This window comes from Schistocerca piceifrons, chromosome 8 (assembly GCF_021461385.2).
Source record: "Schistocerca piceifrons isolate TAMUIC-IGC-003096 chromosome 8, iqSchPice1.1, whole genome shotgun sequence".
Lineage (NCBI taxonomy): Eukaryota > Metazoa > Arthropoda > Insecta > Orthoptera > Acrididae > Schistocerca > Schistocerca piceifrons.
The window spans coordinates 194,325,461-194,397,549 of NC_060145.1; the positions used below are offsets into that span (position 1 = coordinate 194,325,461).

Sequence of the window (72,089 nt, forward strand, 5' to 3'; positions counted from 1 at the left end):
CCTCCAAAAACTACCGCTCTATCTCTGTGGAAACTGTAGATACTTGTACATTCCCTAGCTGATCCAACTCGCAGATTCAGGCTGCTTCGCAGTGAGGTCTAGATTATGTGGCACCACCGTTAAAATATTTCATTTTCGTTCACCAGTTTAATTCTGCATACTTCCAGTTCCTCTAATTTTGTATGATGGTTCCAAGGATAGCTCGTGAGTGTTTGGCATGAACAGGATACCTTTTAGCATATAGCCAAACTGTCGCTCTAAACCTTTGGCTACATCCGTCATGAACTAAACTGGCATTTCACCGTTTCGACTGCCGTATGTAGTGTAAAAGACTGTTGAGATTCTCGAGCAAGTAGTCTGATTACTGAAAGCAGCAGACGACTAACATGTGTGCTTCAGATGGGAGAGTAAACACAAAAATGATGTATTGAATTACGTGTTTGTTTACATGTGCTACAGAAGTCACCACGCTTGACGGACGTCTTCTCTCAACGTCGCGACATTAGTTTGTAGCACATTTATCCCGTAAATATCTTATCAAGTTTCACACATGTAGAAGTCATCTTCAAAGACCGCTTACAATCCTATAGGAAAACCTATACAGCTCAATTACAAAATAAATTAATTAAGTCCATTATACGAACATTAAAAATCGCTTACGTATGATATAATATTCGCCAATTTTTTTTCCATAAGTTAATTAAAAACTCGCTTCTACGCATTCTGTTCCAGTTGTACGTATTTGGGGTGGTCCGTTTCGCTGACAGCCTATATGCCACCTACATGTACACTGCGCAAACAATTACCTTCTGCATCTACATATATATCCAAAGGCTCTTCCGGAAGCGGGCGTGCAGTGTATAGTGTTTGGTTCGTAGCTTCACCACTCTCCTTATTTGATGAAATACTACTGTGGGTCCCCCAGAATGGAAGGGGTAAATGAAATGAAACTTCACAGCTTTCCATGAGATGTGACGTTATGTCACTAATTTCAACATCGAGTTACCTTTGTGACGATATGTGATTAAGGAGTGGAGGGCGGGGTTCGTTTGATTAACACAGTTCAGATAACTTTATTTATTCAGATTTCATAACAGAGGTAGAAAGCTCAGCGGAGCTTCTGCCACCTTTTTCTTCCTTACAGAGAAGGATTACCGGCACCATACGAAGTAAGCTGTAATAGGCTGTAGAAATTCTTCCAATCCATGCGTGGCATACAGCAAAATAGTGCTTAACAGTATTGGTTAAAAACAGTCTTGGTTGCAACCAAGACTGTTTTTAACCACTACTGAAATTGGCTGTTGTGATGCGAAGACCAGCAGTGTATCATGAAAGAGACGTCCGTTTCTTTCTGGCGTCTGCCATAGGAGGAAGGCGGTAGGTAATCAAAATACTGTGATTTAACAATTCTATATTATTTAGCACGATTCTCTCTGCATCTTAATCTACTACTACAGCTATGCAACTTCAAAAATGTATCATTACTGCGTAACTTAGAAGCGTATTTTATAATTCTTAAAAATGTAATACTTTAAAATGGACTATAAGCTTCAAAATACTCGTATTTCAGTAATTTAAAAAGTAATTCTATGGCCTGAACTCATAAACACAACAAGACTTCCTACGATTTCATCTACATGCTTAAAATTTCAAGGCCTTGAAATATGAAAATGAAATATAATTAAAAACAGATCACTTTTAAGAGGTAAATCCATAATGGTGCTTATCAGCATTGACCGAAGACATACATTCGACACTGTAACGACGTAATGAAAAGGTGACAGGACAGATACACAGAAGACCAATCATACGAGGCAGTCAACCGGCACTTAGTGTCTAAACTATCATATTTTTCAATCTGGGATTGTAGTACACTTAACAACAACGTAAAAGCACTACTTAAACTGGTTATAACTTTGTACTAGGCAGCTATAGATTTTTGGCGCTAGTGTTTGTAATAATAACTTAATCAAGTAGTAAGAGACAAAACCGAAAAACCAAATACCTTAATTAGTAACCAGTGGCCAGCATCAGTGGGTAGCCCTACTTAACATTCAGATGATAAACTAGCAGTTATCCTTACCCTAGAGGTGTGTGTCTGGTTTGAGGTTTTCGGGCGCTAAACAGCGTGGTCATCAGCGCCCAAACGCATAGAAAGAGGAACACATGCGGTGAAGGCACGAAGACGGACAGCGAACAAGGAGAACGGCTAAAAGACACAGGCCTGACGCAGTTCCAAACCCTCTTATGCAGAGGCAAAACAAGAGGAAAAGAAACGCACTAAGAAAGGAAAGGAAACACAAGGAAAAGAGAACAGAAATCGAAGTGAAACAAGTAGGTAATCGTGACTGGCGGACCTCTTACCTAAAACCTGGGTGAGCCAGTCACCCAGAAGCACATTAAAATCCTCTCCCTAAAATCCGAGGCAACAAATTGGACAGGACACAAAACCGTAAGACCTTAACCACAGTCGTTGCGTCGTCTTGCAAAATAGAGGGCAAATCCGGTGGCAAGGAAACCACCGCCCTCTGGTCAGAGAATAAAGGACAGTCAAGTAAAATGTGGCGAACAGTAATCTGGACGCAACAAGCACGGCAGATGGCGGGGTCCTCCCGCCGGAGTAAAAAACCATGTGTTAAGGGACCGTGCCCGATGCGGAGGCGAGTGAGGAGAACCTCATCCCGCCTGCACGACTGGTAGGACGTACGCCATGGCCGCGTGGTGGCCTTGACCAAACGCAGCTTATTTTCACTGACTGCCAGCCACTCTTCTTCCCACTGACGCATAACACGAAAACGCAAAAGGGAGGTAACAGCATGGAGGGGGACGGCACATTCAACAACTTGAGGGAGGGAACATGCATCTTTGGCAGCCACATCCGCCAGTTCGTTTCCCATAATACCCACGTGCTCCGGAACCCAGCAGAAGGAAACCTCCTTCCCCTGCCGTTGCAGGTGGAATAGGGCATCATTGATGTTCTGGACGACCGTATCCGCTGGGTACAAGTGTTGCATGGTCTGAAGGGCACTCAGGGAGTCAGAACAGATGAGAAACTTAAGACTGGGAACACATCTCATCTGCTCCAATGCCCGCAAGATCGCAAACAATTCGGCATCAAAGATGGTAAACGCCGCAGGAAGCCGTAACTTGACGACTCGATCAGGGAAAACAACAGCACAACCAACAGAGTCCCCCTGTTTAGAGCCATCCATAAATACTGGATGCTGGTTTAAAATATCGTAAAATAAGGAGGTAAAAACAAACGCAGGAGTGCAGCTCCTCCGGTACTCTAAAAGGACGCTGGGCCTCTGGAGCCACCAGGGAGGCAGGCGGGTAAAACCATGGAGTTGGGGTGCCACACGCTCCACACCAAGGGACTCAAGCAAATGCTTGGCACGAATCCCAAATGGTCTCGTTGCCCTTGGACGACTGGAAAAAGAGACGTTCCATAGGCGGTCGGGCAACAGTACGGTACGCAGGGGAGGTAGGACAGGCAAGGAATTGACACACCCCTCGCACCATGAGGAGTTTCCGCCGGATGGCGAGCGGCGGTTCCCCTGCCTCAGCACACAGGCTGGGGATGGGGCTGGTACGGAAGGCATCAGTGGCGAGCCTGATACCCTCATGGTTTACTGCGTCAAGAATCTTCAGATATGAAGGCCTCGCTGACCCATACACGGTGCATCCATAGTCAAGACGCGACCGGACGAAAGCCCTATAAAACTGCAGCAGACGCGGCCGAGTTGCTCCCCAGGACCGATGGCTCAGACACTTCAAAATATTCAGCGCCTTCAGGGCCGGCACCTTGAGGTCTTTAAGGTGCAGCAACCACGACAACTTGGAATGAAAAGTGAGGCCCAGGAACCTCAAAGTGTCTCTAAAAGGAAGAATGGTGTCCCTCAGACGCAATTCAGGGGAGGTGAAAGCACGTCGAGAACGATTAAAATGAACACACACACATTTGTCTGCAGAAAAGGTGTAACCCGTCTTCGCAGTCCATGCCTCTAATCGCTTTATCGTAAGCTGCAGCTGCCGACTAGCAGTGACAAGACTGGAGGAAGAACAGAAAACAGCAAAATCGTCCACAAACAAGGAGCACTAGGCAGGACTCCGGATAGTGGACGTGACACTGTTAATGACGATGGCAAAGAGGGTGACACTTAAAACGCTTCCCTGAGGAACACCATTCTCCTGCACGTACAAATCAGAGAGCACATTACCAATCCGATATCGAACGAGGCGGCGGGAAAGAAAGGACCGAATGAAGATGGGGAGATGGCCACGAAAGCCCCACTGACGGAGTTGATTGAGGATAAGGCGGCGCCAAGTAGTGTCATACGCCTGATTAATGTCAAAGAATACACCTAGACAATGCTGGTTACGTAGGAAGGCCTGCTGGATGGCCGCCTCAAGCAGGGTCAAGTACTCTATAGTTGAACGACATCTCCGAAAGCCACACTGAGAGTGGCTAAGGAGCTGCCTGGTCTTGAGCAGCCAAACCAGGCGACGGTTGACCATGCGTTCCGATGTCTTCCCGACACAGCTCGTCAAAGCAATACTCCGATAACTACTGGGATGCATTCGGTCGTTCCCCGGTTAGAGGAGGGGAATCAAAATCGCCTCCCTCCACGAGTCAGGGAACGTGCCGGATGACCATATCATATTAAAACAATTCAGGAGAACTTCCTTGGATGGCAGCAACAAGTGCTGCAGCATGTTGTACAGGATTTGATCATCACCTGGCGCAGTATCATGAGCCACAGACAGCGCCGAATCCAGTTCCCACATTGTGAAGGGGCAGTTGTAGGGTTCAGAATTTGGAGACCGGAAGTCCGAGTGATCCCTCTCGATGGCAGTGAGGTAGCGGCAGAAATCTGGATCACAGTTAATAGTGGCAGTAGATTCGGCAAAATACATGGCCAGTGTCTGGGCAATGTCTCTCGGCGCCGTGAGTAGACAACCCCGATGCAGCAACGCCGTGACAGGTAGTTGGTTCTGTTTCACGGAAATCCTCCTGATGGCTTCCCATACTTTCGTAGAACTAGTGGAGCGGGAGATGGAGTTCAAGAACGATTGACATGACCGTCGTTTGCTCTCTTTAATCACTCGCCGCTCCTTGGCCCTTGCCACAAGATTGTCAGTTGAAGCGGCGCAGACCTGCATGGTGGGCTCGGATGGCTGAGCGGCACTGAGTGGTCCACCAAGGGACAGGACGCCTCTTGGGATGACTTGAGGACCGTGGGATCGAAAATTCAGCAGCATGGGAGATCACAGCTGTAACATGGTCGACCCATTCGTGGACGCTGGCACGGTGTTCCAAAACAGCTAAATGGCTGAAAAGTGTCCAGTCAGCTCTGCAGAGGTGCCACCTGGGCGGCACTGGTAATGCCACAGTCTCATCCAGGAGGCGAATCCAAAGGGAGAAGTGGTCACTAGAATGGAGGTCAACGGGAACCTCCCACAGAGCAGAATCCGCGAGTGCTGGAGAGCAAAATTAAAGGTCAATAGCTGACGACGACCCAGAAGCAGTACAGAAATGAGTGGGAGCACCAGAGTTGAGGATGCACAGTTCTTCAGACGCCATGAGGCTTTCCAGAATGCAACCCCTGGGGCTAGTAGTCGTAGAGCTCCATAAGACATTATGAGCATTGAAGTCCCCTAGAAGGATAAATGGGCGGGGGAGTTGGCTAATAAGGTCTGTGAGAGCCTCAGAGTCTATTGCATCCTGAGGCGGTAAGTAAACGGAACAGATTGTGAGCCTCCACCCCACAAGAATGTCAACTGCAACTGCTTGCAAGTCCGTAACGAGAGGGAGCTCAGATGAGTGGTGCATGTCACGGACAAAAACCGCAACACCACCCTTTGCCCTTGCCCCCATCAGATCATCTTTACGATATACGGTATAGCCCCGTAAAGAAGGAGCATCAGTGGCCCGAAAATGTGTCTCTTGGAGACATAAGCACAAGGGGCGCTCTCGTACAGGGAGTTGTAATTCGGCCACATGCTTCCTGAACCCATTCAGGTTCCACTGTAATATGGGAGCCAGTGATCAGGGTGGCTGAATTTTCACCCTGCCCGTACTGGCCGGAGATTTATTCCTAGGGCGAGAATATCGTCCTAGGTCGACATCAGTGTCCATCAGCTCCGATGGCGACCCAAGGGAGGTGGCAGACAGTACGATGGCATCGTCATCGGACTGACCCTGACTAGTCTCCTCAGGTAGCGAAACCTTCACCTTCGGTGTCTTCGTCTTGGGGGGGCTTAGAATGCAGAACCTTGTCAACAGTTGGAGCTTTACTCGCCTGGGCAGAAGGTGCCATATGGGGAGGGTCAGGAAGTACCCCAATGTCAGCAACCACGGCCTTGTCCGACGTTGTGGGGAGAGCTGCAGGTAGCAAAACAACCGCAGCAGCACAAGTGCACTGGTAAACGCAGGTATTAAAGCTGACACTAACAACATCCGTTTGTGCAGTAACAGTGGCCAACTATACCCGTTTCTGCAGAGTGGAAGCGACAGATGTTGTAAACACAGGAGGCTGCATGGCCTTAAAAAGCTTCTTGGCCTCACCATAGGGGATGCGCTTAGATGTTTTGATCTCCTGTATCTTCCGTTCCTCGAGACAGATGGGGCAGACCCGGCTCCAGAGCAATTCACGCACTTCACAGGCGGTGAACAATCGGCTCCTTCATGGGCAGGCTGACCACATTTACCACAAGTGGCTATCCCATTGCACCCCAACGTAGTATGCCCAAAGCGCTGACATTTAAAACAGCGCATTGGGTTGGGGAAATATGGCCGTACTGGCAAACGTAAGAAACCCGCTTTAACATGCTCTGGGAGTCTCAGGCAATTGAACGTGAGAATAAACGAGTCGGATTTGACTAGGTCCCCATCGACTCGTTTCATAATATGCTGCACGTCGACAATACCTTCGTCAGCCCACTCAGACTTCAACTCGTCCTTTTTGGGATGTCCACCAAGTCCCTACATGTCACAACACCCTTACTATAGTTCAAAGTGGAGTGGAGCTCGGTCTCGATAGCGTACCCTCCGAGACAGGTTGCTTTCCGAAGAGAAGTGACTTGATGGGAACTAGAAGTTTCAACTAACAGAGTCCCATTGCGCAGCCGTATCACAGATTTCAGTGTTCCTGCAATTCCCTCAAGACCCTTGTGGATGTAAAAGGGAGAAATTCTCTCAAAGCTACCTTTCTTCCGTTTGACAATCAAAAACACACTCTGGTTATCAGCATGTGCTCTGTTACGGCAGTCTGATAAATCTATAGTAACACCAGGCGCTGGAGGACTCGCAGCACGAAGTCGCTTTTTCGATGGGGTGTGTTTTCCTACCAGCGGCCCACCCAATCCACTGGTAGGGGGAAACGTAGAGGTCGAAGGGTCCATTGTGGTCCCACGAGCAGCTAGGGAACTAAAGGTCCGCTCAGACAGAGCCCCACGTGCCTGAGTAAGCCTTATACCACTGGGGTTCGGCAGGTGCCCCAGAGGTTACCCGTTTGCGACTGTTCCACCCCAACAGTCATGCATCTTATAGGCGCGCTACACACCGTAAGATTGAGGGGTTTTTATAGAGGTTTACCTTCCTCGCAATCCAGGCGGTCAAGCCAAGTTTACCATTCTCCGCAGCACACAACATTCCACCGCCGCGCCATGCGGTGGTCGCTGAAGCATGTCCGGGGGTTACGGTGACAGGAGACTGGCGGCGCTGACCAGTCCCCAGCTCCGGACCCCGGGGTCGCCAAGCCCGTACTCAGAAAATGAATGCTGAGCCCCTGGGTGGCTTACCCTAGAACAACAGACCTCAAACAACATGTATGAATGTAGCGACACTACTTGTAGCTTACACTTCAGAGCCAGGAAGCTGGCGCTTTATTATATGTAACCAAGTCAACAACCATTAACACTGCCACTAACACAGCAATAGACAGCATTGAAAATATAAACCAAAGTTCAAGGACACCCATAGGATAGCCTCTAGACAAAAATGGCCAGCACAATGATAGGGTGACAGACATCTTAACAGATTTCAGCCACAAATAAGCAGTGATAAACTTAGTCTTCAAACATGAACTTATCGTTCACCAGGAGACAATGCAAACTTGTAGCAGTATCGTTCACCAGGAGACAATGCAAACTTGTAGCAGGAAGGAACTGTCACATCCTCACAAAATAAGCAGTGTAACAAATACTTAAATAAACAACTGTGCCTCCTCAGCACGACATCCACTGTTTAGCTAAATACGCCATCCAGTCACAAACCCAAGAAATCGACCCAGATCCCCCTTTAGTGATCTAGGAACCTACACTGCTGACAATGATGGCGGCAAGACAAGTAGTGTAAAATAGCACCCCATAGTTCCAATTCGCTGCTCGCTTTGTTCATACCTTTAGTGATCTAGGAACCTACACTGCTGACAATGATGGCGGCAAGACAAGTAGTGTAAAATAGCACCCCATAGTTCCAATTCGCTGCTCGCTTTGTTCATAAATTAAATACCTGCAAGAATCCATTGTCCACCTCGTTCAATAACCGCAGGAATCTGATACCTACTGGCCCTACGAAGCCGCCTCTGCAACACCACTACCTGCGGGAGTTGCGCGTACTCTCACACCGCGCAGCGTAGAGAGACTGCACGCCCACCGAGCGCACCTTCTGTAACAGTGGCGCTCACGTGACAACGGGGAAGGTTGCAGCGAGTGAGCGGCATCAGTGGAACAGCATCGCACTCCATAAACGGCACGAGGATGCAGAAAGCAATGGAAACCACTGCATTTAAGAGGCATACCATGTATCCCCGAGGCACGTGCCATGCATTTGAAAAATTGTCATGATGATCTCTCAATGAACAAAAGATTCTAGAACTGTCTTCCATTCGGTCTGCGGAAGGGGACTACCGAGAAGAGGTGAAAAGACCGAATAACCAACGAAAGGATAACGTTCGACGATTCGGGACAAGGAACGTCAGTAGCTTGAACATGGTGAGGAAATTAGAAAATCTCAAAAGGGAAATGAAAAGGCTCCATCTACATACAGTAGAGGTCACTGAAGTTAAGTGGAAAGAAGACAAGGATGTCTGGTCTGATTAGTATAGGATACTATCAACAGCATCACAAAATGTATACTGGGAGTAGGATTCGTTATGAATAGCAAGGTAGGGCAGAGAGTGTGTTACTGTGAACTGTTCAGTGATAGGGTTGCTCTTATCAAAATCGACAGCAAACCAACAACGACAACGATAGTTCCGATAAAGGGAGATGAAGATCTAATAGTCATTGGGGGCTGGAATGCAATTGTAAGGGAAGGAGTAGAAAAGACAGTTACAGGGGAATATGAGATTGGCGTAAGAAATGAGAAAGGAGAATGATTAATTGAGTTCTGTAATGAATTTTAGTTAATAATATCAAATACTCTGTTTAAGAATCATTTGAGGAAGGGATGACTAGGAAAAGACCGGGTGATTCGGGAAGATTTCAGTTAGATTACATCTTGGGCAGACAGAGATTATGATATCAGATCCTAGATTTTAAGGCGTACCCAGGAGCAGACAGAGACTCAGATCACAATGTATTAGTCAGGAACAGTTGGGGTAGGTTTAAGACATTAGGCAGGAAGAATCAGTATGGAGAAAGTGTGGAAAGAAGTTTGATACGGAAGTGCTAAGGAATGACGAGTTACGCTTGAAGACCTCTAAAGCTGTAGATGTAGCAATAAGGAATACCTCATTAGGCAGTACGTTTGAAAAGGAAGAGACATCTGTAAAAAGAGCACAGTTGGAAAGAAAAACATTCGTAGAAAGAAAGTTACCTCAAAGGAATCAAGAGTAACAGAAGAAATAATTAAGGTGATCGGTGAAAGAAGGGAGTACAAAAATGTTGAGCTAAATTCAGGATTACAGAAGTACTAGGCAATGGGAAATGAAATAAATAGGAAGTGCAAGGAAGCGAAGATGAAATGATTGCATGAAAAAGATGAAGAAATAGAAAATTAAATGATTGTCTGAGGGACTGATTCAGTATATAGGAAAGTATTGAGAGGCACCCACATGCCTTGCTCATACTGTGGCATCAAGCAGTCAGGCCTGCCAGATGAGTGGTCTACCAAGCGGGTGGATTCATTCTTATTTATCGAGTAACATGAACTCTCGTACTCACAATTAAGTTACAAATTATCCTCCTGTATGAATAATACGCAACGGAAACGTACATCTGACTATCAGTGATTTACAGAACTCTGAATGTTCACTACGCACTGGCAACACCACATTTTCTTTTTGTCTTTTGTTTAACGGCTTTTATCAACACGTGGCCACCGCACTGAATATGAAAGGCGCTCACATTACAAATTTGGGACATCATGACAACATACAATTCGAAGGAAAAGTCCACCAATCTTTTTCTTTTCACTATCTTATTTATTCCGATAAATTCTATAACCTAAACACACAAATTCTATGACCTACAACAATAACACATGAGAAATTCCGCCCAGTGGGCATGGCTTTACATTGGTGAATCTCTATATTTTGGTCTCGTAATTATTTAACGCTACAGCGCACTTTCTGGATAGGATGGTGGATCCTTTATTATACCTCACACTTCGACTCTCACAATCATCATCACGAAACTTTCCTCCAGACCGAGCGGTACCGAAGGAACAGGCATAACCCACTAATCTTTTGAAACTACCTTGCTACTCTCCCATGCAAACCAAACATACCCAGATTACATGACATACACCACACTACAATATGAAATACTACACAGAGATCTGTCACAACATTATCACTTTCAGCTTTCCCACTTCAATTAATATTTATCCCAGTTTCACACGACACTGCCCCACTTTGTAATTCTACTTTCCTGCTATGAACTCTGGAGATATTGGCACGTCTTCTTGTGCAATGCAAGCCAAGTGGCGTAGCTGGATAGACGGCCGACTCACCTTGCTTTTCTCTCAGAGTTTGAATCTAGCGTCACACGGAATCATATCATGCAAAGTAATATTAAGAACATATTCATCACACACGCGAGTCCTCAACTGATACCATGGACGAGTACTTCTCTTTATCCTTTGTCTCATACACAGATTGAGACTCTCATAGTACTCACCACGTGGAAGTACTCGTCTCTAATTTCAAGTCCTGCACACGCCATTTCTTAAATACTTCAACTTATGGTACTCACGCTATTTCTTAAATATTTCAACTTATTGTACACACGCTAGTAATTCAGCTTCACTTAAGCACACGGAAGTATTTCAACTTATTGCTACACGTGGTTTTATTGTGACCGTTGGTCACCACTTCCGAACATTACTACGATCCCATTAATATTACCTGCCTGACATTTAATTCTCCCCACAAACGTTCCTGAAATAGAGAAATTATTATTTCAAATTACTCTTAAATATTCCACATGCATACCATGTCTCCACTCTTTTGTCATTACGGAGCACAACTAAAACAGGTCTTAACAGCACAAGATCCAGCGGCAGAGTGCCGAAACATGGCCGTTCTTGAGGTCCTCTCGCACCTCTGCTGAAGTGGGGGAGCACTTTGCTACCGTATTGGTCAGCCACATTTCAGGCGCTCAAAGCTCCTGTATATTTCATCTCTTTGGTTCCACCAAAGGTGGCCAAAGGATCGTCTCAAAGATGATCATATATTCACATTCACAATCTGCAGTTAGCAGACGACCATACATTCATTCATTTCACAGATCTCACCAAACTGGATGTAGGGATTTACTTTGTGGGAGTGCACATATGATCAATTAAATAAATAAATTGTCATTCTTTCCCACACTGGTATCCGGCTTCACTGTATTAATTGAAATTGAGTTATTATTAGAAAAAAAAAATGTGTTGTTCTGACAAAAATAATTAAGTATGTTGTACCTACACTCCTGGAAATTGAAATAAGTACACCGTGAATTCATTGTCCCAGGAAGGGGAAACTTTATTGACACATTCCTGGAGTCAGATACATCACATGATCACACTGACAGAACCACAGGTACATAGACACAGGCAACAGAGCATGCACAATGTCGGCACTAGTACAGTGTATATCCACCTTTCGCAGCAATGCAGGCTGCTATTCTCCCATGGAGACGATCGTAGAGATGCTGGATGTAGTCCTGTGGAACGGCTTGCCATGCCATTTCCACCTGGCGCCTCAGTTGGACCAGCGTTCGTGCTGGACGTGCAGACCACGTGAGACGACGCTTCATCCAGTCCCAAACATGCTCAATGGGAGACAGATCTGGAGATATTGCTGGCCAGGGTAGTTGACTTACACCTTCTAGAGCACGTTGGGTGGCACGGGATACATGCGGACGTGTATTGTCCTGTTGGAACAGCAAGTTCCCTTGCCGGTCTAGGAATGGTAGAACGATGGGTTCGATGACGGTTTGGATGTACCGTGCACTATTCAGTGTCCCCTCGACGATCACCAGTGGTGTACGGCCAGTGTAGGAGATCGCTCCCCACACCATGATGCCGGGTGTTGGCCCTGTGTGCCTCGGTCGTATGCAGTCCTGATTGTGGCGCTCACCTGCACGGCGCCAAACACGCATACGACCATCATTGGCACCAAGGCAGAAGCGACTCTCATCGCTGAAGACGACACGTCTCCATTCGTCCCTCCATTCACGCCTGTCGCGACACCACTGGAGGCGGGCTGCACGATGTTGGGGCGTGAGCGGAAGACGGCCTAACGGTGTGCGGGACCGTAGCCCAGCTTCATGGAGACGGTTGCGAATGGTCCTCGCCGATACCCCAGGAGCAACAGTGTCACTAATTCGCTGGGAAGTGGCGGTGCGGTCCCCTACGGCACTGCGTAGGATCCTACGGTCCTGGCGCGCATCCGTGCGTCGCTGCGGTCCGGTCCCAGGTCGACGGGCACGTGCACCTTCCGCCGACCACTGGCGACAACATCGATGTACTGTGGAGACCTCACGCCCCACGTGTTGAGCAATTCGGCGGTACGTCCACCCAGCCTCCCGCATGCCCACTATACGCACCCGCTCAAAGTCCGTCAACTGCACATACGGTTCACGTCCACGCTGTCGCGGCATGCTACCAGTGTTAAAGACTGCGATGGAGCTCCGTATGCCACGGCAAACTGGCTGACACTGACGGCGGCGGTGCACAAATGCTGCGCAGCTAGCGCCATTCGACGGCCAACACCGCGGTTCCTGGTGTGTCCGCTGCGCCGTGCGTGTGATCATTGCTTGTACAGCCCTCTCGCAGTGTCCGGAGCAAGTATGGTGGGTCTGACACACCGGTGTCAATGTGTTCTTTTTTCCCTTTCCAGGAGTGTAATTTCAATGTCGGGCGGTACTGTACCCTTTCAGTATAAACAACCTTCGATAAAATTAAAAGCGAGTGTTGTAACATTAAGAGTGCAACAGAAATTTCACTGTTAAATGCAGAGGAGAGAGATGGCAGATGGGAAGAGTACATTGAAGGCTTCTATGAGGGGGAGATCTTTCTTATGTGATAGAAGGAGAAAGAGGATTCGATATGGAGGACATAGGGGACCCAGTATTAGAATTGGAACTTAAGAAAACTTTGGGGGACCTAGGATCAAATAAGCCTGAAGGTGTAGATGACATTCCATCAGAATTTCTTAATTCATTGGGGGAACTGGCAACAAAACGGCTATTCACGTTGGTGTGTAGACTGTTTGAGTCTGCCGACATACCATATGACTTTCGGAAAAATATCATCTGCAAAGTTTCGAAGACTGCAAGATCTCACAAGTGCGAGAATTATCGCACAATCAGTTTAACAGCTCATGCAGCCAAGAAGCTGACAAGAATAAAATATAGAAGAATGGAAAAGAAAATGAGGAAGTGTTAGATGACGATCAGTTTGGCTTTAGAAAAGGTGAGGGCACAAGAGAAGCAATTCTGACTTTGCGGTTGGAAATGGAGGCAAGACTAATGAAAAATCAGGACACGCTCATAGGATCTGTGGACCGAGAAAAAGCGTTCCACGATGTAAAACTGGTGCAAGATGTTCGAAATTCTCAGAAAAATGGGGTAAGCTATAGTGAGAGGCGGCTAATATACACTATGTACAAGAGCAGAGAAAATAAGAGTGGACGTCCAAGAAGGAAGTGCTTGGATTAAGACAGGTGTAAGACAAGGGTGTAGTCTTTCGCCCCAACTGTTCAATCTGTACGTCGAAAAAGCAATGATGGAAATAAAAGAAAGGTTCAGGAGTGGTACCACGATTTAATGTGAAAGGATATCAAAGATACGACTCACTGATGACACTGCTATCTTGAGTGAAAGTGAAGAACAATTACATGATCTGTAGAATGGAATGAACAGTCTAATGAGTACCCGATATGGACAGAGCAAATCGAAGGAAGACGAAAGTTATGAGAAGTAGAAGGAATGAGAACAGCGAGAAACGTCAGGATTTCTGCTACTTGGGCCGGAAAGTAATCAATGACGGACGGAGTAAGACGGACATGAGTGTGAGAAAAATTATGAGACTTAACTGCTAAGGTCATCAGTCCCTAAGCTTACACACTACTGAACCTAAATTACCCTAAGGACAAACACACACACACACCCATGCGCGAGGGAGGATTCGAACCTCCGCTGGGACCAGCCGCACAGTCCGTGACTACAGCGCCTTAGTAAGACGGACATCAAAAGCAGACTAGCTAAGAGAAGTCTACTAGTATCAAACATAGGCCTTAATATGAGGAAAAAATTTTTGAAAATGTGCGTTTGGAGCACAGCATTGTATGGCACTGGGGAAACCAGAACAGAAGAGAGTCGAAGCATTTGAGATCAGGTGTTACCGGCGAATGCTGAAAATTACGTAGACTGATAGGGTAGGGAATGAGGAGGTTCTGCTCAGAATCGAAAAGGAAAGGAATATGTATAAAATACCGATAAGGAGAAGGGACAGGATGATGTATTCTAACTGAAATCATCCCGAATCACCCGGTCTTTTCCTAGTACACCTTTTTTTGTGGCGGTGTTCGTAGCGACAAACACTTGGCTGTAGAAATGGCTTACGAAGTCACCGCCACACTTTTAATAGCGGGCCGACCGGTCCGCTGGAACAGTGAACAGAAAGATGAAAACCCAAACACTCATATTAAATAAAAGTCGGTACTTATCTTTTATTAATGAAGATACAGTAACACAGTAGTGAACTCGGTGTCTACAGAAATCTGTCTAGTTCGAGTCGGAGCGGCTAGGTCAGCGTCGGCTGACGACAAACAACAACTCTGCCGCGATGAACACACAACTGACTAGCAAGTACACAATTCGGTGGCGAGTATACAACTGAGCGGCGAATACAGAACTGTCCTAGCGCTCGCGACTCCAGCGCTTAAGAAGCAAGAAGCCAGCGGTGGCGCGCGCAGACTTGCGGCGATTTGCTGTCTCGCTGGCGCTGCTTATGCGGACGGCGTCCGGACTTTGATGCTGCCAACCTTTTGGCAGCGGGCTCGGGTGGCATTACTGGCTAGGACGTAACACTTTTTCTCTTCTGATTCTTAAACAGAGTATTTGATATTATTAACTGAAATTCATTATAGAACGCAATTAGTCTTTCTCCTCTCTCATTCCTTATTCCAATCTCATATTTCCTATAACATTCGCTTCTACTCCTTCCACTAGAACCGCATTCCAGTCCCCAATGACTTCGTTTTCCTTTACGTACTGTATTGCCCTTTCAATATACTCATATACATTCTCTGTCTCTTCATCTTCAGCTTGGGACGTCGGCATGTATACCCATCTATCGTTTTCAGTGTTGGTTTTCTGTCGATTCTAATAAGAACAATCCTATCTTTTTAAGACATCAAGGAACGACGTCCATGGTACTAGAGAGAGCTGCAGACGGCCAGAACTGTAGAGGAAGACAGAGGTTGGAATGTATCCATCAAGCCGGCCGAAGTGGCCGTGCGGTTAAAGGCGCTGCAGTCTGGACCCGCAAGACCACTACGGTCGCAGGTTCGAATCCTGCCTCGGGCATGGATGTCTGTGATGTCCTTAGGTTAGTTAGGTTTAACTAGTTCTAAGTTCTAGGGGACTAATGACCTCAGCAGTTGAGTCCCATAGTGCTCAGAGCCATTTGAACCATTTTTGTATCCATCAAATAGTTGATGACGTTACTTGATTTTGCTACTCTGAGACGAAGAGGTTGGCACAAGATAGGAATTCGTGGTGGGCCGTATTAAACCAGTCAGAAGACTGACGGCAAAAGCCTAGGTTCCAAGAATATCGTACAAGTCATTTGTGGATAATCCTCTTTTGATGTAACGCCGGAAGTGCAACTTAAAGTAATTGTTTGTAGCATGGCACAACATAAAATCAAGAAGCCTATATCGTCAGCGGTAGTGACGCTCACTGTTTTTCGTGGACGATGCTACTGCAAAATAAAAATACAGAAATCTACATCGCCATCAAAGTGTTCAACAGTGGACCCTAATTCAGTCAAGGTTTCTGATATGAGAGTAATAAACCCTTTCTTTTTCATGACGTTTGCTAAGATGCTTTCTTTCTTCCTGGCAAACTTAATAGCAGGAAATAAATTTACAGTCTTGCTAATATTGGAAGCGGTTCGCTTTCTGTGAGTCATGTCCTAAATGGCAAGAGCACTGTTGGAACTCTCGAAGGTAACAATAGCTGTACCGTAAATATGAATTGTGAACTCTACAAAGGAATTCTCTACTTTCAGATATGTATCATCAGCCTCCAAGGCACACGTTGAACTAGGGTCTTTCATATGAAACGTACTGGGCATTAGTCGCGGTTCTGGAGCATTTTCTGCGCACAAATTAACGCATGTTTGCAGTATTGCGTTGGTCGACAGGTGTCAGCTTTCCGTAATTGAGTTCGTGATTTAAATAATGCCGGCGGATAGGGACAGAGCTCATTATTTTAAGACAAGTTTCGTGTCACCAGGTTCAGCTGCCATCATCACTCTGTGGAACAACAATGCTGGATCTACGTGAATGTCTTTATTTTTATGCATCTCTAACAGCATACGCTGACCCCCAATGTCTTCAGTCTGTCGCTTCTTTTAGCATTATATCTGTAAAAGGGATTTCAAGCTATTTTGTTTATAATTTCTGTGCCAAAGGAATGTAGTTCCTGTGCGTTTTCACTCTGATGAGGAATGACTCCTGTAATTATATTTATGAGAGATGATGGAAGCAGACGGGCCGCGTGGGATTAGCCGAGCGGTCTAGGGCGCTGCTGTCATGGACTGTGCGGCTTGTCCCGGTGGCGGTTCGAGTCCTCCCGCGGGCATGGTTGTGTGTGTTTGTCCTTAGGATAATTGAGGTTAAGTAGTGTATAAGCTTAGGGACTGATGACCTTAGCAGTTAAGTCTCATAAGATTTAACACACATTTGAATATTTTTAGGAAGCAGATTTTATGCATCCGATAACTTTTTCGAAGTCACTAGTAACTCTAGATCTCCTGCTCTTCTCAACTACTTTGTGCTCTTGGCTAGTTTCGAATGAAGCACTGCAGTATTCATGCGTTGAGTGATTCTATAGACTACAAACAGGCATTGCTTTAAGCCAAGTTGCCGTGTGAGTACCTGTAAGTTCGATTCTTTCTGTCAGTCCAACTCTGTTTTAAATGGACCGCATCAGCGATTCTCACTCCGTAAGGCTTTCTTCACACTAGCAAACTCGTCGCGAGGACTCAACTGCACGGTTAAATTGCTGCAGCGCGCGAATGTCGCACGTTTGAGCGGCGCGTGACTGAAACGTACTTCAGTAGTTTTATGGCGAGAGCCATCTGTGTTTCTATACGTCTCAGATACGAACTGGATACTGATGAACAAGTGTTGCTTTTCGCTTTGGTATTGAAAAGAAAATGCAGACGCTACTGACGTCAACGAAAGTACTAGAGTGGAACATGGCTTTCTTTTTTTGCAATTTATAAGGAACTGTGAGAAATCTCTGTAAAATTAATTAATTATTTCAGAATGACTATGGCAAATTTGGTGACCAATGTACAGTGCTGAGAGCTGATCTAAGAAAGGAAAGTAGGCAAATGAGGAATAGTATATCATCAGGGGAAGACTAGTGATTAAGTTTAGGTGAATAGAATGCTAATTTTACATACACATTTAAATTTAAGGTAGATATCACAGTAATTTGTTCTGATGTATAATATCAAAACACAGTGAACCAACTATATAATTTTTACGCTACTTAGATTATAAATCTGTGACTCCTCATGAATCAGATAACATAGCAGAAGCCCGTCATCGTGGTTTGATGTACTTGATCCTGGATTGGATGCAAGTACATTTATGAGTGGATTTGAAAATGTGTGAAGTGAATGGAAAATTATAGTTTTCTAGTGAACTGTAAGATTTTCTGTACTTCCTCAGCACTCACATTATATATCTCGTGTCCACTTTCAAACGATGTGGCACAAATTCCAAATCAGTTAACACTGTCAGCAGAAAACGCTTCTCAGGATCAACAGCTTCAGGCTTTGATCAATTGTTTTCTTGAAGTTTTCTGCAAGTACTTGAAACAATTTCTTCTCCTCTGTTATACTTTGTCTCTTAAGAGAATCGGAGGAAATTCCATCTTGAACACCAGAATCATTTGCCTCTTCAGTATGAGAAACAACTTCTAACCGTGCTGGATAATGGCAGTTGCAGGTGATATGAAAGTCAGCACATCGCAACTAATATACTTCCTTGGCTCTGCAGGAAAACTATTTTTTGGGGCTTACCTTTATTTGAGTTAAATTTTCCAAAGTTTCGGCCTTCCTCGGATTCAGGTAATCCTCTTCCTTTCTGCTTTGTCGAAGATGAAACATTTATTATTGCAGACGACGATGAACGCCCGCACAGTCGACAAAATTTGACATAGGAAAGAAAAATGTGTAATTACAGGCTATGATGGCTACATATAGTGCACTTTTGAGATCATATCCAACAAATGCCCAATATTTCGTGGCCATTTAAATGTGAAAGAGGACCTCTGTGCAGCAGTAATTGGAGTAGGTTGCATTCTGCACAAATTCATTCTCAAAAAACATGATTTAACCTGGATGAAGTTTTAGAAGTAATTGGTTGCTTTTGGAAGTGAGGAAAAAGATTTTATACATATCTTTTTCCACCTTATTGCTGTAATCGTTAATTCCTGAATGTCGAATTACAGGACAACATTCTACTTCAAAGATGAAAAGTTCCACGTCGAAATTAAGTTTTGCAGCAGAAAAGAGCCCAAAATTCTTCAAAACAACGCACTGCATGCACGTGATTCACGATCACCCCTTCTATAGTGGTTTTTAAGCTTTCCTTCTGTTTTTAGTATCCCCCTTTTTTTGAGTTTCGCCCCCATTGCTGCTGGTTTCCAGTTTGGTTTTTTTACCTTTACCTAAGTCACAGACCGGGCGCTAATGACCGTAGCAGTTTTGCGCCCTAAAACCATAACAAGAAAAAGACAAATTACGGCTTACTCATTTTATGAGATATAAGGCTGACGTAAGTGATTAGGTGATGAGGTCCCATATGCCGAGGAGCGTAGCGGACGATGCGAGAAACCCGCACCGCCGACTAGGCAAGGTCCTAGAGGAGGTGGTTTGCTATTAGCTTCCTCCGACCGTGATGGGGATGAATGATGATCATGAAGACGACACAACAACACCCAGTCACCTCGAGGCAGGGAAAATACCTGACACCGCCGGGAATCGATCCCGGGTCATCGTGCACGGGAAGCGAGAAAGCCACCGCAAGACCACGAGCTGAGGACAATTGATTAGGTATCTTATAGATGTAACACTCCATTTCCCCCCCCCCCCCCACTCCACACTCCTCTTCTGTCTTAGACAGTCAACGTAGGCGATAGCGAAATTGTTACAAGAAGCTATTTGACAGGCATCCTCTCCTTACTCGTGCTCTATATTTACTGTTAAGAAATCGCAGGGAGGTGTTCGACATGTAGTTCGCTACCGGGAATCATATAAGAAGGTAATTTTGCATTCAGCACCCCTGCGCGATCTCCTGTCTTGCTTAGTACGGCTCCAGCGAGCCAAAGTTTTCACCACCTTGCATTTAACCATACTTATTGCCAAATACTCCTTGTAGAGTCATCTAAGGCGTTGCCCGCACTTAGTACAGTTAAACTGGGTTTCTTTCTGCCTTCCTAGCGGTATTGACACATTATCCCAACTCATATGATCTTCGAAGGGATTATCTTCGAATTTGTGTATAATTATCTGTGTGATGTAATCTACAGTGAATCGACGGCGGAACATCTTCAACAATCTTAGACAGCCCTGTAGAGACTATGTAAATTGACCCCCTAACTCTTTCGACACATATTAGATGGGGTTGCCTTCCCTCATGCGTTAGAGACGCTGGCTGGCACCACTTAGTTGAAAGGGAGTCGAAATCTCTGACACATTTTTAACGTACTTAACATAGGTGCTTTGGAGTCACCCATGTTGTTGCGGAACTGCAGTTTTATTCGAGCACATCAATGTAGCAGACTTCCCTGATCAGGGATCGAAACAGGAGGAATGAAAAGGCATAAACACCTTATCGTCACTTCAGATCATTTATTACGTCAAAGACTTTGAACGGTCCCTAGGTGTTTCACGCTATATACCTGAACAAAACTTGCTGTCGTGCTATTCACCAAAGGGATCACATGACTTTCCGTTGGATTACACCACAACTATGTTTTAGAAAAGTGTTCAATCGATCTTGGCTGTTAGAAATTACGAACGTTGTCACGAACGTCGTCCTAGTGCTCTTAGAACTGCGAACTGTCTTTTGCTACAGAGAACTGTGAGGAAAACAACGCCCCAAGGTAAGGAGTGGTTTCACTAACGCTCTTTATACCACCTGAGGGCTTTTTGTGTCGATTCTGAACGACTGTGTGTCTGAAATGTTTTCCCCACCCAACAATAAAAACATCACGCGATTTGAGAAGCTGGGTGTCGCATTCTGTCCTTCATCGAAAAGGCGTCAAAAAAAGGGTGAAATGTGTGTAATAGGTGGCGTGACAACCTTTCCATCCTCGGTGGCGTTAGGAAGAATTTTGGCGAAATTTAGTGCCAATTAGAGCATCAACCCACCTCACATTCTAGATGAATTCCTTATCTGTGGCCTTTTTTGCACATGCGCCGCCCAGCCCGACGGTGACATCGTAGAGCGCCAAGCTATTATAACATACAGAAGACGGTTCCAGGCACCTTTGAGTCAGCTTTCAAACTCTAGCGTCGTAATAGAATTCACTTAGTGGGTTCCGAAATGGTGGTAGTTCTTTTAGACAGTGTATAAAGCAAAGTTAAATTATCTCTCCACATTTTGATGTTTAGTATTGAAAATAATTTGCTATAATTATTCTAATAATTATAAACATTGTTCATCCTTTTTTTTGACGATATGGGCAAGTTACTTAATAAGCGACATGCAAAACACATAACGTGGAGAGCATAACATGGGAACAAATTAGCCTTCATTAAATTCAAAAATAGCACTGACACCATTCCGCTCACAACACGTCAGACCGTAATACCATTCGCACAGTTTTTCTTCAGACTATAATGCTCTCGTCAGCTGTACAGTTGGGATATTTATTGCACTTAACCACATTTACAGAAACGAATATTGTAAAAAAGTGCACAGCGATAGTTTAGCAGACCTCAATACTTTTTGAAATGGAGCATAACGCCATCACATGTCGCAAAACGTATGTAGTGTATGAGATATGTGTCGTGGCCTCATATGTAATTCACGTAAGTGTTTGTAACTTCTAAGCCAGAATGTGTGGGTTTCTATGATACATTTCTTGTACTTTACATACGCGTATGGCCGTAGACATGCAATGAAGACATGAAACTATCGAAACTGGTTAAATGAAATAAATATTGGAGTTCTGCAACTCAGAAATGAATTTTATTCTGGAGAAAATACATAAACTACAGTGTCTGAAATAACAACGACTGTGAATAAAATAATTAAACACAGTTATTGTAGATCGTCTCCAACCTAATTTCACCTGGATTCCGGGTGCCCGACCGCGTTGAAGAGTCCGAACAGAGACATAAGAGCTGAAATATTGTTTGTGTGTAAGACACAGTAAAACGTATCACTTCCGTTCTCGAATGATGTGGCAGTCTTGTGCGAACGTGCATAATTGCGTAGTCTACAATGTTGTAGAAGGAACTAGATAAAAGAAACTTGTTCAGCTGTTCCTTAAACACACCTAACGTTCTCAAATATCTTATTTTTACTGACAAAGCTCTGAAGATTACTTAAACAAAACTTTGATTCTGGATGGAAAAGGGCACGTGTAATCAGAGGATGATAATGACGTGAGAATTAATTAATCAAATGAAACGTAAATTAATACACCATTTTTACAACAGTAAAATTGCTTTATCACTTAGTAGCTTCCACTGACATCAGCCATATAGGCACTAACACTACGTGCATGCTTATAATATATCAGCAGAAGCGTCTGTTGTTGCCAATTACCTGTAGTACCATTTACGAGTAATAACATGCTCCTATATAATTGTAACTACTGCAAGGTATCCAGTGGTGAAACTCATCTCAGCAAAATTATCGAGTTTTTGCTTTTACTAACAGAAGAGTTACAAAATCAAATACGTTAGTCTGCAGCGTACTTGCGTTATTATTTCGGCCTCCACCCAATCGTGTCGAGGTGACATTTGCTTTGTCTCCAGGTGCGAAAAGCTATGTTTATACCATCCGGCTCTGCCACTGGAATGACAGATAGCAATTGTGCTGTCATCGTTGTGGCTTCATAAAAAAAAGGTCAACTTCAGTTTACAGAGAATGACTGATTGTCCTTCCCACTGGAGTTACGTCACTGGGATGTATAAAAAATAGCTATAAAAATAGCGGCAACATTCAAACCTTAACAGTTTGGGAACCACGGAAAAATCTGTTGGACCTATTGCACCACAGTTTAAAGCACATTCTCAGATTTCAGTCGTAACATGAGAGCCTTCCAGATTTGTGCTCTTATATTCGCAGTCATAGCCCTGTGCATGGGTGACTTGGACGAAGTAAGTGAATCCCTGCATGCTACATGAAATATCTGTATTGTATATGGCTATTCTTATATATTTCACTAATAACGCTTTCTCAGAAGGACGAGGGTGCTGAAGGAAGTCGGCCATGTCCCATTCAGAGGCACCATCGGCACATCGATAGCAACCGCTGACAATTTAATCAGTTATATCCCCAGCGTATGCCTCACAAGACCTTTTCTTTCACCCATTATTTCAGATTTCCTTGCATTTCGTTCTTTACTTACTCGCTGAATTATTAAATTCTCTTTTTTTAGCAGAACTTGAAAATGTTCACTAATGTACCTGTCCAGACAGGTAATCTACTTTGTTCACTCTTTTTTAGCTATTTACGTAACTTAACTGACTAAATTTACCGGAAAGGACGTCACTAAGCCCCACATAACTGCATGTAATTTTTGGCAGGTCTCATTTTATGCAATAATGAAACAAATTCCTAAGGAGAAATAACGTATATATACATTTTCGTGTGCCAAGCATGCTAGTCTCGATATTAACTGCTACGTCACCAGGCCAGCTATACCTTAAAAAATGTTACTGTCTTTGTTCAACGTCTGGAGTGCATAATTTATTCTTAACCTTCATAACGTGCTAATTTCATTTCTTACAGGTCCAAAATTGTTCTTAATATTTTCCTTTCGCACAATAATGGCTTTTCTCCGTCTTTGTTTCTACACTTAGCTCTTAACAACAGTGCAACATTACTGGTAACATAGTTGCTAATCTTTCGAAAAGCCTTCGAGCAAAACCTATGTAGCACAACGAATTCTGAATCATGGGTGAATGTTTGCGAATATTCCCGGGTTCGATTCCCGGCGGGGTCAGGGATTTTCTCTGCCTCGTGATGGCTGGGTGTTATGTGCTGTCCTTAGGTTAGTTAGGTTTAAGTAGTTCTAAGTTCTAGGGGACTGATGACCATAGATGTTAAGTCCCATAGTGCTCAGAGCCATTTGAACCATTTTTTTGTTTGCGAAAAGCTTTGTTTTACTAGTATTGACGCATGCAATTTGCGAACTGTCAGCCACAAGTCACCACCATCGTCATCATCATCATCATCATCATCATCATCACAGTTCTGCCTAAAGGCAGGTTTTCACGTGGTAGTTCTCCAGGTTGTCTGGTCTTCTGTCATCGTTTTAGGGTCTGTTTAATTTCCTCTTTGCTTTATGTCGTCTATCTTGTTGTATTTCCTTCTCCCTCTCAGTCTTCTCCCACAAACCAATCCTTCCATAGCATCTGCTAGCAAACACTCCTTTCTCAGTGATTGTCCCAACCAGTTCTTTTTCCTTTCTCTTACAGCCTTCAGCAGGCATCTTGTCTCACCAACCCTTTCCTATACTGTTTCATCACTCACTGTTCCAATCCAGCTTATTCACTCCATTATCCTCCACATCCACATCTCAAATGCTTCTATCCTTTTATCATCCTCTCGTCTCAGCGTCAATGTTTCTTCCCCATTTAGTACCACACTCCAGATAAAACATTTGCCAAGCCTTTTCCTTAGACCATTATCTAATTTGCCACATACGAGTCTCCTCTTTCTGTTTCATGCCTTCTTCGCTATGGCAATTTGAGTTTTCACCTCCTCGTGACACCTCAAGTCTTCAGTTATTGTGCTTCGAAGAAATTTAAATGCACTTACATGGCTAATGGTAGATTATGCTATTTTAATAACGGACAGTCTGAGTCTTGTACTGATGACCATACTCTTTGTTTTTGCTGTGTTTATTTGCATCCCATATTCCACACAAGTTTCATTCAGATCTTTCAGCAGGTTATTCACTGTCTACTCGCTTTCTGCCACTAATACCATGTAATCAGCAATTCTTATACATTCTACTCTGTTTCCTCTAACACAAATTCCTCTCTTCCCATCTAAACCTAACCCAATAATCTCTTCAATGTATGTGTTAAACATCAGTGGTGAAAGGCAACAACCTTGTCTAACACCTCTGCCAAAGCTGCTTCCTTCTGACATTTCATTTTCAATCCTTATCCTTACCTTATGATGTAAATATAGATTCTGTACCAGTCGTCTCTCTTTCCAATCCACTCCTTTCCTCTTCAAAATATCCATCAGCTTGTTCCATTGAACTCTGTCAAAAGCCATTTCTAAATGTATAAAAACAGCAAAGATATCTCTAACTTTTTCCATATATCTTCCTCCTATAGTTCTTAACCTTCCAATAGCATCTCTTGTTCCTTTTCCTCTTCTAAATCCGAAATGCGCCTCTATCCAGCCTGCCATATAGCCTTCTATTCAACACTCTCAGCAAGACTTTAGCTGCATTAGAAATTAGACTGATGGTCCTATGCTCTTCACACTTTTTAGAGTTTCTCTTTTTCTCTCTTGGTATCATAAATGTTGCAAGGAAGTCCTCTGGCCATTCCCCTTTGTCATATATCTCGTTACAGAGGTAGACTATTTGTTTCCTTGCCTTGTTTCCCAGATTGTTTAACAGTTCTGCTGGCAAATCATGGCTTCCTATCCTTCATTTTCTTCAGCACCTTTTCTACTTCCGCTTCCAAGATGGTGAATCCCTTTCCATCTTCAGGCAGATATTGCTCCCATTCAACCTTAATTTCACATTGTATTTCACCCCCCTTATACAGACATTCAGTATATTCTTGTCAAGTGTTCAAAACCTTCTCGGGTTCTTCTGCTAGAGTATCGTCCGCTCTGTTATTCCTCTTTCTTTTACGTTCAAAAACTATCTCATTAGCTAGTCTAGGCATCATTTCGTACTTTCCCTCTTTCTCCATTTTCGCTATTTCGTCGCATTTCTATTTCATCCATATATCCCTTGCTTCTTCAGTTTCTCTTCTTAATTCATTATTCAGTTTCCTGTACCTCTTTTGTCTTCTTCGGTTTCTACATTTTCCACTTTCTCCGCTCTTCAATTTTTTTAACATGTTTTCTGTTTTCCATTCTTTCTTGGTACTTTGAGATAGTCTAATTCCTGGTACTTCTTTGGAAGAGTCCATGCGTCCTTCCCTCATTTTTATCCATTTGTCGTTAACACTTTCATCAACACTACGTCTTTCCCATTTTTCCATAAATCCGTTTTCCAAATCTGGTGCCTTTCCTACCTCTTTGAGTCTTTCTGTGTTTAGTCTTTCTTTTGCTTTAACTATCCAGACATTTTTCAACTTCACTTGTATTTCTTCCACGACTAGATTGTGGTCTGAATTAATATCCGCTCGGACGCTGTGGCGGAGCGGTTCTAGGCGCTTCAGTCCGGAACTGCTCTGCTGCTACGGACGCAGGTTCGAATCCTGCCTCGAGCATGGATGTGTGTGATGTCCTGAGGTTAGTTAGATTTAAGTAATTCTAAGTGTAGGGGACTGATGACCTCAGATTATAAGTCCCTTAGTGCTTAGAGCCATTTGAACCCAAATTCGCTCCTGGATAAGGTTGGGCATTCTTCAAACAGTTGCTATACCTTTTACGTATCAGGATGTAGTCCCAATAATTTTTCTCCTTATTGAAATTTGATATCCATGTGTAACGTCTCCTTTTGTGGTGTTCAAATAATGTGCTACCCACTGCTAATGAATTTTCTATACACAAACTAATTTGTCGTTCACCTCTCTCATTTCTTATTCCTGATCCTAATTTTCTTACTGTATCTTGACCTCTTCCTTCACCCAACACTGCATTCCAGTCCCCCATGATGATAACGCAGGCATTTCTACATTTGCAGGCATTTATCTTTCTCGTTGAGTTCTTTTATTTTCTCATAACATTCTTCTACCTCCCCATCTCTATGCTAGCTGGTTAGCATATATACTCGTATTAACAACAAATCTATTGAACTACTCTGCAGTCGTATCATCATTAGTCTTCCATCAATAAATTGTACCTTCATGAGCTTTTTTTAGCTTTTGCAGTGTCAATATTCCTACTCCGTTTTCACCTCTGTTGATTTTCCCCGAGTAAAAGAGCTTATAATCTCCACTTTCTATCTCCTCATTCTCTCCCCACCTCATTTCACACAAACCGAACGCATCTAATCTCTTCCTTTTCATCTCCTGTTTTGCATTACCTAGCTTTCCTGCTTGCAGTAGTGTCCTCACATTCCATGTGCCAATCTTTATCTTTCCTTATTTCACTGTCCCTTTCTTCCTTTCAAATATGTCTACTCTCAATGTCAAGAAGTATTAATCGGTCGTTGTGCTTGTTGTATAATGTATTTTCTACCTCAGCAGGGTTTAGTGACGTGTAATAGGATGAAGGAAGGTTTACCATACAGCCTGCGTCTATATTTGTTAGAGATTAAGCTCGAGCACTAAATGTCCAGTGGCTGGAACGGAAATCTGTCAATCCATACCTTAAGGAACCGAAATGACTTTGATCGAATGTATTGAAGGGAAAGAAACTAGAAATAAGGAATGTTACATTTGGCCTATGATTCGCTTAGCATACTTTCATCAAATGACGTTGAGAGAATGCTTGCTATTTTAATGTAACTGTTCACCTTTTGTGATAGTAAATTTGTTATACAGAATTCCATTGTTTACAGACTGGCCAGGCTTTACGAGCATCCGTGTACAAATGCGCTACCGGCTACGGTTTGTCAAGAGGTCAGTATGCAAATAATTTTCTTCATGTTGTCATACTCTTTCAGTGAGATGACAACAGTCATGAGACTCAGAGTTTCAGTTTCAGTAGGCGATTTTGATTCTGCCCAGGAACACTATCAACTGATGGCTTTTTAAGATAGTCTGAGTAATGCATAGAAAAGTAATACTGGTTGCATAGAACCGTTAATGCGCACGAAGTATCATCTGATATCGGACGATTGTTGCTGGAGGAAGGTCTACTTATGAACTTTCGGAGCATTACAATTTTCAGCAATATGCATGAAATTTGGTTCTTAATGCTTTTTACTGACATTTACACTCATCCCAATAACCCGTGAATCTCCAGTTCAGTTATGTTGCAAATTTGGTCAAGTATCCCCCTCATCTTTTTGGTTGTTTCTTTTCTGGCAGAAATCTCCTTCATGTGCTGTTTTCAAGAGCAAAGTCTGTATCCTCCCTCGTTGTTAAGTTTTCATCTCAAATATATCAAAAACTTCGCTTTGAGAACTATTCTTAGTGTACTCTAAAAATATTTCAAACCATTTTTAACCTTCTCTGTGTTTTCGTGTTCCAACAAGTAGAATTCAACACCGTATACAGTGTGTTCGGAAATTCCAGTTACAAATTTCTAGGACTTGTAGAGGGGAGTGAGTGTTAAAAGTTTTTAATGTCTCCTAACGTACAGTTTTCTTCTATGACGCTCTCCGTTGAAATATTTAACTCATCCACTTCTGCCTGAGGAATTTAATTAGGGGAGTGACGCAGTTGTTACGTACCAATTCGAAAGGACACATAACGATACATCCATTTATCACTTTTTCTTTGTATTAACACTTAAACACTACGTTTATTCGTACCGCGTGCTCAGTTCTTCTTTGTTTTAGAATAATATACACGAGCAAGGTTTCGGTATTGGAAAAACAAAAGTGTGCGGAAGTCATAAATGTTTCTTTATATTCCCTTTCGAGTTATTACCTAATGACTTTACGGCACCACGAAAATTAACTTGAAAGATTTCAGGGGAAATAATGTTCAAGATGGGTCATAAGCTATTAAAAAGCTATGAAAACTATACATTATATCAAATCTTACTCAGTGCTACATCGTGTAATTTCATCCAAGACTTGCAAACAAACGATAGGGATTTAATCACATCTGAAATAGGGTTGTTCCTATGCTATACTGTATAGAGTGCTCTCAATTGTGGTTGGTAATGATTGTCGTCAATAATATTAACATTACGAAGAGAAGGCTGATAGGTGGGTATTAAGGATCTTGACTGTCTCATTTATTGTACAATAATATAAGTACAGCATTGTTCCAGTTTGCGGAACTGTCGACAGGACCAATATTATGTAAATACCGATGCAAGTTATTGTCGTTAACATTTCCTTCAAGTTTAATCATTTATGTTGTAAACCCACTGTCTGCCGACGCTATTTCATTCTTCATATCTCACATATCCCAATATATTATTCCCTGAGTTTTTTCAGGAATGTATATCTTTCTTATTTACATTGAGATGCTACATTTCATCTCTTGAGCTGTGCATTCATTTCAGAGAAATTTGAAAACAGATGTTTTTTTTCTCTTAGTTGTGTCACCCATCATCTTATGGAAAATTGTGTTTAGCTTGTAATAATTTCTGATTGGTTTCCTTCGTGTTCTTATTGATTCTAATTGCTATTCTTAATAAATTTTCATTCATAGCAAATCATGAAAAGGTAACTATTAACGTTCTCACGAAACTCTCGCCTCATGTTGAACGGTTCGTTCATTCTAGATTTTATCTATTTTCCTGTATCTTCAACGTACCCTTTTTACCAATCCGCTCTTTCCTTGTAACAGGGTAATTCCTATTGCGTCCTTATTGTTAGCATACTTGCTTTTAATTTCATCGAAGGTTGTTTTGACTTTTCTATGTGATGAGTTAGTCCTTCCAACGATCATTTCTTTTTCGATTTCTTCATATTTTGCCTGCAACCATTTCACTTTAACTACCCAGAACTTCCTCTTTAATTCATTCCCAAGTTATTTAGACTCCTGCATTCCTGTCTTTCCCCGAATATTTTTGTACGTCTTGCTTTCATCAATCAATTGAAGCATTTCCTCATTTATACAAGAATTCTTCGGAGTTATCTTCTTTGAAGCTGTGGCTAATTGTCCAACAACTGTGACTGCCCTTTTCATTGATGTAGAATTCTTTTAAATTGAACTGGTATTCTTGTCGTAGTATCCACATCCCCTTCGAACTTCAAACCTGTCTCACCATGTATGAGTACTTGAGTATCCCACTTCTTTCACACTGATTCTTCCGGACGATTCTCTTAAACATTTGACTCTTCTTTATTATTGCCAAATTATGTTCTAAGTCTATAGCTGCACTTCGGTACGCCTTGCGGTCCAACGTTCGATTTCGGAATCTCTGACAACAATTAATGTCTGGGATCCTCATATCTCCCGGCCTTTTCAAAGTATAGATCCTCCTCCTGCGATTCTTGAACTGAGTATTCGCTATTACTGGTGAAAAGTTATTGCAGAACAAAATTATTCTTTCTCCTCTCTCATTTGTACGTCTAGTCCATAACTTCCCATAATCTTTTCCTCTACTCCCTCTCCTACTACCACATTCCAGTTCTTCATGACTGTTAGATATTCATGTAGTATTATATACTAAATTACACATTCACTATCCTCATACATTTTCTCTACTTCATTATCAGCTTTTGACGCCGACATGTATACCTGCATTATTGTATTTGTGATTGACCTGCAGTAACTTCTCACTGCCATTGAACTGTTCACAGAAACCAATACCATGCCACAACTTGATGCGCATAATGAATCCTAGCCCTGTCGATAACTTTTTGCTTCTGTTGATATTATCCTATATTAGTCTGACGAGAATTCCTTTCCTTATTTTCATTTAACTTCACTGGTCGCACTATAACTAGATCGAGCCTTTAACATTTTCCTTCTCAGTTTCTATAGCTATCTTACCACGTTCAAACATCTGACATTCCACTGTGTCCCTCGCTGTACTTTACCCTTTCGTTGATTATTCCATTTCCTTTCTTATTGTTACCTCACTCTTGGCAGTCCCCTCCCAGAAATCCGAATAGGGAACTAATGCGGAATCTGTTGCAAAGAAAGTGATCGCCAAGACATTTTTTCAGTGGCATTCCACATAACCCGTACAGTGTTTTTAATGGACTAGTTATATTGCCTTCTGAACACTCAGACAGTTGATCACTGTAGATTCACCTACCTAAAAGCAGTTTCCTGCCCAGAGGGCCATAGATCATATATCAGGTGCTGTCTTCAGCCTCAACAAAACTGACTTAATAGCACGGACTTTCCGCATCCATTTCAGTTTAATACCCTTGCAAAATTTACCGTTGCAATTGAACGTTCTAAATGCCAGACCACTCTTTATCAAGCGAAGAGAAATATGTCTTAGTTTCCTGAGGCTCAGCACTTGCTTCCTACTTTTGAACTGGGAAACACATTCAGCTGTTACCTTCATTCAACTTAGCTGGCGCTCGAAGCAGACTCGGTGTACTTACATCACGAGTGGACATTCATCTCGATTTCTCATTGCACATTACGCGTGGTCATGACAGGGACTTGCGTCACGTACGCAGTTCCCTCACCAGTTCCATAGTCGCAGGATTAATGTAGGGTCATCCAGTAAATGCAGCTGAGGCATACATTTGTTAATAAACCACAACTACTTACTACTTCAGCAAGCAGAACTATTACTCTTGTTACATATGACGTGACGAAAACTGTCGTAAGATTGCATATTTTATTGATATTGCAATTTTGCTCACCTGCAAGACATGTATACATCCATATGCCTGACTTTAGTAAATCCTACTCAGAAATGCAACTGTAACCTACTTATTTTAGCAGTCACTAGGTTTCTGAATCAAATTACATGATAATTGATAATATTATATCTACATTTTAATGTATTGTCGTGTAATTCTGGTACATAGTGGATTTTTTACAGAAACCAAAGTAGACCGCCTTTATAGATATCGTTACGCTGAACACGAATACCACGACGAAAATTGTCTCTGAGCTCAGGGTTACAAGTAAGTTGGAAATTTACGTTCCACGTACATTGCTTCCGCAATCAATAGCACATACACATTAATTGAACTTATATACCGTTTCTTTGCCCTTCCTCTCGTAGCGGTGTCCAGACTATTCTTTTGTAGCATCCTGCAGAAATCGGACAACAAAGTACCAGCTGTATCTTATATCGGAGAAATGTCGTGGTGGAACCGCTCATCACGCTCATTACTGAATGCACCACAGTTCAGTGGGAAAATATTGACGTGGCAGAATAGGAAGCGCATCTTCAGGGTCATGTTGCATCAATAATCTTACAAGCATGAACGGGTTTGTCCATGAGGTCACTGTAATTTTCATCTCTCCTGTTCCCCAACAACAATGTGTCACATTACAGAAACAATGGCGTGCCTGCAGTTGATCAGGGATTAGAGTCCCCCAACAGCTGACGTGTATGTGAATCAATGAATTTCCCCTTTGTGGTATTCTCTGTAATGTGCAGTGGAAACTGTTTACACAAATAGTGAAATGCTGATCGAACAAGTCAAGGGTGTACTGCCAGTTCATAGTGTCCAACGGGTACAATGTTTCAGTGATCAGGCATGTCACCATAGTCAGGTGCGCTGACGACAGAGCGTCTTAGGAGGTGCGGCCGACTGACATCCCCTGTTCCCGAGAGCCGCTCCCTCTACCGTCTGCGCCCGCATCTGCGCGTCAGCGGCTGGGGAGAAACAAAAGACGGAGTCGGTGATAGCGCCGATGTAAGTTCTCTTTCCACCCTGGTCACCAGATCGTTTTGTTTGCTGAGAGTTTCTCTCAGTTCGACACAGCACCCGACAATGGTGGCATGTCTGATGGCCGAAATATTGTGCCCGTAGGACGCTTTGAACTGTCGGTACCCCCTTGGATTGTTTGATTAAAAAATACGCCAGTAGCAACTGAGGAATCACTCTGAAATGCTGCTTCATTCCTGTGCGCAGCCTTAACAAATGCTTTAGTGAGTACCATCTTAATGTGCAATGGTAAAATAACATTTTTGTTTGGGTTCACTAGAGGTTCCTTGGAAATATTTTTTGACCCAGCCACTAGAGCTGTTCGCGAAGATTGCTCCGTCTGTGTTTGTGTTATTTTCTTTCGTGACTATCCTACTCAAAAGGTAGCATCAGCAATGTAATTGATTTTGAATCTTCACACACCAGCCGCTCATGCTTATTGTAATTAACACGGCTTACGACGTATTTCAACATGGTATAAATTTCTTTTTCTAAGGCCTCATATGACATAAGGATAGATGGCCTTTCGTAGTACTGTGTAAAAATGTTTCCTTCAGCCTTGCTTTTGAGCCACGTATAAGGACTCTTCACTCATCTGGTTTGTATGTAATGTTCAGGTCTTTCAACAAACCGCCAGTGTCACTGCACAACGTAATGTCGCCTTAAGTACTGAAATGTCACTCAAGTTTTTTCTGACTCACCTGAGATGAAGACACGCATACTGTGTCAATGAGAAGATTCCGCTGCTGCACCCGTGAGGTCAAACGTTCAGCCTTACGCTTTGTAAGATCTCAATCCCTATTCAGACTGTGTGATTTTGTGCGGTTCTGCAGATGACAATGTTGGTGTGAATGTAGGATCAATGTAAGTAGCAAATGGTTGCACATATTCAGCAGCACGTGTCATTCCAGCATTATAGCTATCACTGCTTGATGGTGGTGCATGTGGGGCAATAGGAACTGGCAAATGGCAGATGGGAAGTCATGGTATTAAATATTCCACTTCTTCTGGATATTTCCTTCTTTCCTCAAGCAATTGGACGCATGATTTTTGGGTCTACGCCAAATAACAGGTACTCCAAACTTCATGAAGACATTTTTGCTGTGCATCCAAGCATTCAGTGTAGAGGAACCAGAGACACAACGCAGGCGTAAAGCCAACAATGTACCTTAGCCTCCAACTCGACATCTGAAATGCAAGGAACTGTTTTTTGCACTGCTGTAGTCACTGATTGACTTCTTGAACCACCAATAACTCTACACAAGTGTAACAAAAGTTACATGTTTCTTGCTGCAGCCCTGAGGCGCTTTTCTGAGAGTCTGCACGTATATAAAAACACAGTTCTTCAATTTACACACTTCACCTCAGATACATTCGCTGCCAAACGCCATGACATTCGTTACAGTAACAAGTGTACTAATGCAACGCAAGAGCACGCAGCGACGGCAAACAATTAAAATCTACATTCATCTTGTTTCTACATTCGAGAATGGTCACCTGATTGAATGTTGCGCACGTAAGTCATAGTGCAAAACAGATTTGGGAAATTGTACGTCAAGGGTCTACCTCAGTTACAGTAGAGAAATCCTTGACAAAATGCCTTTGCACAAGGCGTGCGAATCTTCAAGCGTGCTGCTTGTGTGGGTCACGGGCGGACCAAGCCCGACCTGTCACTCGCCTTTGCTGGGTTCTTCTTGGAAGTACCCGGAACAGCAAAACATTTGTTTTAGCACTGCAGTGCGGCATTTTTCGGTGGGCACAAGTCTCTCTGATTCGACAAAATTGTGCTGTCAGCACTATTTAATCTTCACTGTATGTTAGTAGGATGAAGGCTATTCAGAGGTCCAGTAGCTGGTTGCACAAAGGACGCAGTCTAGCGAGCTGTGGTCGGAAGCCTTTAAAATGAATAGGAAAGACAGAAGAAACTGACAAGAATTCTCAGTTTGCGTAAGTGGCAGGTAGTGCTTATTTTCTATGAAATAACAGCACAATACCGTACAGAAGATGAGCGATTTAGTTGACAATGAAACAGCAACAACCTACAAAGACCTACAGTTGGGATTCATTGTCTTCTCCATCAAAAGCACTTGGTGCTAAATTTGCAGGCTTGGAGCACGTGAAGAAGTTACTGATGCGAATAGTAAAATATTTAGAGACACACACATGCGTTATTCAATTGTCAACTGCAACAGTTTCAGTGGAACTGAACAAAGAGTACACATCGTATGTTAATGCATAGTATGTTAAGTCAAGGGACATGCTATGATTTTTCAATTTACAACTCGCTTCTACTGCATTTATGAAGGAAAAAGGAGTGCAAGAACGAAAACTAGATCCAGAACGAAGAGCAGACGTCATGCTTTAAGTGAACTTGATAGCACACTTCCCAAAGTAAGACATTACAAGGTAACTTCCTTCTCATTTGATGGGGATGCATTTAAAAAGGAAATCTCGTTGTACAAAAGGCATGTTCTGACAAAGACAGACAATTCCCTAAGCTCACTGGTGTTAAACAAAATGCAGGGGTTGCGGAATTCATAAAGAATTTGAGGACACGGAATGTTGCCGATCTGTTTTCGAGACCGGTTACCGTTTGAGTTGAAAGCGCCCTTGCGTATGCAGATATAACTGACTGATCTGCATCGTAATGTCAGTTATGAAAAATCTTTTTAGATTAAAAGTATCCAGGATATTTACATTGCTTTCCTCCGGTAGGGTTTCCACATCTCCATAATGAGATTACAAAGGGGCTACAATATTTCGATAACAAATTTAGGTTAAAGACCGCTTTTGGGTTATGAAAGTAAATAAGTCACGTTTATGTGGTAACTTGAGTTAAAAACTGTGTGAAATTGTCTGCATCTGTCCATATGCCGTCAGTTTCTTCAGAGTGTCAAAAATGAGTAAATAATACTGAAAATTTGTGATATGCAGTGCGACTGGGCTGCCATTTACATGCAACCCGTTGACTGTTTTTCCCTCTTCCCCTCCTCATGCTCAGACAGTGTGACGTGGCGATAAGGGAAATGCAAAGCGAGACCGAGCGCTTTGATACTCATGCCCGATAAATATGACTATTGATAATTTTAGAAATTATTGACACTTAAATAAATACCATTATCGGCACACGATATATAGAATGAAGGTATCGATGTACCGGAGGAAAAATTTCGGCGTACCCTCCTACAAGAATATTGGATGCACATCGTACATATACTGCTTGTTTTAGAGCTGTATGTTGATTTTTTATTAGATATTCTGTTAATCAACAAGCTAGTAGCCTGACTATACCCTTTACAACAAGAATTGAAAGGAAAACGATGCACGTTCGCGTAGGTAATGAGCACTATGTTAACAATGGTATCTGCATGTAAGTGGCACAATAAAATGTATATGAAGGGTCCAACGTTCGGTTTCGTCACAACGGATTTGTTCGGAACCTTCATGTCGACTTCTATTCTTTTTTTCTATTCTGCAAACGCCAGCGACCTAGCACTTGTGTCAGAACTGCGTGGTGAGGTTAACGTTGCAGTTTCTGTTGACAGCTCCGAGCGGCAATTGCATCAGCACTTCCCCTCTCACGTCTTCACCCACTGCCACTCTCAGTCTTGTCATTTAGATTGTTCATCATTTCAGTAACTGTTTTTGCATACGTTGACGTAAAGAAATAGTACACTAGCGGCGTTAAAATTTATTTTTAATGTAACTGGTGTGCTGTTTCTTCACGTCGAAAATCTTGTTATTTCATTCACACAGCCACGCCGATCCGCGCAATCGAAGTTTTTCTTTTATGTCACATATACGTGCCTCACTCAGTCAAAGAGAAAGACTGGACTTGATGAAAGCTCAAAAAGTAGTTGACTCCTTCGCACGGTAAAAGTGAAATCACATCGTACTACGATTTCAGAAGAATAACTTCAAATATTTCTATAGAATTGTGAAAAAAATATAATATAAAATAAAAATATCGCCACTCGATACTTCCGTTCTGATATCGATATATCGTGAGAAATCGTAAATACGATATACACTCCTGGAAATTGAAATAAGAACACCGTGAATTCATTGTCCCAGGAAGGGGAAACTTTATTGACACATTCCTGGGGTCAGATACATCACGTGATCACACTGACAGAACCACAGGCACATAGACACAGGCAACAGAGCATGCACAATGTCGGCACTAGTACAGTGTATATCCACCTTTCGCAGCAATGCAGGCTGCTATTCTCCCATGGAGACGATCGCAGAGATGCTGGATGTAGTCCTGTGGAACGGCTTGCCATGCCATTTCCATTTGACGCCTCAGTTGGACCAGCGTTCGTGCTGGACGTGCAGACCGCGTGAGACGACGCTTCATCCAGTCCCAAACATGCTCAATGGGGGACAGATCCGGAGATCTTGCTGGCCAGGGTAGTTGACTTACACCTTCTAGAGCACGTTGGGTGGTACGGGTTACATGCGGACGTGCATTGTCCTGTTGGAACAGCAAGTTCCCTTGCCGGTCTAGGAATGGTAGAACGATGGGTTCGATGACGGTTTGGATGTACCGTCCCCTCGACGATCACCAGTGGTGTACGGCCAGTGTAGGAGATCGCTCCCCACACCATGATGCCGGGTGTTGGCCCTGTGTGCCTCGGTCGTATGCAGTCCTGATTGTGGCGCTCACCTGCACGGCGCCAAACACGCATACGACCATCATTGGCACCAAGGCAGAGGCGACTCTCATCGCTGAAGACGACACGTCTCCATTCATCCCTCCATTCACGCCTGTCGCGACACCACTGGAGGCGGGCTGCACGATGTTGGGGCGTGAGTGGAAGACGGCCTAACGGTGTGCGGGACCGTAGCCCAGCTTCATGGAGACGGTTGCGAATGGTCCTCGCCGATACCCCAGGAGCAACAGTGTCCCTAATTTGCTGGGAAGGGCGGTGCGGTCCGCTACGGCACTGCGTAGGATCCTACAGTCTTGGCGTGCATCCGTGCGTCTCTGCGGTCCGGTCCCAGGTCGACGGGCACGTGCACCTTCCGCCGACCACTGGCGAGAACATCGATGTACTGTGGAGACCTCACGTCCCACGTGTTGAGCAATTCGGCGGTACCTCCACCCGGCCTCCCGCATGCCCACTATACGCCCACGCTCAAAGTCCGTCAACTGCACGTACGGTTCACGTCCACGCTGTCGCGGCATGCTACCAGTGTTAAAGACTGCGATGGAGCTCCGTATGCCACGGCAAACTGGCTGACACTGACGGCGGCGGTGCACAAATGCTGCGCAGCTAGCGCCATTCGACGGCCAACACCGCGGTTCCTGGTGTGTCCGCTGTGCCGTGCGTGTGATCATTGCTTGTACAGCCCTCTCGCAGTGTCCGGAGCAAGTATGGTGGGTATGACACACCGGTGTCAATGTGTTCTTTTTTCCATTTCCAGGAGTGTATATCAATATTAGTTTGGTAACTATCTATGTTTCGATATGTCTATATTTTATCAAGAGCCCTTCCGGGCAGGGTCCGCAAGCCAAAGTTTTGGCCGCCGCTACCTTTCCTTGTAACTCTTCTGATGTCCCATAAGTGTGACTATGGGATGCTAACACTTTATTTACTTGTAAATCTGAGCTAGGAGATTATTTTAACGTTGATATTCGTGTTCCTAGCTTCTAAATCTATAAAGTATGGCTGCATTCCTTTCTGCAAAAAAATTAAAAGTGAATATTTCTGAGGCAATTGTAGCCTGTGTAACATAATCTTCATGCTATATTTCCTCCAAGAAAAACCTAATCAACCATAACTACTTGTTTATGTTTTTCCAGAGACCGCTCGATACATTGTAAGCCACAACTTCACACTGCCGAATGAGAAAGATGAGAACCAAAGGGTACGATTAATTGTCGTCTCTGTATTCGTTTCCAAATTACAAATATAAATGATCTCTGGCTGTGACAGTTTATTTTGTTTTCTTTTCCAGTGCTTCATACAGTGCTTTTTTCAAGAGATGGGAGACGTGAGTATCACTTTAACTAATGATACAGCTAACACTGAATTTGTATAGCAATCCACCATACAAAAACTTTGGTAGAAAACTAAGAGGAGCTAAAGCGTTTTGCATGTCATGAACATATATGTTGTTCTGTTTTACCTAAACTGCAACTCAATCAGTTTTTATTACTAAAGGCACGCAGATACTATTACCTGAGAACAACAAAATTTCCTTAATAGGTCTATCAGAGTGACTGGGGGTCTATAATGGAGACTGAGGGAAGACGTTACATTTCTCTAGTCTTCAGCCAAAAGAAATAAGACATAGGAAGAAGTTAGATAGATTTCCCCCTCCATAAAGCTGCCTTTCCGCACTTGATGCAGAAGCTACGAGAAGAAAGGCATATTTAGATCATCACACATTTCTGCAAGAAGAGAATCAGTCTTGAAATGACGAACCGTTAGTTACTGCCTGTTACGCCCACAAAATGGAGAACAGCAAATGAAAAGATAATATGAGGAGGAATGCGTTTTCGAAAACGGTTCATAGGATAACGAACGATTTAAAGAAAATAGTTTACCTTCCCTTTTAGAAGGTTAGCGGATAATTTAGAAGTAATAGGTCCTGGAACGTTGAAAGCTCATCAGCTATTTGTAATCACTCATTAGTGTAACCAGTTTCACATCAGACTAAATAAAGTCATTGCTTTGTTCTGATGGATTCGACCAGTTACTCACACGTTTACACCTCCGAGAGAATAAACACGGAAAAGTAACCTACACATCATAGTACGGTGAAGGTGTGCCTCATTTATGAGCACTATGATATATGCTTTCGTTACAGCTCAACGCAGATGGCGTATTTGATGTGGACCATGCTACGGAATCAGCGGCAAAGTGGTTACAGGTGCAGGGACGCACGAAGAACAACTTGAAGGAGGCAATGGCGGAATGTGCGAAGTTAGGTGAGTTCATCAGGTTATATTTAAAGGTTCGTACAGAAATGAAGTTGAGTACTGGGTAAGATGATGCTTCTAGGAAGGGAAGTTATATTAATCATTCCAACTGCCTTGTGGCATATTTGCTTAACAATTCATCATAACGCTCTAGTAATTTAGAATTTACTAACATACTTCTTGTACCATATTGTTCACTGTGATTCCAGTGGTTATCTTATATATCTTGTTTTCTCCTATAATACGTCAGTGCTGCTAACAACTGTCGTTCTTAAATGTTGGCTTTATAGTCTCATTGTCCACACATAAAAAAATCATCGGAGATGGTAATAATACGAGTACATTCTGATATATTTCCCCAATACGCTAGTGAAACTTTTGCACCAGTACTGGAAACCGAGAACGAGAATAAACCGTGGGATGTTTGATGAAGGATATAGTTCAACCAAGATACACAGAAATTTTCGATGATTTGTGTGAGAACACCTGTGATAAAATCATTTCTCAGAGCCGTGGAGCAATGCACCAGTGCCCATCTGTGAAAAATTAACAAGAACATATGAGGCGATGGGCTGCATGCAGAAACAACGAATCGTGTACTAAAATTCGAAACTTTTTTGCATATTTTTTGTAAGCGAGAGTGATAATCAAAAATGTTTTCGCTTTCCCTTGTTAGCAGTTGTTCTGCATGATCAATGGAGTATCAGATACAACAGCTGCAATATTGCTTGTCGAAATGATCAACAATGATAATATTCTTTAAACGTAGAACAACGATGTTATTAAAATCTATGTGCGATTTATACGTCAGCGAGGGCCGGTTAGCATTGTGGATTATCTCAAAAACTGGCTTGGAGTAGACAAGACAAGACAAGACAAGATGATTTAATCTATTACCACATCATTCAAAACCATAACAAATGAAGTAAGGAGAAGTTTTAAAACGTACCTTCCCAGCGTTGATTACAAAGGCAATACTGCACTATATCTGACGAAAGTAGTGCACTAGTTACATACAGAAGTAAAAGGTGAATGAATCTCAGAACTATCCTGTACAAGAAACTGCGATTACAGACTGTGATTGGTCTGGGTGACAGCGCCAATATAATGTTAGCGCACGATGCCAAGTGCACGTAGACAACGCTACGCGCAGTGAAAATCGTCCAAGACAAACTGTCCCCAAACACTTGGGTCCTTGAATCATCGAATTGACAATTCAGCATGAGATATTTACATGTCATAACTTTCGAAACAATAATTCGTTATGTGCTACATTGCCAAAGAAAATCTGTACCTAAGACTGAAATGACAAAGAAAGAACATGTGTGTCACATATTGTGTTGTGCCCAGAACCAAAATGAAAAAAAAAGGGAACAATAAGTTCTGTTTCAAGGAAAGCAATGTGACAACAGCTGACTGTGGATGGAAAGTATTTAATGGCGTCCAAGTTCTTAGGATATATTTTAGTATAAAAATGCATAAATTCCTTGTGATAGTAGCAGCCACTTCAATGCTGATTTAGTTTTATTCTTCAACCACTCAGAAGGGCATTTCTCGATAACATGAGAGATGATCTGTCAGTTAACAGAAGCTCTCGAGAAATGCAGGAACTGTAAGTAACAGAGGTGCAGATGAGACCTCAAATACCAAAGACTTGTAAGTTGCTCACCCAAGTAAAAGTTAATCAGAATGTCAATAAAGTGGACTCCGGCAACGATTTCACTACTTTTAACTTGTAATTGTTATTCTGTGTATAACTGCAACTTAAGAACTACTTATAAGTTTGTCTAATGTTTGTTTCAGCTGGCACGGGAACGTGTATGACAAACTACCTCATCCTTAAATGTGCAATTAAAGCTGCTGAATGACACTGATAATTTTCAAATAAATACAAAGCAAGTTTTCCACATTGAAAGGAGTTCCTTTGGTGCACACCAGTACAGAACGAACTGTTGCTGCCTGTTCGTAAAATTCGATTTCTGTGTAGAAAGAAGTCAATAAAGAACTGAAAATTTTGATTTTCATATTTCATTTCCTATTTCTTTAGGGAACTGGGAGAGTAGTTTTAAGAATCTACTCTCTACATCTTAGTTATAAGTAGACTGTGTGTAAAGAAAGCTGTTGACTAACGTTTAGAACTGGATACTGACATATATCGGTCTGTTTAGTTTGTTGCCAGTGCTGTTTTATTTACTTATTGCCGTAAAACTGGCAAAGCTTTTTCTTTTTATGTAGTATAACTTGCTTTCTATCCTCATCACTGGCACATATTGTCCAGCAGCAAAATGGTTTGTTTTCCATGATACTGTAAGAGTGCCAATGATTATGGGCTCTAAATCATCGTTTCGTGCTATATTTTAATGATATTGGACGGAGGGTATCGGCAGTTGTTACCAACATTTTGAAAATAAAATCGCTGCAATGCATTTCTTACCATATCTGCTTTCAGTAATGGGTTACTCTCTAGTTTACAGCATGTGTTTCTGTTGAATATAAAGGTATACACCATCTGTATTACAAGAAATCATTACTCCACACCTGAGACCGAGCGAGGTGGTGCAGTGATTTCCCTACATTGCCTCAGACAAATGCCAGAATTGTTGCTTTGATCAGGTCACAGCTGACTTCCTTCGCGATGCTTCCTTAGTCCGAGCTTGTGCACCGTCCTTAATGTCTTGGTCATCGATGGGACATCAGTCTCCTCTTCCCTCCTCCGCCTATAAACTTGATAATTGCGTACATTCGGTTAGGCAGTGAGTACAATAGTTTCCGCAGGTACGTCGCGTCCAGATGAAGCCACTCTTTGAGGATCCGATCTCGCAGTTCTTGCATATAGCGGGGATGTTGAAGTCGCTGTTTTATCCGCAGATCTAAGGTGTCCTACGGATTTTCTGTGGGGTTGACGTCAGGTGACTTTTGAGGGCCGTGGAGATGTAGCAGGGTGGCGGAATGTTCAGAAAGCCGGTCACTTCTTCCAGCACGACGGACTTCGTTGTGGCCGTGTTTAGGTACCTGTGTGAGTAATGGCTTCTTGAGAGGTGACCAACGCCAAAACGTTATTGCAAGCAATTCCCGTTGCTTGGTAAAAGGTGATAATTGGCCTTCATTCAGTGCCTGCAGCAATTCCCGTCGGGATAGGAAGTGTCTTTGATTCACAGTCGTTAAACCGATCTCCGGTCCCTCTCAATCAGGATATTTTTCCAATCTCAATTCTGATGTAGTGTTTGGTGGCCACCTGTCTTACGTCAACGCTTGTAGATACCTTGAACAGTCCATCGAAAAGTACCTACAAATCCAGCGACTTCACACACTGTGTGGTCATGGTCATGGCCAAACATGGTGGCCCCTTTTTGTCACTCTATCACTTCTTTACATTTACCCATGTTTAATAAAATTTCCACTTGAAACATAAATATCTTACTGACTGCTACTTCCTTTAACTAACGCCAAAGCAGCACGTGCGCGGTTGAGCACATAACTCGATCACTGCGCCACCTGCAAAGGCTTAACGATTCATCTGTGCGTGTGCACTGTAGTAATTAATTATTAGTCAGGTGAGCTTATTAACCACATAGCGTAACAACACGACAGATTTACAAGCGTATAAAATGGACACTACTGGAACTGAGAAAAGAGTAAGCATTGGAAGGTATTATTCTTTTCGACTTAAGCACAAACGATGTATTTTTAATGTTTAGGAAATACAACGTTGAGTTAAACAATTTAGTTCCTTTGTTATCAAAGGAAACGTTTAACATGGGCCACTTGCCATTTCGAGGACGATGGTCGAGCTTCTTCGAGACATTCTAGAACCTTAGTCCTCAATTGTACAAGTCAGTGACTTCAAACGTTGTAGTAATGTCGCACAGTGACTAGTAAGTCGTGAAGTGATGGAGATGTTCAAGTAACTGTTCCACGTAAGTGTTCCAAATCCAGACTTTGAGCAACGCATATTTCAGTGCATTCTGCAAACATCAAAAGCATTTGAGTGCTTGCTAGCTCGTGCAATTGAAAATCGTCAACGGTCCCCGCTCCTGAGAGTCTCCTCCGGTTTGCTGCCGGATCATAAAATTAAGAAGATTCGATATTTCAGAGAGCCGTCTGTCCACCATCTTCAGAAGTCCGATACTGATATTGAGTCCCGCGGAGAAGTGATGCCAAGGTTTCTGATCGTCATCCTACTGAGTGCTGTGTACAGCACAGGGCGCATGCACCGCCCACCACGTTGTTGCCCCCAATGCTGAACTGGTGGAGGTAGTTTTAGTAGAAGACAGGCGGCAACAATTTGTATCGCATTCAAAGAATATTTTGAGACACTAGGTCCGCACAGAAGACTGTTGTGTTTTAACGCCGGACAGCACAGGCTTCCACGTCTGCTAAGAGGAAAACTGTTGTCCTTATTAACCGAATCATCTGCCGACCTAGTTTCATTTACCTCTCTATACGCACTGATCCAAAAACCGGAAGTACTAGCAACTACCAAAGTATAGCCAAATTTCATCCCGTAACCTTCGTGTAGGCAATGTTCTGTTATAGCCGAATTTTCTTGCTTTTGTAGCGGCGCATGACCGTAATATTCCTCACACCTCTCCTGGAATATGCGAATCGAACGGCGGACGTGAGATTTCTTACACTGTCGCTGAATTTTACGTATGCCGGGCTTCCTAAGTCCCGAACTGTGCCCTAATCTTGGAAGGTGCACGGAAAAGATCTTAATGATGAAGCTTTTTAAAATTCTTCCAATCTTACCCGATATGTAGAGGGCAGCCGGAAAAGTCGGCTACAATAGAACATTGCTGAATGAGGGACATAGGATGAAATTTGACGTGACTGTGGTAGTTGCTAGTACTTCTGCTTTTTGGTTGGTTGGTTGGTTGGTTTGGGGAAGGAGACGAGACAGCGAGGTCATCGGTCTCATCGGATTAGGGAAGGACGGGGAAGTAAGTCGGCCGTGCCCTTTGAAAGGAACCATCCCGGCATTTGCCTGGAGCGATTTAGGGAAATCACGGAAAACCTAAATCAGGATGGCCGGACGCGGGATTGAACCGTCGTCCTCCCGAATGCGAGTCCAGTGTCTAACCACTGCGCCACCTCGCTCGGTGCTTTTTGGAACCGTGTTTATGGAGAGGTAACTGAAATTAGGTAGGCAGACAATTTGATTAATGAAGACAATGGTTTTACTCACAGCAGTACGTGGACATCTGTATTGTCCCGCATTAAAACACAAGTCTTCAGTGCTGTCCTAATGTTTGAGAGTTATTTCATTAAGTGAAAAGGGGTGGTCTGAAAAGCACCTTCGTCACGCTGAGTTCGGACCACCCCCAGCGGTGCATGAAGAGGAGCATATACCTGTGGCATTTATTCCTTATGGCCTCAGAGTATTTTCATTATACGCAGCTATCAAACTTGCAACTCTAGTAGTAAACTTTCCGCATCTTAAATGGCACATGCTCTGCCAGACTCCTAAGAACGCCATTGCGTTGATACAGTGGATCACAACTCTTATCATGCAGATACTGATCGGTCTTTGTCGCCTTTCGGGGAACACTGTGTCCCAGAGCACTTTTCTACACCGTGACATCCAAAATTTGAAGCTGTCATGTTGATTTTAGGATTCCGCAGCAAACCTGAGGAGACTATCAATAACTATTACGACGGGAAAGCATACGAAATACAGTTCCCATTTCTGACCACAATTAGGACTGTTAAAGGAAAATTATAACATTATATCTGTTGAGTCCTAAGAATTAAAATTCCTGTCTTTCAAATAACATAATGTAACACTTGAAAGACAATAAGGTGTCGAGTGCTATGAACTTCTTCTCTGGTAAGTAACATTATCTGCTGAAACTTATTGCTCACAAACCACTCTCTTGATGGACGTAATGGGAGACAAACGATCGTGGACGCTGCATGACCTGTCTCTACGAGTCGTTTTTCTACACACAGGTATACACATTCTTAATAAGATGGAGGGATCTGTGGAGGTTCTTGATGAGAGTCCCACAGCGCACGTAATACACTTAACTCGTTGCATTTTTATCCATTTTCTTCTCCTTCTTTGTCAGCAGTTCACGTGATAACGAAGACGGTTTTCAGACTTAACTACATGTCGCTCAAATTAGCGGAAATTTGGGTATAACAAACAAAGGAAGATGTATTTTGGCATACCGTCCCGTTGACGGCGGTGACTTCGTCAAAGATGGAGCAAAAACCTCGAGAACAAAAAGTGACTGAGACCAGGCGTGTCTTCCTTCAGAAATATCATGACAAACCGTCTAATGAATGAGCAAAAGTTTGAATCCTCATTCCACACCAGTTCGATAATATGGTGTTACCCATATCATCGCCTCTTTTGATACAGTGAAGAGCAAAATAAACTGGCAAACTTGACTAATATCGTGTAGGGTCCCGCGAATTCCCAGAAGTGCCACAGCACGACTTGACATGAACAAGACTAATGTCTGAAGTAGGACTGAAGGTAATTGACACCATGAATCTTGCAGGGCTGTCCATAGATCTGTAAGAGTACGAGGGTATGGAGATCTCTTCTGAGAAGCACGTTGCCAGGCATTCCAGATAAACTCAATGATGTTCACGTCTGGGGAGTTTGGTGGCCAGCTGAAGTATTTAAACTCAGAAGAGTGTTCCTGCAGTAAATCTGGACGTGTTGGGTGTTTCATTGTCCTGCTGGAATTGCCCTTGTCCGTCGAAATGCTCAAAGGACATAAATGGATGCAGGTGATCGGACACGATGCTTACGTACATGTCACCTATCAGGGTCGTATCTAAACGTTTCAGGGATGCCGTATCACTCCAACTGCACACGCCCCACACCATTACAGAGTCCATACCGGCCTCAACTGCCCGACATGCAGACTCCATGGATTCATGAGGTTGTCTCCATTCCCGTAAACGTCTATACACTCGATACAATTTGAAACGAGACTCGTCCGACCAGGCAACATGTTTCCAGTCATCAACAGTCAAATGTCAGTGTTGACGGGCCCAGGCGAGGAGTAAAGCTGTCTGTTGTGCGGTCATCAAGGGTACACGAGTGAGCGTTCAGCTTCGAAAGCCCGTATCGACGATGTTTCATTGAATGACTCACACGCTGACACTTGCTGACAGCCCAGCATTGAAATGTGCAGCAATTTGCAGAAGGATTGCACTTCCGTCACGCTGAATGATTCTCTTCAGTTGTCGTTGGTCCCGATCTTGTTGGATCTTTTTCTGGCTGCAGCGTTGTAGGAGATTTGATGTTTTACCGTATCCCTGATATTCATGCTACACTCGTGAAATGGTCATAAGGGAAAAGCCACACTTCATCGCTACCTCCGAAATGCTATGTCTCATCGCTCTTGCACCGACTATAACACCACGTTCTAACTCACTTACACCTTCATAAGCTACCATTGTATCAGCAATAACCGATATAACAACTGTGCCAGACACTTGCTGTCTTTACAGGCGTTGCGGACCGCAGCACCGTATTTTGCCTATTTACAAGTCTCTGTATTTGAATACGCATGCCTATACCAGATTCCTTGGCGCTTCAGGGTATAATACATTGCACCTGGTACGGCGAATGATATTTGTCACGTCATCTCTTATAAAAACCTAAGAGCAGTGATCTTGAACTTTAGGTACCAATCCTTGTATAAATACACAAAAATACCCAAGAATGGATAGCACTGCTATTTTCCACTATCATGTTGAAAAAAACAACTATATTTTTGTCACTCATTTAAATCAGACCACTCAACAAGAGGCATAACCAACTGTACAAGGTCGTACAAGGATGGAAAGCATAATTTTTCTCTACCTTCGCGGCTACAGGGGAAACTAAACTTTGCAGGAAATTTTCGAATCACAGCCACCATTTTTAGTGTTGGTTAGCATCAAGCCTGCTCCCACATATTTTTGTTTACCTTCTTTCTATACTGGGTACGAATATTGCCGCTACTTCCAGCTTTATAAGTAGATTGAAAGTTCGGTAAAATGAGGGACAGTGCGATCTGCTCCATTTCGAAGACTTCGGAATTGTTGCCAAAGATTCATTTATGTATCTCACCGACGGTATACCCCTTGTCATATTAAAGCAGCTGAAGATTATAAATCTGAGGCTGTTCTTTTACTAAATGGACGTTGGAAATGGAAGATGGTAGCCGACTCTTCAAGAGTGGTTGAAGTAACATCACTCGATAACAAGAGAATTAGAAAAGTATTTAAAAAGAGTAATATGTATGTTAAAAATTCTCAGCAAATTATAGACACGAATAATTAATAACAGACTAAAATGAATAGCTGACGCCCTCTTACTGGAAGAGCAAAACGGTTTTGGGAAAGTAAGGTCAATCTGTGAAAATATTACACTAGTGCATCAGATAACCAAAAGGAGACGAGAACATAATCGAGAGACTAATGTTAAATTTTCACATTAGGAAGAAGCCTTCGATGGAGTGAATGGGTGTGTTATTATTGTATTGTTATGGTCTTCAGTCCAGAGGCTGGTCTCATGTAGCTCACCATGTTACTCTATCCTGTGCAAGCTTCTTCATCTTCCAGTAACTACTGCTGCCACATCCTTCTGAATCTTCTTAGTGTATTCATCTCTTGGTCTCCGTCTACGATTTTTACTCTGCACACTTAACTCCAGTACTAAATAGGTGATTCCTTGATGCCTCAGAATTTATACTACCAATCGATCACTTCTTTCAGTCAGGTTGTGCTACAAATTCCTCTTTTCCCCAACTCTGTTCAGTACCTCCTCATTAATTACGTGATATACCCATTTAACCTTCAGCATTCTTCTGCAACACCACATTTCGAAAACATCTTTTCTCTTCTTGTCTAAACTATTTATCGTTCACGTTTCACCTTTATACATGGCTACACACCATACAAATATTTTCAGAAAAGACTTTTTGACACTTAAATCTATACACGATGTCAACAAATTTCTCTTCTTCACAAACGCTGTCCTTGCCATAGCCAGTCTATAATTTATATCATCTCTACTTCAACCTCATCCGCTATTTTTCTCCCCAAATAGCTAAGGTCATTTACTACCGTAAGTGTCTCATTTCTTAATCGAATTCCCTCAGCATTACTTTATTTAATTCGACTACATTCCATTACTCTCGTTTTTATTTTGTTGATTTTTCATCTTATATCCTCCTTTCAAGACACTGTCCATTCCGTTCAACTGCTTTTCTAGATCCTTTGCTGTCTCTGACAGAATTACAATGTCATCGGCAAACCTAAAAGGTTTTATTTTTGTTCTCCATGGATTTTAATTCCCAATCCAAATTTTTATTTTGTTTTCTTTACTGATTGTTTAATATACAGATTGAACAATATTGGGGATAGGCTACAACCCTGTCGTACTTCCTTATAACAGCTGTCTGGTTTCTGTACATATTGTAAATAGTTTTTTTCGCCCTGTATTTTATCCTGCCACCTTCAGGATTTGAAACAGAGTATTCTAGTCAGCACTGTCACAAGCTTTCTCTAAGTATACAAATGCTAGAAACGTAACCTAGCTTCTAAGATAAGTCGTAGGGTCAGTATTGCCTCATGTGTTCCAACATTTCCACGATATACAAAGTAATCGTCCCCGAGGGCGGCTTCTACCAGTTTTCCATTCGTCGGTAAGGAATTCGTGTCAGTATTTTGCAACTGTAACTTATTAAACTGATAGTTCGGTAAGTTTTACACATGTCAACACCTGCTTTCTTTGGTAATGGAATTATTATATTCTTCTTAAAGTGCGAGGGTGTTTCGCCTATCTCATACATCTTGCTCATAAGATGAAGGAGTTTTGTCATTGCTGGCTCTCCCAAGGGTATTAATAGTTCTAATGGAAAGTGTTCTACTCCAGAGGCCTTGTTGCGACTTACGACTTCATCTCGAAGTATCTTATCTCTCATTTCATCTTCCTTTCTTCCTCTTGTAGTTCCATAATATTGCAACCAGGTACATTGCCCTTGTATAGAACCTCTATATACTCCTTCCACCTTTCTGCTTTCCCTTCTTTGAAGTCTTTGTTTAGGACTGGTTTTAAATCTGAGCTCTTGATATTCATACAGGTGGTTCTATTTTCTCCAAAGGTCTCTTCAATTTTTCTATAGGCAGTATCTATCTTACCCACTAGTGATATATGCCTCTACAACCTTACATTTGTCCTCTAGCTATCCTTTCTTAGCCATGTTGCACTTCCTGTAGATCTCATTAATGAGACGTTTGTATTCTTTTTCGACTGCTTCATTTACTGCAATTTTATATTTTCTCCTTTAATCAGTTAAATTCATTATCTCTTCTGTTACCCTAGTATTTATACCAGCCTCATCTATTTACCTACTTGATCCTCTGCCTTGAGTATTCCATGTCTCAAAGCTACACATTCTTCTTCTACTGAATTTCTTTCCCCTGTATTTGACAGTCGGTCACTAACACTCTCTCTGAAACTCTGTACAATCTCTTATTCTTTCAGCCTGTCCAGGTCCCATATCCTTAAATCCTTTCCTTTTTGCAGTTTTTTCAGTTATAATCTACATTTCCTAACCAATAAACTGTAGTCAGAGACCACATCTCCTGCTGGAAATGTGTGACAATTTAAAACTTGGTTCCTTAATCTCTGTCTTACAACTATATAATCAATCTGAAAACTTCCCGTGTCTCCAGGCCCCTTCCACGTACACAACCTTCTTTCATGATTCTTAAGCCAAGTCTCAGCTATGATTAAGTTATGCTCTGCGCAAAATTCTACCAGATGGATTCCTCTTTTATCCCTTACGCCCAGTCCATATTCCTTTCCCTACTATCGAAATCCAGTCCCCCATGACTATTAAATTTTCGTCTCCTTTAACTATCTTCTATCGCATTCTGCCCGATTAAGGGACCTGACATTACACGCTCCGATCCGTAGAACGCCAGTTTTCTTTCTCCTGATAACGACGTCCTCCTGAGTAGTCCCCGCCCGGAGATCCGAATGGGGAACTATTTTACCTCCGGTATATTTTATCCAAGAGTACGCCATCATTGTTTAACCATACAATAATGCTGCATGCCCTCGGGAAAAAGTAAGGCTGTAGTTTCCCCTTGCTTTCAGCCTTTCGCAGTACCAGCACAGCAAGGCCGTTTTCGTTGATATTACAAGGCCAGATCAGTCAGTCATCCAGACTGTTGCCCCTGCAACTTCTGAAAAGGCTGCTGCCTCTCTTCAGGAACCACACGTTTATCTGTCCTCTCAACAGATACTCCTCCGTGGTAGTCGCACCTACGGTACGACTATCTGTATCGCTAAGGCACGTAAGTCTCCTCACCAACGGCAAGGCCCATGGTTCATGGCGGGCGGTGGGGAGATGGGGGGGGGGGGAGAGGGTGTGTGTGAATAGGTGTATCCTGTAGAATACGATGTATACACGAATGTGTGTATGCTGTAATATGATGTACAGAATAGGTTACTCTAAACATCTAATGGAAGAATTAAAAATTTTGTGTAGAAATTATGAAACTTTAAGTAATATAGGTTAAGAGAGGACAGGACCAATTGCGTCCACATTCTTTAATATATATTGAAGACACTGTTAAACAATTGAAACAAGAATTTAATGCAGGAATAAAATTAATTTCTAGAAACACACTTTCAATTGGTTCAAAAATGGTTCAAATGGCTCTGAGCACTATGGGACTCAACTGCTGAGGTCATTAGTCTCCTAGAACTTAGAACTAGTTAAACCTAACTAACCTAAGGACATCACAAACATCCATGCCAGAGGCAGGATTCGAACCTGCGACCGTAGCGGTCTTGCGGTTCCAGACTGCAGCGCCTTTAACCGCACGGCCACTTCGGCCGGCACACTTTCAAATACTGCAGCCTTTGCTGATGAGCAAATAATTTTACAAAAGATGGAGGATGATTTACAGCTGCTCTACATAGCTGATACGTAATAAGTTGAACTCTATAGCTTGAAAATATCAGAAAATGAAACCAAAATTGCGACTTTTAGAGGAAAATACTCAGAACGTTCTAAAATTATTCCGAATGGAAGGTGAATTCATCAGGTGTTTCACTTTCAAGTATTAGAATGTGATAACCACATCCATAATAAATTAAACGAATTTCAAATGATATGTAGCATTACACATAGAACATTAGCCAATAAGAACAGGAAACACACAAAGACAAAAACCTCGAAGTAATGCCAACACCCATGTCCACAGACAGAAGTGAGACCAAAAAACCATGTAGTGAGGGGAGACGAAATTTTTAAGGAAAGAAAAAAGGCGTACTCTCGGAGATCAAATAAAAATGTCTGAAGTAAGAAACAAACTAGATGTATCTTGCATACACGAAGGACCAGAATAAGAGATATGAAAATTGGAAAATTCACGCAGTACATTGAAAGAATGGAGGATCATGAATAGCCAGAAGTGCGAAAGATTATAGAAGTGAAGGAAAGAGAGATACAGGAAGACAAGGGAACAGGCTGTGAGCCTTCTCCTTAAAGTGAAAAATAAGCTTCATTTTTATCCATATTGTTTTCTGACAGAATTTGTGTGCTCGTTAGACAGCGGTTGTGTATCTTTTCGTTTTAATAGGCCGACAGAATCATTCAGTACGTACCCAAGCATAGCTGATTTCTGTTTCTGCTTGCTGCCGTGCCAGCTTCTCCCCTGAAGCGAATCTGAGACTAATTTATAAAGTTGGAAACTGCACACACAGCTAGAGAGGGCACTTAACGCAGCTCCACTACGAGTAGAAGGAAGGTGGAGATCAATTGGCACTACTAGACTTTACAGATATTGTCCTGTGCATATTTTCGGCAGAAAAGTACATCAAAGAGCGATTCATTTGCCACATTCTATGAACATCGTATTAAAATACTTCTAAAACCTTCAGATCACTTCTGTTTGATGCGTTTCTTGTACTGAAAATATAAATAAAGCACAAATTCGTTAAAACCACTTCCTTATTTCTCATATGTAAGATATTGCGTTGAAAGGTCGAAGCATGAACCTTTTTCACCACTAAACGTAAACTCCTGATAAAAGAATCGATTTCGGTCTACAATTCATGTTATAGGAAAATAGTCATCGGTCTAAGAACTTACCTAATCCCTTATCCATTTTTCGCTTTTTTAACGCGAGGTGTGACTCTCGTAAACATACCAAGTGCTTGAATGAACATCCACGCAAAAGTAAACAGTTACCTTCATTTACACTCGTCTGTGTAATCGCTATTTGTGATTTGTTTGTTGAATTGATGGAACTGAATTCAATAATTAATGGAAACATATTATGCAAACGATGACTGTTTCACAAACATACTAACTATTACTTGCAGTCCACACGCTACCACATGTGTTAACGGGGCACCAACTGAACAACTTCTCTATCATACAGCGGTATTGACAGACTAACATTTCAAATGTGATCTCAGCTTCCACCCTCAGTCTGTGTGAAGCGGTTCTGTTTGAAAACATTAGTAACTCCTTGATAATTTACAAGCCATATATCTATAAAGTAATCACTCCGTTTGGTAAAGGCCGGTTTCCGACGGTAGTATATTTTTTGTTATTATAAGTTGTTGCCCTATCAGAACAGATTCACTGTTTCAAATGATGTGCTTGAGTCTGGTTTCACGGAAGCGTAAAATATCAATATTATCAAAATATAGAATATTGAGTTTAAATAAAAAGAATATTAACGAGCACTATTTCCTATTGATGCACATTATTTTCTAATACGAGAGCTAAGGATATAATGGCTTTAAAGTTTTCTGAGATTATGACCGTGAAGTAATTTTGTGTTGTGGTATAGTTTCTATACTAATTAATTAAATAATAACGAAAGTGTAACGTTCTAATTACATACGATTATCTGTGCCGAGGTTATTTGGCTCCTTCCACCTGTGCAATGGCATTAAGTATTTGGTGTGTTACGTAGGTAATGATATGTAACACAAACTCTGCAAATCACGAAATAATTGCTCTAATTGAGAAACTTAAAAAAGTAAACCTAGTTAGAACCTCAAGAATTCATGCATATGTGAAGGTGTCCACATATTCGTTTTGCTCAGAAAGTTCTATGGAACTGGAGGAAAAATTAAATAAATAAAATTCCGGTCACATCTCATCACATCTCATGCAGTTTAGTGATAAAGAGCGTCAATTTGCCTTTCCCGTACTTTCTGCTCATACCTACAGTAAGCACCCTCATTAGACTGGGCGATGGCAAATTTAACATATTCACAAGTACCTTTACCTTTAATCCATATAAAAACAGTTTCATTAACAGATATCTTACGTCTATTACGTGTATACAAGGAAAAGGGTGAGGGTGACATATATGTTGATTTGCCAAAGTCTTTATTAACATTTTCAGTAACATGATATGTTCGGTATGCTATGATGTCACGATCAACAAAGCTTTCCAGTCCGGATACATTGGGTACGCCTGTTCCACCACGTACAACAGCGACTGTTAGCCATCCATTTCCGTGGGTAAACGAATCATTGATGTCGATGCTGAAGTTCAGTCTGCATCCACAAAAGACTGCAGGTCCGTCCAATAGAGAGTGTGCAGCAACAGATTTGATGGTATTCTTTTTCTTGTCGGCGGCGGATGTAGTCATTTCAACGTCTTCAATTGTTTTGTATATGGTCTGTCTTGCACGGCGGCGGCGACTGTATCTTCTGTATGGCATCTTGGCCGTGCAAGACAGACCATATACAAAACAATTGAAGACGTTGAAATGACTACATCCGCCGCCGACAAGAAAAAGAATACCATCAAATCTGTTGCTGCACACTCTCTATTGGACGGACCTGCAGTCTTTTGTGGATGCAGACTGAACTTCAGCATCGACATCAATGATTCGTTTACCCACGGAAATGGATGGCTAACAGTCGCTGTTGTACGTGGTGGAACAGGCGTACCCAATGTATCCGGACTGGAAAGCTTTGTTGATCGTGAGCATCGCGTAAATACAGCTGTGAAAAACAGCATTATTCTAAAATCTGCTGGTGGAATGCTGTCCTTAACAGGAAATGAGTGCTTCGAAGTGATACATCGTCAATTTCATTCTTTTTTAAGTTCCTCTATACCTAGAGAAGAGAATCTGTCTTGGAAGTATCGGAGAGCTTTACATTTACCCAATATCTATTTTCGGCAAATAATCACATTCCTATGAATTTCCGTCATTGGGTATTCAAATACATCATATCTGTAGATACGCTAGTCTATGTTGGTGTCGTATTGTCATTAAGAGCACGTCCACGGTTTCTTTTGCTGTCTGAGAAGACATAACTTGAATAACAAGAGAAAAGAAACTGTTTCTTTATTCTGTGCATTGACAGCACAAGTAAAAAATCGAGATTCAAACTCCGATTTTATTCCCAGTTTATTTGCAAATATTAAATTATTTACGACGAAAGTACAGATATTCTAGAGTGAAACACAAAACGTGTCGAACATCCCTTTTCGGTGTCAGATAAGCCAGGTTCAGTCCTAACCTTAGACATAGTCATTCGAAAAATGTGTTATACTGAGTCGTTGTTTAAACTGAGCTGAACGCCAGTTTAATGCAAAATTTTGTGCATCAAAATGAACATGGTCCATCATTACTCGTTTCCTGTTCCGTTCATATTTATAATATGTACATTGAACCGTGTTGTCGTAAGGACAGAATCGCTAAGAACATGTAGAAACAGAAATAGCTACAAAATTAGGAAAATAAAAACCGCAATTTATTTTTTATACTTTTCTTATAAGCACTTACTAAATCATTACATGTGTAATACATAAAACTGCGTAGAGCTTTGCCACTGGACACCATAAGATTCTGATCTCAATCCATTCAACAAATATGAACGGTAAACAGTGCTACAAGTGAAGCGACGGAATGTGATTTATATCTCATTCTCGGTAGGCAGGTTGGCGCTACAGCTTTTTCGTTCCGACATGAAGCGAGCTATGTTCGCTCCAAGCGGCGCTGTCAACCTGGTTCTCATTTGTCTTTTGCCTATCATTATGGCGCATTGTGCAGAGAGACAATGTCCTTTTTTCACGAAAGGACAAATGAGATGCGAAGTATCGTCACATTACACTATTCGGACAAGCATAAAATGCATATAGCGAACTTGAAAAGGATTGCAGGTGGAAATCAGACAAAATGTTTCATTCTGTAAATTTGATAGAAAAAACTATTTTATTATAAATAGATCGAAAATGTGACGTGTGTTATCGCAAAGAGCAACAGCGAAACTAACACGGTATACATGTTCCACTGTACTGCAAATAATGGTGTAGATTGTAGAGTTATTATGTAGCGATCTTTTCTATTCAGACTTCTGGGATTGTATTCCAGAATCTGTGACGGATATTTTCTCCATTGCTGTTGTCCATTATTCAAGTTACTAGTGCGAGTTCAAATTTAACTATCTAATATACATTCTGTAGAAAGAGCTTTGGTGCAGCAGAGTTAAGTCTTATCTTTTTAATTTTATTGAGAACGCAGAGACAGTAGACGATGGGTGGCTAAAATGGAAGATGGACAGAGATGATATGGCAGCTTGTTAGACGAGAAATGAATCTATTTTGTGAACGCAAGTTGTTTCTCGTGTGATAACGGTTTGATGGTGACATCTGGGGAGGAGAGCCCAAATTCTGAGGAAGTTGGAGGCAGTTTCGGATTTTCATAGATGAGCATATCAAACGTGTGGCCTGAAAGGTGCGATAGTGGCTGAAGCATTGAAGTATTGCAGTTTCAACAGAGAAGGGTGCATTACTAGAGACTGAACAGAAGAGAAAGATAAAAGAACTGATATCTACTGACACAGATTTTCGAGGGAGTCGACACAGAATAGAGAACTGAGAATTAAAAGAATCAGAAAAACAATAATCGTGTGGGTTTACTCAAGGAAGTTTATGTTTACTGAACAAAAGCAGTGACTGTGTACAGAGCAGGCAAAAGCTACTTATTTTGACTCAGAGAAACAGGGAGATAGTATACTATGGAGGAGAGGTGGCCTACGTAGTTAGAAGTGGCTTGTATGGTATCTTTCTTTTAGACAAGGTTGTGGGGTTATAGGGAAGCAGCCAATTCAGGCCATATAAAATTCATACGCTTTCTAATTTGTGCCAGCCTAGTCCGTTGTAGCTAGCTATGATATCGCAAATGTTGCGCAATACCTTGAAAGTAAAGTAAATAATCTGCAAAGTTAATAGCATGTCAGGAGTGATGCTAAAACCATAATGTGCAACGTTTCAGTTTTGCAACTTTAACAGTTTTCGAAATTTCGACGTTTGATGTAAAAATCGTCTGCGCAACGGGAAGGAGCTAGAAACTTCAAAATTTATATTCAGATTCCCTTTTCATTGTAACTTAATGGAAACAGCATGGTGGACCTCACAAAGTAATATGTCGGTTGAAATTCATGATTTTCTCTTTTCGTGTCTTAAAAGTTCGGAAGCAAGGTAGAATAAGCAAGTGAGTAGATAAAGCTAGGATGTTTAATTTACGTAAAATGGAGATATGCTATAATAACAAACATGTGAGAAGTTTCCAAAAGGTAGCTATAAAACTATAGCTGTAGCGTCTCTTTAAAGGGCAAGTTCAGAGCTCATCTATTCTCTCGCCAAAAGTATTTAACCTAGCCAGATCAGAATTTTATTACAGATACTTACCTGTGTGCTGATAGCACAATTAAATTCAGAGCTTCATTGGCCTTCGGCGAATGAGGCAGTTAATTATTTAGTGACTCAAAGTGGTGTCCTGTTAGCCCCAGCAGCTAGTCAGGAAGGCCTTCGGCGGTTCGCACCGCGGCTATATAACTAAGAGTGCTGCGAGCTATAGTCAGGCCACAGTTCTCTTCTAGATTCGTGTCAGCGCGCACTCCATTTTGGAAGCCGCGTCGCGTCTGTGCAGTTGCAAGGAACAGCCTTGGATGCCATATTATGTAACTCGGTATGCACGTAACAATGAGTTCGCATTGTGGTAAAGTGTTAATTGGGGAACGAATTCAGAGATTTATTCTCAGTCTGCGTATGTCGTATTTTCACGTGTCGCCGCAGGACAGACTTTCTACCATTACTAGTGTGGCATTTTATGAGTATTAACGTCAAATTTAGGTGAGCATTCACTTTGAACATTTATTTCGATAACGATTATTGAACAGTTTCGTTACCTAGGGATAATAGGATCCACGCAACTGATTCTGAACAGCTCTGGTAGTACAATAGCTGATAGTAGCATTGCTTAGGTGAACATTTGTCTGAAACTCTATGCTTTATCGTTTTCAGATTATAGTGAATTTTGTTATAGTAAATTGCATTTTCTATGAATCCCAGACATCATCCTAAATCCTTAGCGTAATGTACTTCAGTGATGTATAACTGTATTTCTCCATCAACATGTGCACAGTAAACTTTAATTACAGGCATAATGTTTTTCCTAATCACTTTCTGATTGCCAACATTGTAGTTAGAGAGACTGTGTTGAGAATGGCAACAAAAGAACAAAATTTTTCCACCCACCGCCCCACACAGTCTAATTATTATCAGGACATTTATCATGATGAACAATCACAAACAAACATTGAAAGGGAGAACATAAGTAAGCTGACGCAATGGTATTCAAATAAATTTTTATGTGATCACCCATTGTTCTGACTGTAAGACTTTTTTTCTTGTAGCAAACAGTCTTTTAGGAATTATAGTCACAGAACAGGATACAAAGACGTAGGTGAGTCATTAAACGCTTTAAGATAGTTTCCTTCGTTACGAACCTGATAATAACCACCTTAGCGCTTTCCATCTAAACCAAAACGTCTGCCACCGAGGAGTCTATGATTTTCTTTAATCAGCGGCATTGGTAAAGTCACATACACATAAAAAACACCAATAACAGTACTGGCAGTCACTATCTCAGCTGCTTGTCATTAGCCCAATAATATCCTCCATACAGTCGGGTTATTGATAGTCATCATGATTGGGGTAATGTTGGTCAACATTTCAGATGAGCCATCATAGCACCACTGGACTATACCATGAGTGTGGGGTAATGGTAGTACCATGCTACACTCCCATAGTGCTCCGCTATTTCTCTCTACCTCCAACTTTCAAATTGTATGTATTTCTCTGCTAGCATTTTTAGGAAGTCTACTGTGAAGGTTACAGTTGATAGCAGATAATGGCGGATATCAGATCGTATGATTTGTTACTGAAACTGTCACTCCTTCTAAACCAGTTTTTATTACACTTCAAATTAGTAACATCGCAGATATCATCGCAATACTTACACCGGGTTACCGTAGCATTCACATACAATAATCGTTTCCAACGGGGATGGAATGAAGACAAACGATGGAAATCGCTCAGATAAATGCTATGCGCTGTGATTTGGTGATGTAAGAACTCTGGGAAGTGTTACAGGAAGTGGACCTACACATACTATTTATACAGGATCCGTATTCCAGAAACTGGGCTTTACCTCACATGCCAGTTACAACACAAGACATAAAAACAGGTCATCATCCGATGGCTGATACTATGGAGTCAGATAAATATTTAACTGTGGCAAAGAAGATAAACATATCTGTGACGAACGTAAGGTGACAATGGAATTAATGGTTGCCCTAGGAACATTTTATGTAATTAAACAATATTTCCATTGTGGTCAGCAGATGCAACGACATATATAAAAGTTATACAGAAGCGAAATCAGTATTGTGGCACGGCGGAGTAACTGACATTTGAGGACTCTGCCTTCTGGACACAATGCAAGAACGTCACCTTCATTGCAATGGTTGTATCAGCGTCTAAGTCATAATTGTCAAATAAATGTGAAATAGTGAAATAAATAAGATAACTATCGCTTGTAGTAAGTTCATCACTGACCTTCGAGTTTGCAATATGGTCATTGACTTCAGAGTTTGTGAGTGTGACATGAATTTTTGTTGTGGCAGCTGCACGATTTTTGAAACCAGAATTTCTATTAACCGAATGTCTTTTGCGAGGACAGGAGGCCAGAAACTGCAAAATCTCGAATATCAATGCACTAAGGAGAAGGAGAAGACAAAGATCCAAGCGAACAGAAATCTTACAGCCCGTTGTGCTTGGGAAATACTCTAGCCAACGTACAGGAAAAGATTCTGTGCCGCCGCCCAGGGGACCACAGACAGGTAATACGCATCAGCTCTCTGCGGTACGGCTTCAGAATAGGGAAATCCACTGATGATGCTATTAATCAAGTACTGAATATTTTCAGCATCTCAGACGACTAGTACGTGACAGGCATGACGATTGATTTAGCTGGGGCTTCGGTAATTTGTGGTGTCTTGCCCTACTCGAAAGACTGTAACACCTGGAACGTCCCACGCGATTCTCTAAGAGCAAACTAGACTACTGCAGAAACAGGAGGGTCCAATTAGAATGTCCCCGAAAAAAATCTGTGAAAAACAACGCTAAAGTCTCCCACAGTGCTGTGTTTGTGCTCCTGGATTCTGGGAGGTTGGCATGGAGCCATTACTGAACCAGATTCAGAGCATAACAAACACAACATGCTGCATTGCCCTTGCAAACCATCTGCTACTTCTAGTAACTGCCAACACAAGGGCTAAATTAGAGGAAAATAGCTGGTCGTCCTTGGAAAGTTGTGGTAACGTCTCATGGGACCAAACTGCTGAGGTCATCAAAATGTTTCAAATGGCTCTGAGCACTATAGGACCTAACATCTGAGGTCATCAGTCTCTTAGAACTATGTAAACTTAACTAACGTAAGGACATCACACACATACATGCCCGAGGCAGGATTCGAACTTGCGATCGTAGCGGCTGCGTGGTTCCAGACTGAAGCGCCTAGAACCGCTCGGCCACAACGGCCGGCTGAGGTCATCGGTCTCTAAGCTTACACACTACTTAATTTAACTTAAACTAGCTTACGCTAAGGACACATGCCCATGCCCGAGGGAGGACTCGAACCTCTGACGGAGGGAGCCACGCGGACCGTGACAAGGTTCCCAGGACCGCGTGGCTACACCGCACGGCGGTCGTTCTTGATAGACGAAGTAACTGGTGCGCAGAAAAATAACTAACGCCAGCAGCAAAGAAAAAGCAATTTATATGTTTCTAATGAAACATTATCGAGAATGATAAGCCCAAGAATCAGGAGAACTGACCAAGCTGTGGAAAGAAAAGCAGCATATAGGCAACTTGGAACTAACTTTACGTCGTTTGTTAGAGAGGCACTGAAATCATAAAAAGGTAGCAGTAATTGATCAAAGAAGTTTTCAGGTGATTTTAATATGATTCTATAAAAGCTGACAGGTCCCACAAAAGTCATCGCCAGATGTCAGTGGAACTCCTTTACTTTCAGAAAGTGTTTCGAGCTTAGCCTATCATCAGGTGACCTGATAAATTAATAACAAACTCTTACATCACAAATTTGAAAGCATAATGCCACGTATTAACACAGGCACAAAGGTTTCGAAGCCAAAATTCATAATGAAATTATTTTACAAAATTACGTACAGCAATACAATGTAATTACGAAGCCGACACAAAATAGTCTTTCGACTTACAAGATTATGTTGTTACTATCAGTAGAAAGACTTCTTTGTCATAGTTTTATAATTGTATTGTGTTATACGACAGACTTCCGGAAAAAGGTGTGTGCCTATATTAATACGCTTCTGTACGCTTCTACAACAGTAATTTAGCAGTTCACGTGATGACAAGCTACGCCTGAAACGCATTATGAAAACAAACGTGTTGCATTAACATCCAGTGCATACTTTTTGTGAACTATCTGCATTTTTTTAAAATCATTTCAAAATGGTCGCTCGCCTTGCTCATGACTTTCACTCGTACTTACAAAGTTCTCAGCTGCCAATAAGTGCACTAAAAAGGTACGACCAGACAGTCTTAATCGTTATTGTGGGGAGTGGGTCGAGTGTTTGGGCGCAGACAGTCAGAACGTTAAAGACAGCGAGCATAGGGAGGTGTACTGCTGCACCTGACAGGCGCGTATAGATCAACACCTACTGAGGTGCTGGTGCTGATACACTGGTACTTCTGGACCAACCTATAAGGTGCACAACATTGGTTACGAACGGCACATATTAAGAAGTAAAATAAATGTTGAGCATAAGGGCCTGATAGTTTAAAGAAACAAAAGACATGCATTTACAGAGAATGGCAAGAAATATGGAGTAGGGCAGAAATAGGAGAACGTACCAGTTGCTTGCTAACAACAGAATGAGCCAGAATGTCAGATATCCTTTCAACCAGAGAAGCTATACAAACCTGTCGGGACATGACTCATATCCCAGCAAGTTACTAAAAATATGACAAAGCACAGCAGATACTTGTGAATGTGAAGCAATCGGCATCCCAAGCCACATATTCTGAGACTTTTCCATTACACGTATGAGATGTATCAAATAACACAATGGTCTGTAACTTAATAAGGAATGACTAGCTAAAGTACCAACGTATGAACTGAAAGCGTACCTGGCTGTGAGAGAAGCAGAAAGAGGCCACACATCATAAGATGAGACTCACCATGACAGAAAATTCACCTACAACAACCAACCGGACGCAATGAGGAGATGAGCCTCAGGGAAAACTAGGAAGTATTTTCTGAGATTCTGACAGCCATATAACAATCTCTACAACTTGGGTTGCCGAGCACAGCAGCCCCTACGATTTAAGAATTATACTTCAATTCACTGGGGGCTAACTATTCAGAAAAATGGGTAATCTAGCTTGGTTCTGATACCAGTTACGGTTTTCTAGTGTTTTGTACCGCAGTGTCATCCAGAACTATAAACTACAAAATTTGCAACTCAGAAATGCAGCAATAGAACCCTAGCATGTGCCTACTGGATTCCGGATGAAGATATATCTCTCGGTCAGATGGCCAAAAGAATGTAGGATAATTTTTATTTCTTTCTTTAAAAATTATTATGACCTTTTTCTTGATGTACATACCCTTGGCCCCTTCCCTTAAACAGCATAATTCTTGGTTACACTAACACATCTGAAATAATGTTAAAATATTACGGGCTATGTTGATGACCATTCAGACACTTTATGTGTTCTTCTATCTACAAAACAGTCTAAAGGAAAACAGTAAATAAAATAATTAATAAATAATTCAAACGTACAAAATTAACTACTTCAGACTGAAATTTAACATAGAAAGGAAATGTCACATAAACAGTCAAAGTGAACATATTACTGACGGTTTCCACACACACACACACACACACACACACACACACACACACACACACACGGGTTTAAATCCCTCTGCCTCTAATGTGGACAGCCGACCAACTCCGACTGATGTATTGCACCAAACAGGTGCGTAATAAGACAACAAATATTAAGTCGAGGAACGTTGTCCTGGGCTAAGATTGATTCGTAACTCCTGGAAAACGGTTTAACACATAACTCAAGGAGTGAGGTCTGTCAGTCCACCTCCAAGGACAATTCTGACTAAATGCTTCTATATCCCTCCCTCATTGTTTGTCCTCTAGGCCATTCCTCGTCAACTACACAGTTGTTTTCTTCTGTTAAATAGAAAATTTATGACGTTTGATGAAACTGTTAGACAGTGAATGGAGAAAGATGTCATTGATAAGAGCCAAGGAGAAGGAGAACAATATGATGACTTTGCAGATGCTAGTGATCATATTTCTGCTAGTGAAAGAGAGGATCATTCAGAGGGAGAACTTCTAGACAGTGGTGACCTTCCTGTTACTCAAAATATTTAAGGGATTCGATAAACAGAAATGTGTTATGAGTGGTGGTTTGGAAGAAAGTATACTCCAGCACTGAACTTTCTTTTCTTAATAATCGAGAACAGTTTTATGAGCTGGAATTAATTTCATGTGAACTATATTGCTACAGAGATACTCCAGATTTTCGGAAGGTAAGATTCAGTTCTGTAGCATTTCATTTGCACGTGATCTTGAAAAAACTACAGAAAAGTACGATGTTTTATATATTGAAACGTAATTTATTCCAGGTTATATTTAGCGCAATGAAATGAACAAGGAGTATTTAAGCAACATCTAAGTTATTGTGGAACAAATGTTACTTAATGTTACAAATTATGTGTCCCTCTGGACGTCAGATCTGGAAGCTTGTGAGATCTCGAGAGATAGAATAAGAGTCTCTGACCGTTCTTCCCACCAACCTATCGTCTTCTAAAGTTGTGTCCCCAGCGCAGAAGACAGATCGTCGGTCGTGGGATCTCCTTCGGCAGAGGTTCCTAAGCTGTCAGTTCGAACTTGTGATTATGCTGTTTGCGGTTTGTCACTTGCCCAGGTTAATCTCTGTAACTACAGAGGGCAATATATGTAGTACTGACAATGATGGTAGGCGACACTTCTCATCAATCTCTCCTGTTTGGTTATTATTCAAATATTCACACATTTACTGTCTTTTACAACACTCGACATAGTTTTCTCAATTGTATGGTAACTTTGCCATCCAGCTTCCGAAATATGATACATGTATTTGGCTCTGATGGTTCAAATGGCTCTGAGCACTATGGGACTTAACATCTGAGGTCATCAGTCCCCTAGAACTTAGAACTACTTAAACCTAACTAACCTAAGGACACCACACACATCCATGCCCGAGGCATGATTCGAAACTGCGACCGTAGCGGTCGCACGGTTCCAAACTGTAGCGTCTGGAACCGCTCGGCCACCCCGGCCGGCTGTGCAGCTCTCCAGTACGCAGTAGACAGAGTGAGTATTACATTTTCACATCTAAGTTACGCCCGATATTGAGCACAAGAAATACGGCTCTGAAGAACACCCGAAACAGAGTGACTATTACATATTGACATCTAAGTAACGCACGATACTGAGATACGTGTCCGATCCTTCCGAACGCCTGAAACAGAGATGCGTGTCCGGTCCTCCAGAACGCCTGAAACAGTGACTAACGCAGACGAAGTACTTCGTCTCTCAGGGGCGCCGAAGGGACACGAAGGTGTCCGAAGCACTTCGGTTGCAATATCGTTACTCCTATGTTCCTCAAAACAAGTGAAACTTAATAAACAAAAACGAAAGACTCGTAGGGTAACCATGAGAGGCTGTCTTACGAGAAACTGAGTTAAATGCCGGGTGATCAAAAAGTCAGTATAAATTTGAAAACTGCATAAATCACGGAATAATGTAGATAGAGAGGTACAAATTGACACTAATGCTTGTATTGACATGGGGTTTTACTAGAACAAAAAAAAAAAAAAAATACAAAAGTTCAAAAAATGTCCGACTGATGGCGCTTCATCTGATTAGAATAGCAATAATTAGCATAACAAAGTAAGACAAAGCGAAGAAGTTGTTCTTTACAGGAAATGCTCAATATGTCCACCATCATTCCTCAACAATAGTTGTAGTCGAGGAATAATGTTGTGAACAGCTCTGTAAAGCATGTCCGGAGTTATGGTGAGGCATTGGGGTCGGATGTTGTCTTTCAGCATCCCTAGAGATGTCGGTCGATCACGATACACTTGTGACTTCAGGTAACCCAAAGCCAATAACGAACGGACTGAGGTCTGGAGACCTGGGAGGCCAATCATGACAAAAGTGGCGGCTGAGCACACGATCATCACCAAAGGACGCGGGCTAGTGATCTTTCACGCGTCTAGCAATATGGGGTGGAGCGCCATCCTGTATAAACATCGTACGTTCCACCAGGTGTTTATCAGCCAGGTTGGGGATGATGTGATTCTGTAACATATCGCCGAACTTCTCACCCATCACGGTAACAGTTACAAAACCAGAATCACACATTTCCTCGAAGAAAAAAGGCCCGATAACGGTAGATGTGGTAAATCGAACCCATACCGTGACTTTCTCGTCGTGCAATGGAGTTTCCACGAGAGTTCTAGGATTTTCGGTAGCCCAAATTCTGCAGCGGTGGGCGTTGACAGACCCTCGGAGCGTGAAATGAGCTTCGTCGGTCCACAACACGTTACTCAACCAATCGTTATCTTCCGCCATCTTTTGAAACGCCCACACCGCAAATGCCCTTCGCTTCACTAAATCGCCAGGTAACAGTTCATGACGCCGATGGATTTTGTACGGATAGCATCGGAGGGTACACCTGAGTGCCAACCAAACAGTAGTGTATGGAATGCCGGTGCGACGTGCAACTGCGCGAGCGCTGACTTCCCCGTGCATACACGAACTCGCAACAGTCTCCATTTCTTCCTGAACTGTCTCAACAGAATTCCGCCTTGTGCTCGGTCGGCCACTAAGGGGTCTATCGTCTAAACAACCCGTGGCTTCAAACTTCGAAATCATTCTCGCCATAGCTGCATTTGTCAACGGACCTCCACCCGTTCTAATCCCCTTCCTAAGGCGATAGGATCGTAACGCTGAACTGGCACATTCCCCATTCTGATAATACAGCTTCATTAAAAGCGCCTTTTCAGGTAACGTCAACACGTTGCGACTGCTAGCGCATCTGATTCTCTCTCTCATTACAGCGCCTTTTATACACGATTGTCATGAACAGTCACTGACGTTTTGCTGTCCAGCGCCATCTGTGGGACAGTTTGTGAACTTTCTTTTTGTTCTAGTAAAACCCCCTGCAATTCTAAGTATGTGTGTCAATTTTTACCTCTCTACCTACATTTTTCCGTGGTTCATTAAGTTTTCAAATTTATACTGACTTTTTGATCACCCGGTACAATGAAAAGTATATAAATAATTAATAAGAGAAGTTAGACGTTTTGGCGCCTAGCACCCGAACGTGCCGACCAATCAGAAGCTAGTTCAGTACAATTGGCGGACTCTCCCACGGGACTGGTCCATACTGTACCATCTGTTGCTTCAACCTCACTCTACTTTTGTACCATATGCTACTTAATGTGTATCACGCTGCATCAAGGCGAGTTTCTAGCAAGATAAAATACTGGCGGCCACAGCCAGGAATATCGCAACTTAGATTAAAATTTTAATGAGTTGAGTCCCAGAGATCTCACTTCACGGATATTTTACAGAAAAGTTACCTCATGAACTAAGGTTAACCAGATGTAGCAGCCGTTATAAGACACTCACTGTGAGGTATTGCTAAACAATAATCTCATTACAAATTGCAAATTTAATCATGTCAGTATACAGAATCCTCACAATCACGTCAGCTGACCATAACTGTCCCAGTAGTATCCACCATGCATTCATAATGTATGGGGTGATCTGTTAAAATTTTAACGAGTTTGTTTGCATTTATATACAAAAGAAAGCAAGCAGTAAAGGAAACAAAAGAAAAATTCGGATTAGGTATTAAAATTCATGGAGAAGAAATAAAAATTTTGAGGTTCACCGATGACATTGTAATTGTGTCAGAGAAGCAAAGGACTTGCAAGAGCAGTTGAATGGAAATGACAGTGTCTTGAAAGGAGGATATAAGATGAACATCAACAAAAGCAAAACAAGGATAATGGAATGTAGTCTAATTAAGTCGGGTGATGCTGAGGGAATTAGATTAGGAAATGAAGCACTTAAAGTAGTAAAGGAGTTTTGCTATTTGGGGAGCAAAATAACTGATGATGGCCGAAGTAGAGAGGATATAAAATGTAGGCTGGCAATGGCAAGGAAAGAGTTTCTGAAGAAGAGAAATTTGTTAACATCCAGTATTGATTTAAGTGTCAGGAAGTCATTTCTGAAAGTATTCGTATGGAGTGTAGCCATGTATGGAAGTGAAACATGGATGATAAATAGTTTGGACAAGAAGAGAATAGAAGCTTTCGAAATGTGGTGCTACAGAAGAATGCTGAAGATTAGATGGGTAGATCACATAACTAATGAGGAAGTATTGAATAGGATTGGGGAGAAGAGAAGTTTGTGGCACAACTTGACCAGAAGAAGGGATCGGTTGGTAGGACACGTTCTGAGGCATCAAGGGATCACCAATTTAGTATTGGAGGGCAGCGTGGAGGGTTAAAATCGTAGAGGGAGACCAAGAGATGAATATATTAAGCAGATTCAGAAGGATGTAGGTTGCAGTAGGTACTGGGAGATGAAAAAGCTTGCACAGGATAGAGTAGCATGGAGAGCTGCATCAAACCAGTCTCAGGACTGAAGACCACAACAACAACAACAACAACAAAAGAAATATTTTAAAATTTTGTGTAACAATGTTGATGTATGAGGCAGTTTTGCTGTAACACAGCTATATACCAACCAATCTATTACAATTTTATGTACTATGAACATGTATAGGGTAATTGTTATAATTTTGCTGTAAACTGACAATACATGGAGACCTTGTGCCTTATAGTCTCCGCTGTGTTTCTGGTAAGTTGTTGAAAGCGGGTAGTTGAAGCAACAGTTTTAGGCTGTACGGAAAGTTGGGGGGGGGGGGGTAGGGGATAATACACAATGTATACCAGAACCTAGAGGGAACAATAAGACCGGAAGACCAAGAACGGAGAGCTCACATTAAAAATGGTGAGAGACAGGTATGTAGTCTTTCACACCTACTCCTCAGTCTGTACACTGAAGAAGCAACGATGGAATTAAATCAAAGGGTCCAGAGTGTGATTAAGATTCATGGTGAAAAGATATCAGTGATATGATTTGCTGATAACACTGTTATCTTCAGTGACAGTGAAGAACAATTACAGAATCTATTGCATGGAATGAATTGTCTAATGAGTACTTAATACGTAATGAGAGTAAACTGAACAAAGACGAAAGCAATGAGAGCAGCAGAAACGAGAAGGGCGAGAAACTTAACAGAACTGGTGGTCATGAGGTAAACAAAGTTAAACAATTCTGATACCTACTCAGCAAAACAACCACTGATGGATAGAGGAAGAAGGATATTATTAGGACTAACACTGCCCAAGAGAGCATTCCTGGCCAAGAAAAGTTTGCTAGTACCAAACATAGGCCTTACTTTGAGGAACAAATTTCTGAGAATGTACGTTTTGAGCACATAATTATACAGTAGTGAAACAGAAGAGGATCGATGCACTTAAGACGTGGTGCTACAGACGAATGTTGAAAATTAGGTTGACTTATATCGTAAAGACTGAAGAGGTTGTGGGGAAGAAAGGAACATATGGGAAATACTGACAAGAATATGGGACAGTATTGTAGGACATATTTTAAGACATCAGGGAGTGCCTCGCATGTTACTGCAGAGAGCTTTTTATTTTGGTCATCAGTCTACCGACTGGTTTGATGCGGCCCGCCACGAATTCCTTTCCTGTGCTAACCTCTTCGACTCAGAGTAGCACTTGCAACCTACGTCCACAATTATTTGCTTTTATTCCAATCTCTGTCTTCCTCTACAGTTTTTGCCCTCTACACCTCCCTCTGGTACCATGGAAGTCATTCCCTCATGTCTTAGCAGATGTCTTCCTGTCCCTTCTCCTTATCAGTGTTTTCCACATATTCCTTTCCTCTCCGATTTTGCGTAGAACCTCCTCATTCCTTAACTTATCAGTCCACCTAATTTTCTACATTCGTCTATAGCACCACATCTCAAATGCTTCGATTCTCTTATGTTCCGGTTTTCCCACAGTCCATGTTTCACTACCAAACAATGCTGTACTCCAGACGTACATCCTCAGAAATTTCTTCCTCAAATTAAGGCCGGTATTTCATATTAGTAGACTTCTCTTGGCCAGAAATACCTTTTTTGCCATAGCGAGTCTGCTTTTGATGCCCTCCTAGCTCCGTCCGTCATCGGTTACTTTGCTGCCTAGGTAGCAGAATTCCTTAACTTCATTGACTTCGTGACCACCAATCCTGATGTTAAGCTTCTCGCTGTTCTCATTTCTACTACTTCTCATTACCTTCGTCTTTCTCCGATTTACTCTCAAACCATACTGTGTACTCATTAGACTGTTCATTCCGTTCAGCAGATCATTTAATTCTTCTTTACTTTCACTCAGGATAGCAATGTCATCAGCGAATCGTACCATTGATATCCTTTCACCTTGTATTTTAATTCCACTCCTGAACCTTTCTTTTATTTCCATCATTGCTTCCTCGATGTACAGATTGAAGAGTAGGGGCGAAATGCTACAGCCTTGCCTTACACCCTTCTTAATACGAGCACTTCGTTCCTGATCGTCCACTCTTATTATTCCCTCTTGGTTGTTGTACATATTGTATATGAGCCGTCTCTCCCTATAGCCATCTGCGGAATTGTGTGGATGATGCTTTTCCGAAAGTCAGGTGGTATATCGCCAGATTCATATATTCTACACACCAACGTGAATAGTCGTTTTGTTGCCACTTCCCCCAATCAATTTAGAAATTCTGGTGGAATGTTATCCATCCCTTCTGTCTTGTTTGAACGTAAGTCCTCCAAAGCTCTTTTAAATTCCGATTCTAAAACTGGATCCCCTATCTCTTCTAAATCGACTCCTGTTTCTTCTTCTATCACATCAGACAAATTTTCACCTTCATAGAGGCTTTCAATGTATTCTTTCCACCTATCTGGTCTCTCCTCTGCATTTAACAGTGGAATTCCCGTTGCACTCTTAATATTACCGCCATGATGCTTTTCCGAAAGTCAGGTGGTATATCGCCAGATTCATATATCCTACACACCAACGTGAATAGTCGTTTTGTTGCCACTTCCCCCAATCAATTTAGAAATTCTGGTGGAATGTTATCCATCCCTTCTGTCTTTTTTGACCGTAAGTCCGCCAAAGCTCTTCTAAATTCCGATTCTAATACTGGATCCCATATCTCTTCTAAATCGACTCCTGTTTCTTCTTCTATCACATCAGACAAATCTTCACCTTCATAGAGGCTTTCAATGTATTCTTTCCACCAATCTGGTCTCTCCTCTGCATTTAAAAGTGGAATTCCCGTTGCAGTCTTAATATTACTACCGTTGCTTTTAATGTCACCAAAGGTTGTTCTGACTTTCCTGTATGCTGAGTCTGTCCTTCCGACAATCATATCTTTTTCGATGTCTTCACATTTTTCCTGCTGCCATTTCTTCTTAGCTTTCCTGCACTTCCTATTTATTTCATTCCTCAGCGACTTGTACTTCTTTATTCCCGATTTTCCCGGGACATGTTTGTACTTCCTCCTTTCATCTACCAACTGAAGTATTTCTTCAGTTACCCATGGTTTCTTCGCAGGTACCTTCTTTGTACCTATGTTTTCCTTCCCAACTTCTGTGATAGCCATTTTTAGAGATGTCCATGCCTCTTCAACTGTACTGCCTACTGCGCTATTCCTTATTGCTGTATCTACAGCGTTAGAGAACTTCAAACGTATCTCCTCATTCCTTAGTACTTCCGTATCCCTCTTCTTTGCGTATTGATTCTTCCTGACTAATGTCTTGAACTTCAGCCTACTCTTCATCACTACTATATTGTGATCTGAGTCTGTAGACTGTAAAATCTATAGAGGAAGGCATAGCTAGGCATACTTCGAGCAAATAATTGAGCTTATGTTGCTAATGCTACTCTGAGATCAAAAGGTTGGCTAGAAGAAGAATTAGTTGTAGGCCAAGGCAAACCAGATAGATGACAGATAATTAAAAAAGTAGAAAAAAGTTGAGAACGAGTAACCCTCGTATCTTTCCTGTATGAATGTGCATTGCTACTATCTAATATGCTATTTCATTGAAGTGTGTTATAGAATAACTTCGCCTTATCAACAGAAGATGCGCATTTGTAGTTTCTACTGCGTATCAGTATAAGTCAGTCCTTAATAAGTGGAGTTTAACGTGTAAGTTGGAATAGCAGTAGAATGTGTGTTCTTTCACGTTATGGAACAAATCTGTACGTTCTTTGAAAAATAATACAAGGAATGTAATCCCGCTGCAGAGCTCGTAATTTGATAAATGACACTATCTGTAGTTATTTTTGCATATTATGATAAGCAGTTTGCTTATGTAGCAATACTTGTAATATTTACGTATTTTGATTAACAAAATTTTATTTTGGCGCGAAAATTGAATTTTCGAGGATCTTGTCCTTTCCTGCCTTCGCCCACGTCGTGTTTACACATCTTATATGGTGTATGTCTAAGCTATACTTGCGTATTACGAAAATGTGTACTTTAAATGATTGAACGAATTAAAGATCTCATCAAAATGCACTACCTGTAGAGTATTTCGTAGTGCTAAAATTTTTAGAAATGTGACATCAGTCGATAAATGTTCGGAGAGTGTAGGATACAGTTCATAAGATAACTTAGACAGTTTAGTAGATTAATTATATTTTTCTTGGTGTTTTGTCTTTACCATCTCAATGCGACGCTTGTTCAGTTCGTTTTGGTACTACCAGTAACATAGCCTCATTCTAGCCTAAAACGGGCCAATTACGAACCGAGGAATTGCTAGGAAAACACTCACATGGAAGGACTTGACCCCACAGTTGTTCAGCAGGATTAACCATTTAATTTCGAAGTATATATTTATCATAAGCGTTCAGAACAAGACAATTTCATTCAACAATCAATCAATTGTGAAAAGGTTACTTTAAACCATTAATTAATACAGAATTAGCTTTACCAATCCGAAGACTATGCAATATGACCCTAATTCAAACATCAAAATCAAGTTTGACAGGTTCGCTAACGCTAAGGATAGAAATGCGCGGCAT

General features: G+C 42.0%; 1 protein-coding gene across 1 annotated transcript; it reads left to right on the forward strand.

The window, feature by feature from the left end:
* Window positions 1–22,938: 22,938 nt before the first annotated feature.
* LOC124712053 lies at window positions 22,939–41,485 on the forward strand. Its single transcript, XM_047242345.1, has 6 exons — window positions 22,939–23,077; window positions 27,625–27,685; window positions 38,348–38,412; window positions 38,503–38,538; window positions 39,358–39,478; window positions 41,273–41,485. The coding sequence occupies exons 1-6, from the start codon at window positions 23,009–23,011 to the stop codon at window positions 41,335–41,337; spliced, it is 417 nt and encodes a 138-aa protein (XP_047098301.1). The 5' UTR covers window positions 22,939–23,008; the 3' UTR covers window positions 41,338–41,485.
* The last annotated feature ends 30,604 nt before the right edge of the window (window positions 41,486–72,089 follow it).

Bases quoted from the DNA above. Each gene is read 5' to 3' on its own strand.
- LOC124712053 (XM_047242345.1), top strand. From the start codon at position 23,009: ATGAGAGCCTTCCAGATTTGTGCTCTTATATTCGCAGTCATAGCCCTG. The intron at 38,539-39,357 runs GTGAGTATCACT...CTTTCGTTACAG, and splicing joins TTTTTCAAGAGATGGGAGAC to CTCAACGCAGATGGCGTATT. The intron at 39,479-41,272 runs GTGAGTTCATCA...TGTTTGTTTCAG, and splicing joins GGCGGAATGTGCGAAGTTAG to CTGGCACGGGAACGTGTATG.